Here is a 72089-nt window from a genome sequence, read left to right as displayed (position 1 = left end):
TTTTCAGACATGTAATTGTCAATTTACAATACTGAGTTTATGAAAAATAGAATGACTCGCTTAACAATGGCTTTCTGATAGTCAATTAAGTTAAAAAATAGGATCTACTGATGTTATGATAAATTTTAAATAACTAAAATTGCAAATTAACGTCAGCATTTGAATTTCTAATCAGAATCCTTCAATGTCTTGTATTTAAATTGATATTGTGTTAAAAAACTGAATTAAGATTATTGTTAAAAATAGTGTAAATAATCTGAATATTAAACTTTATAATTTTCTAAAATATTAAAGTATTTTTTCAAATTGAAAAATAGCTTATTTAATGTTTAAGTATACATTAATTTAACCATTAATGTGCATAATTAATTAATTAAGCATGTAAATGGTTAAGTGATAATTATATCAATAATAAAAAAATAATATATTTAAGATTGCCAGATGGCTTCTACAAAAATCTAACGTACAAAATCACTCATTGGAACAAACAGATGGCAATATAAAATACTGGACTCAACTTGAATCTACACATTCAGTTCAAAATGAATTTAAGTTGTTATGTATGTGAAGCAACAAAAAATTTGTACTAATAGAATCATAGTAGTATTATGTATAAAAACATTATGTAAAAAAGAAACTAAAAAAATCAATATAGATCTTAAACAGGAAAATATTTTGTGGACAAATACCCATATATACATTAGAAGTCTAACAGGTATTAGCGAGGTTGAGGCCAAAGTTTTAAATGCAAAAACGTGTACGTCAGACATTCAGCGCCGCTTTCCCGTAAGTCTAGAAGTTTTACAATGGTGTTTGGATAGTCAGCAGAATCATGCTCGACATTCCAAAAGCCATTGTCGAACTTCTAGGCTTACAGGAAAGCGTCACTGAACGTCTGACGTACACATTTTTGCGTTTAAAACTTCGACCTGATCCTCGTTAATATGTTAAGTGTTTTGAAGACAATAGTATAAACTCTGGACCAAATGGGTGACAAAATTATTAAGATTGGAATAACAATTAGCCAATGTAAAAAATTTCATAATTTAAGGATTGTTATTTTACTAAGTTTAACACATCAAATTTTTGTTTACTGTAACATACAGTATAATAACTAAAGATTGTTTATTTCATCAGGATTTAGAATTTATACTTAATTAATATTTTTTTATATTAAAGTGAATATCATCTTTAATAAAATGATAAAAAAATGATCCAAAATGTATTCATTTAATAATCATTTTAAAATTACACAAAAAGAGACCATCAAGCAGAGTATTAGGGCATGGTTACATACCCCTTTGGGCTAATACTAATTACTAAGGTGGTATTATGACAAAAAAATGTTATTCTTATGGGAAAATCTTTATATCGCATCGTTTTCACCCTGCAATATTCCTATTATTAATATTTTGCATTTATGGATAGAATTATTTAAATAATTCACATTGAAGATACTCTACAGATCTTTATACTTGTGATTTATATCTTTGTTGATAATTTCAAGTGCATCTTATTTTTATTGAATATTTGATAATCCAGCCTCGTGTCTTTATTTAATTTTAAAAAGAATTTAAGTTGAATTTAAGTTTAAAATTTGTGTTCAATTTTTGCCTGATGACAAAGGCTATAAGTCTTCGAAAGTACTCACAATTTTTAATAAATACATGTTTTTAACATCGGTTGAGTGTGATTTCTCTCCCATATGAAATTATTTGCTTTTAAATTACATTTACCAGACTGACTGTTGTGGTAAATCAGTGCTCATGTTTAAGTAACCTTTATCTATCTTACTTAAAAATGGCCACAAAACACAAGAGTAAGGATGCTAGCAGTTCAGATATGCCAGAAAGAAGATACAAAGTGATTCCTTTAAGTATGAAAATGAAAGTTATTGACTTAATAAGGAAATAAATAAATAAATGGTATTCAAAGGCTACATTCACATAATTGTCATTGAGTTGTAATTTGAAAAAAACTGTAGACCTATAAATTCCCACTGTTGTCCATCTGTCTTTCCTCAATTTTGAGAATGGAGTTACACAGATGAAAGCAGAGACCATATATAGAAAGCTTAGGAACAGGAGGCCCCAATTAACTAAATACAAACTTTCAAAGCAAATCAGAAAACATTATTTTAATTCAAAAATTATCCCCCGAAAAGAGTTACATAGATGACCAGCCTGACTATTCTAACAGGAAAAGTATGATGTACTTTTCCTATTAGAAGCCACTACTAATTTAAGGTGAAAAGCATATATTTTAAATTAAATATATGATTAAAAATTGCAGCTGGCAATGTGACAATGTCACGAAAAATATATGCTCGTTACATTATACTATTTTATAGGTCACACTATTTTATTATTAGTTATTGTTGTTAATCATTTACTATTCCTAATTTACAAATTAAACTTTATTATACATATATATGCATAGGAAAAAGCATTAACTATAAGGTTTGGTACTATCTGTGGTTTAAAGCATTCACTTGGGGTCTTGGAATGTATCGTATCCCCCGTGAATAAGGAGCTACTATAAAGAAATATAGGACTTTGAATTATGTTATCTCAATCATGATTTTATTTTACTGTTAGTTATTTCAAATAGTTTTTTTTAATAAATAATTAAAAAATTAAAAAGTTATGCAATGTAGTAAAAAAATGATATATTTTTTTGCTTATCACATTAACACATTGATCTCTAATTTCATATCTTCTAGATTACTAGTTAAACTGATATGTCTTAATAATCTTCATGTGAAAAAACCCTATGGAATTTTAGCTTATAGTTGCTATGAGTATTGTTTTCTTTAAAAATATATCAGTTATTTAAATTTACAAATAAATAATTAGGCAAATATTATTTTGTGAGAAACAAATAATTTTATAAATGCAAACAAATTGAGACCAATCTTTTTCCTGTATATTACTAATAAATTTCAGATCTATATCAATGTAAAAAACAATTATCAATGCATCTAACAAAAAACTTGCATGAAAATCTTGTCTGGTAACATAGCACACAGAACAAATGTACTCTGCTGCCCACCTACAATAAAATGTCAGTGTGCATCACACACCAACCAGACAGCCCAGATTGGCCAACCTGCAACAGTAGTCATCAAATTACTAAGGATGATTCTCAAGAACACTTGAAAGGATTGACGGGAATGATGGCAGAAATCCACAGAAAATACTTGAAAAGACAAAAGTCACTATGCCCTAGAGTGATTAACATACGACAGAAAAAAAACAGAAAAAAAGCTTTCAGTCTCAAGATGTTTTGACTCACCCTCATAATTTCAAATTTATACTCGACAAAAAATAAATTATTTGCAATTTAGCGAAAAAACTGACTAACGTTCATACTTGCCATTCGTCCAAATTTGTTACATATACTCAGAGTACACACAACAATGCTACAGTCAAAATAAAATTTTGATAGTAAATACTTCAGATATCTTACAATATATATTTACATACTGTATTTTTATTTTATGAATTTCTTCAAAAATGACAATTTAATATCAATAAAAATGTTTCCTTTTATATTAGTTTAAAAGAAATGTTACATACCACAATTTATATGGTATATTATTTAGTCTAATTGTTATATGATATACAAGCTAATTCACAAGAAATGTGCATCGATAAAATAATTTAATAATATTAAAAATATGTACATAAGTTTTCTCTTGTTTTCTTCCTTTATTTAATCCATCTTGTTTAAATAGCTGATTTATATATTACTTCCTCTTTCGAAGAAAGAAACTGATCAAACATTCCTGTGTATCAATAAATGAATGAAAAGAATAAGAAAATTACGGAAATATGTGCACACATTTAGTACATATATTTAAAACTAATTTTTTGTGATGTAAATGTCTCGCTAGTTTTAAACTCTTTAAAATACTAGTAATTTTTACTTGATATTTTCTGATTGGTTAGATGGCAAGAAATTTTTCAACTCGTGACAATATATTTTCAGAATATAAAGAATTAAAGCACTTTGCATAATTTTCAAAAAGCTTATAAATTTTAACTTTTTCTATTTAGAAAAAAATCTAAATTTGAAGCAAGTCTATATTAACGGTTCCTTGAATTTAGAAGTCGAAACAAAAACACCTTGAATGTAAAAAATTGCACAAAGTAAAGGTTTATGACAATTTAGATGGCAGTCAAAACCTTTCTTAGGTGTTTTTCTTTGGTAAAGATAAGCTTGGCAATTGGAGGTAAAATGTAGAAAACAATAATACAGGTAAAAATCCTGTGGGTATACCACTTCCAAGCACCAAGCTTATCTTTACCAAAGAAAAACTCCTAAAAAAAATTTTGACCGTCATCTAAATTATGATAAATTTTTACTTGGCATAATTTTTTTACATCTCAGATGTTTTTATTTTTGGATATAAATTGTTTTTGTTTAATAATTGTATTGTTACATTGAGACATAAGAGAATGATGTACAATTCAATTAACGCTTGGTGACTGAACACGCTGCCAACCAACACACTGCTGGCCAACGATTTTGATACGTCGTTTAGAAAGATTGTTGTAAAAAGTTTTAATTTGATTAAATTTCAGATTTTGTAATTCTGAGTAACATTTTGAATAAAATTCATTTGTTTCCATGTGATTTTATCTTCATAAGCATAAAATTAAGCCATAAAACTGAATTAGCTCTATGGGAAACTGTGTCGATAGGTCAAGTGAACTTTGACCTATTGTTAAAGTTTTGTCAGCACTCACTGATAATGAGAAAGGCTTAAGTTTACAATTTGTGCTTTATAAATCCAGTAGTTTTTTCTCTACAAGTGTTTGCAATGACAGATGAAGAAAAAAAATATACACAGCTTTTTTGGCGATGTTTGCACTTTTCAATTGCTTATATTTTGGCAGCCACTTTATAGAAAATTTTGAAATTTTGCACACTACCTAAGAAAGCAATTTTCTTTCAAACAACATATTCAGAATTACTTCAGGTATTTGGGGGGACAGAGAAATTAACCCCCGAAAATCGGCAACTCTGATTCCTTTTTATGTAGTCAGTCAGTCAGTCAGTGACTTTTTTACTTGGCGGGGAGTCATTCCCGTTAAACACACAGATTCTGTTTTAAATTCTCTTTCAAAAAATCTTTTGATTGATGATCATCATTAGACTCTTAGTATGGACTTTAGTGGAAACAAATCAAAGAAAACAATTAGTTATGATTTCAAAATACATCTATTTTTATAATTTGCAGATTTTTAAAGCTTATAATAACTACATTAATAATATATATTTGAGATATTTTCAAGAAAATTTCATTTTGAATGTTTAAAAATATTCAAGTTCAGTGATATTTAAAATAAATAATTTTTTCCTATTTAGCTATTATATCTGATCTTTGATCTAAGCTACTCCAAAAAGATTTATATTTAAATTAAATCTCTACTTATTTCTAAATCCAAACTTATTTATAATGTTAGGTACTGTGCAAGTTTGTAAATTCCAAATTTATTTGGAAACTGTATTGAAGCAGCTGCATAATATTGTATAATCATTTTAATATTTATCTAACATGATTATATGTACTATATTTATTCTAATGAAGATGATGATCTATAACTTTTTTCATCTTGTACTTTTTTCAATATGTGCTAAATATTAGAGAGCAACTATTATTTGTATTTTTTGGAATTAGGCATGAGTATTATTTGAGAACAACTATTAATGGAATAAATCCAGCAATCTTTTCACTGTTATGGTACAAACATACAATACTCGACTCACTAACACTTTATTCAACAAAGGAAAGTGACTGCTGAATAGAATGTGTAGCTTTTCAATTTACAATAAGCTTTATCTCCCTCCAATAGCTAGCATGCTTACTATTAGAGGACACTGTCTATAACTTTACACCTTGCAACTTCACTGTTTTTTAGAACACAGATGATGTTCTAAATACATTATTCAACTTGAAAACTGTATTAATAATAAGTTTTACTAAAATAAAATTGCTTTCTTTGAGTTTGAAAGCTTCTAATATTCGAGTATGCAATACTCATTTACATAAAAAAACACAGTTACTAAAGTAATTAAACAATTTAAAAACATTCCTATTAACATAAATTTTTACGATTTCGTGCACATTATCACAATTTTTTATATACGAAAAGAAACTTCGTATACGGCAGACTCCCGTACGATGCGGGGGATATATTCCGCATTACAGGAAATCACCTTATCGAGACGTGCATTATCAGATAATTTTAGGTAAGTTTAAACCCAGGCCTAGAAGTTGAAGAAGAAAATGTATACTTTTAGACGACAAATTAGAATTTTGTACGAGTACTAGTCGTATTATACAAATTCACATTATACAGGAGTTCACTATATACAGATTGTTACAACAATTTATAAAGTTGCAACATAATCTGTCATAACTTTATAGATTTAATATATATGAATTATTCTTTGAATTCATAACTCTAAAACTAAAAAATAAAAGAAAAAAACTAAATTTAAATCATACTCATTGGTCTGCAAACAGCCAACATAATGCAAATTAATTGAAAAAAATAAGAAAAAAATTAAACATTCAAATAATAACACACACACACACACACAAGTCTTACAGGAAAACAAAACCCGACAAAATTATAAACGAATAGGAAGCCGACAAATTCTGACACTCACGGTAACGGGGGAGTCTACTCTCTGAACATTACTTTCTTCTACCAGTATTTCTCTAGCCTTGGCGCACAACGCCTTGACTTCGCTCTCTTTAATTATTTCGCATCTTCGAAGCTGTTCTATCTGACGATCCAAATCGCTGCAATCTCCCATTTCTCACCGGAATCTGAGTATTAAAAAGATAAAATATAACATTCGAATTACTTATAAATAACATCAAACAGAGATTATCTAAGGTACAAAAGTTTATCAGAATTTTGTAGCAAATGGAGAACACAGATAAATGAATCAGCTGTTGGCAATTTAAAGATAACAAGGGACAAGTCATAATCCACTTTTATATAATTAACCTGTTAAAAGTTCATTAAATGTATTTTATGTAAAGAAAATGTGTAGTTTTGAACATTCTGAAGCAAAATAATGATGTGAAGAGCTTATTAAGCTCATATTCTTTATAATTATTTGAGAAATTGAATAGAAATCTGACTTAACATGACCTGTGATGTCTTCTCCATGAATGAAACTTACTTTATACTGTTTATTGGTTAATAAATCCTTAAATTTGAAATGAATATGGTTAAATGAGTCTAAACTCCACTTACTTCTATCAAGTAAATGCTAAAATTATGCGATTTTTATTCAGAAATTTCGATTTTAAAACTAAAATCATCGGATTTCGAAACACAACAGCAGCACCAAACGAACTTTAAACGCTTACTCTCTATTCCAGGATTCACCCCCCCCCTTTTTTCTTTATTTATTCGACTTTTTTTAATACAAAAAAAATAATTTTTAAAAATATTTTTTGTAGTTTTAATTTTTAATTGATTTATTAATATGTAATTTATATTCCATTTTAATAGGTAAAAAAAATATATATATATCTCGAGTTATATAGATGGCGGGATTTTCCGTAAATTTATAAGTTACGGTGTTTTTACTTCAGTTTCGTATTTATATTTATCGTATAAAATGCATTAGATATATATAAAATTTTTATTTTATTTAGTAAATATTAGTAAAACGCCTTTATTTAAAAAATAAAATAACTTCGTTAATCGAGGATGTAAAGTCCACTTTACGTATTGAACTCGAACCCACGTGACGAAAACGAAACACGTTTCCATATCGCCAATGTAGCTACATGAAAAGATGAATTTCTGATTAGCGTAACTTAATGTTAATATGTTATCTTGCCCTTGTAAAGAATATGAATTCATATTCAATGTTGTCCAGCAACATTTCTATTTCTCATTTATGATAATGGACTTTGTTGGCGATCAGAATTGTCCATCATGAGCAAAATTTAGGCATGTGGTATAACACGCATATGTATTTAGCGAAACGTCTAAATCAATTTATTCGAAATAATTTAGCTAGTAAAACAACTATTTTGAATCCTTTTAGGTGGAAGCGTAGAAAATGTTCCATTGTTTCAGACGCATTTGATCGTAGCGTTTGCCTTTCTCCTTCTATTCCAGTGCCTTCTACCATTTTATGAATAAGAAGATAGGAACCAACAAAAAAATATAATTTCATGCAACTTTGTATCCTAATTCTTTTTTTAACTCTTTCCGCCTGTGGGCGCTAAGAGGGCCTCATTTAGCAAGCTTATTATGGGTTCGGCCGGGCCCACAATGGGGCGACCGGTTGGTGAGGGACGGGACCCGTCATTTCCAGACGGTCCATCTCCGAAAAATTCCTGAGGATTTTTTCGACCCGTCCGGATTCGATTCCGGGTCCACCAGAGCGGTAGGCTGCTACCTCGACCGCTCGACCATTCGGCCGTAAAAATCGATAATACTTGCTTGATATAATCAGTTATTTTGGTAACCCCTAAAAAAGGGTTTAGAGACGAACAAATTTGTTATTCGTTTGTGTATTTATTGGTTACCAAAATAACCCAGGAGTTTTTCGGGGGTGATCCGTCAAGATATGCCGGGCCCAGGGTCGGTCCAAGAAATTTTGGCGCCTAGTCAGATTTCAATCTCGACGCTCTTCCTCTTTCATTATGAGATGCCTTGTGAATTGAATAATCCTCACATCTACATGCAACTACTCTGGATGTGTAGCCTACATAATACGTCTAATTAATTTAAAATACAGTGGAGCTTCGTATAACGTACGCCTCGAATAACGGACGCTGCGAACAACGGACTTTCTGTTTGGCCGTTACGTGACTCGAGCAACGGACTGGCTGCGAACAACGGACTTTCCGGCATAATTGGTGACTGCTCCATGGGTGCGTTCTTTAATAGCGGTCGCTCTGCGTCTCCGCTACTACGGGAATGCGCTGCTGTTTGTAGGCATTTAGGAACGACGGTGAAAGAAAGAAAGATGGCGACGCCCACACTATCGATAGTATCGTGATGAAGGAATCTATAATTCTAAAATATGAGCTTTTAAAGGCAAAAGATTAAAAAGTCCCAATTGTAAAATTTAACCATAAAATGGATTATTTGTTGAAAGAGCATTCAAAATAGCCACGAAAAAAATTAGAATGCCGGCTACCATTCGAAAAAAATTCGTAAAGACACTTACATCTGCGCTAACTCGCGCTTTCACAATTTCTGAATTTTCATTCATAAAACCACATAATAGACCCGGAAACGAAACTATCTGAGCCATGGAGGACGCCATGTTGCTTTCCACTGTAAACTACTGCTACAAGCGGCCGTTTTTGCCGCTCGACGGCGCGAACTCCCACCGGAATTTAGGAACGCGTTCCGCAGGAATTTTTAAACGGATGTCGCTCGCACAGAGTTACGCGGAGGAATAAAAGAACGCACCCCATGTCCATTTTTTTATGATACAGTACGGTTATTTTATGCTGCGGAACGAATTAGATGTTTTAACATGTATTTCTATGGGAAAATGCGTTTTGTATAACGGACGTTTCACTTAATGAGGCTTCCAGGATATCAAATTTTTCTTTCCAAAACGTTTTTAATGTCATCGTTGAGAAGAACTGGCATGCTTCAAAATTCTGTTCGAATGTACAATTTCTTGAAACTTGCAATAACTTCTTGATCCAGTGGTTGAATCAACGAAGTGGTATTTGGAGGCAGAAACTGAACTGTCAATCAGGGAAAGTCTTCCAGCAAATTATTTTCAAGCTCTTTTGGTTGTCCTGGTGCATTATCCAATAGCAACAGTGCTTTTAATGGCAATTCATTGATCTGAAGGTAATCCTTGATGGTTGGAGCACAAACTTCAAACAGCCATTTTTTGAAAAGAGCCTGCGTGACTCATGCCCTTTTATTCGATCTCCACATCACTGACAGTCTTTCTTTAAAGGATCTCTCTCCTAAATTCTTTATTTGATTGGTTAATCAATTTGACATATCCATGCGACTTGGTCCACAAGTCTTGATCTAACTTTGAAACTTTCGCTCGTCTCACATACTTTATTTTCTATCGACTAAGAATTTTTCTTTGTCTTCATAAGTCCCCGGTGACGCAATTGGTTAGCGCACGGTACTTATAAGCAGTACTTGTGAGTTATGCCCAGGTTGTGAGTTCGAGCCTCACCTGGGGAAAGCGATAATTTTTTTTTTTTTTTTTTTAATTGACTTTCGTTATCGATCGATTAGCTGGGCTGAGCGCCCTGTTTTTCACTGTTCGGCCTTCGTCATAACCAGCAATCGTCGATTCGATGTTTCGAGTGAATTTAAGAAACAGCGGAAGTGTTTTGTAGACAAGCGTTTCAGTAAATTTGTTAAAAAGTTTAAAAGAGCCGTCTACGGAACGACGACGGGAGATTCACGCAAAAATCCGCGAAATTTTCCATAAACGTATAAAAATTTATCTTGTGCCTGCCAGGGATCGAACCTGGGACCTTCCGCGTGTTAGGCGGATGTGATAACCGCTACACCACAAGCACTTGAAACAGATTGTCATTTGGACTTAGATTATGGATTTGCATGATTATTTAGCTAGTCGCCAATTGGATATACAATACTGTATATTTTTAATGTCATTGATGATAAGGGCGGATGATCGAACGGTTGTCAGCCCACCACTCTGGATGACCCGAAATCGAATTCGGACGGGTAATTTTCCGTCTCTGATATATCGGGTCCCTGACCACCCGGCCGCCATTTTATGTGTCTGGCTGGATCCATAATGGACTCGCTAAAAAGGCTATCTTAGTACCCTATCTATAGTGGTGTCTCTGAAGTTATAAAATATAAAATTTTTCAAGATTTGTTAATAAACCACAAAAGTTTTTAAAGTTATTTTTAATTTTAGCCTTCATTCGCCACTTTTATTTACATTTCAATAAATTTGAAATTAAGTAAAAAATTTTAAAAATTAGAAATAGAAGAACATAAGATGTCGTTGTTATATTCTTTACGTAGTTTGATTATTATTTATTAATATAATATAAATTTTAATTATTAATTAATATATAAAAGTAAATTCAAATATTTTCTATAAACATACTATCTATAAAATATACTTTCCAAACATTCCAAAAGATGGCAGTAGAAACATTTTATCGATCAATAAATAAATAAATAAGATTTTTAAAAATTATCTACAATAAAATTATGCGCAAATTTTAGTTTTTTCGATTACAGAAAAGCCAATTATTGACTTCTACAAAAAAGAAACCAGCGACGAGTTGCTCAACTTTCCCGGAAACATTTAAAATTTTGATGGCGCCATCTGTTATCATATTTTATTTTTAAAACTTTTTAGATTTTTAACTACTATAAAATGGCAAAAACTTTAATTCAGAGGGTAGGGGTGAGTTTTATAAAAAATTGTAAATGCTAATAACGAGTAAAATTGTCATTAAGTACGACCCTACAGAAGATACACACGACCCCCTTATATCTTCCCACTCCCTCGACCTTTAACCACCAAAATTTAATAGCATCAATCCCCTAATAAACAAAACTCCCTACAAAATTTCAGAAACTTTTGACAAAAAGCACAGGAGTTATTAAGCCTCAAACAGAGTGAACAAAATTGTGCCCCCCCCACACACATACAAAACTTACCTTCGAATTTTTTTGCATTTCTCGACGTTTCAAGGTGTCCTAAGTCCAAAAATGTAAATATTTCGGGGGTCATTTTCCTTGATCGATCGTCATACTTTCCCTCTGTTAAGGGAAAGTATGGCGATCAACTTTCCCTTAACAGAGAGAAAGTTGATCGCCATATTTTACATAAAGTGCAGCTGAGAAAATAATCGCTATTTAGTCTATTATCACTTAAAATAATCACTAAATTATCAAAATAATTTAGTTAAATTAATAAATGAAACAAATTTACGACACGAAATTTCTCACAGTTACGATCTCTATCTCAGGGCCCTTAAGTGCTCGTGTAGGGCCCTTTTGCGAATAAGTGGACCCATTATTTTTTCTTTTATTATTACAAAAAAAAAAATGAATAAAAAGTAATCTTAATTATTTTATTGTTTGTTAGTAAAAATAGCATTAATATACAAGAATAAGAATTATTACTCTTATATAACTCCCCTCTCTCGATGGCCCTGGTTACAATCCAGAGAATTCTATATAAAAATCATGTCTTTATTCCATATAAACTTCATAAACTTCCATATATAAACTTCATAAACTTCCATATACAAATTTCGTAGAAAACATATAAAAGGATTTATAATTAAGTAGTAAATTTCACAAAAAAAAATCAACAATTAAGCCATTTATTTTATTATAGAAATACTTAAATTTTTTCCTCCTCCTCCCCGCCGTCGCCGCCATTCTTAAATCATATCACTTTGTTTTTGCTGGGGCAAAGAAACGAGACGAAGGTTTCGACTTCCTTATAACGAAATGATAAATTATCTTCCGCGTTATCAATTTTGTAACTGTAACTGCAGATGTTTAAATTCACATCCTCCGCAGATCGTCGAAAAATTTAAAGTAAAGTAGATTGTTAGTAAACTTTTTCTCTTACTCATTTCCTGAAAGATAATAACCTTAAAAACAACAGCCATATATCATAGATATTAATAGAGCTCCTCTTGTTGGTGAGTTTGGATAGAGCATTTATATACATATATATATATATGTATATTTTTTGTTATTTTGTTTAATTATCTTCGGTAAAATTCATTTAAAAAATAAATAAATAAATAGAACAGTAAAATATAATCGGAAAAAAGTTAATTTCTATACAATTTATTTTTGCCTGATTTGTGTATATTAATAGGGTAATTGCTTTATGAATAAAGTCAGCGAGGTCAAGTGTAATAAGTCAATTTAATTCAATTATATTAATTTTTCATAATTGATTGATTGTTTCGTCCCTAAAGCTTAATTAATGGAAAATTTTTTTCTACATTTTAAAATGATTATTTTATACAAAATAAATTGTTCTATTTAATTCTTAATTAACTTTTACTAGAAAATTTAAAAAGATTCATTATATTAACTATCAAAGCCAATAAAATGAATCTTTTTAAAATTTTCTAATAAATTATATTTTCTTAAATTTATATATCACACTAAGTATTGTCAGTAATTCACTACAATAGCTTTAAAATGGAACTTTTTGAATACAAAAGCGTGGCTGATTGGTTAGCCAGTTACCAGCACATTAAAGCTACTTGTACAATTATACCCGTTACAAACAGGCATGATCCACAGTAGAGTCAACAACATGGATGAAAATAATGAAATACAGTACAACCGATCCATATTGTACCGAAAAAGTCGGCAAGATGGCCGCGCAATAAAATGTTAGTTACGGTGGTGAAGGATCCTGACACAATACATCCCATTGCCTTCATGAGCATAATTATGACTAGCCGTATTACCCCGTCCCTCACCCCATTGTGGGCCAGGCCGAACCCATAATGGGCTCGCTATAAGGGGCTCTCTTAGTACCCACGGGGCGGAAAGATTTAAGTAATGGCGCCGTTAATTAATTAATTAATTACGAATTAATTTCTTAAATTTTTCATTGCGAAGTTGTTTTTTACAAATCGATTCGTTGAAATAATCTTTAATTGAGATATTAATTTATTAATTTAAAGAGTTTTATTTTGAAAATAAACTTTAATTACAGAAGATTAAAAAAAAGGATAATTTAATTAGAAAAAATTAAACTTTCTCTAAATTTAATTAGTTAAACTCTTCCTTTTTCTTCTTAAAAAAATAAAATAAATAAATATTTTATACTTTCTATTAAAATTAAATTAAAAAAGGAAGGAAGTTTGATTTTTGTTTTTTTTTAATGTTTAAATACATTTATCGAACTTTTATAAACTGTAATTGAATTTTTCTAGTTTATTCTGTTTAAATTGTTAAAGAGAATATTTAAACGATTTTCCTTTTAAAAAAAAGCTTTTTAATTGATAAAAGTTAATGAAAAGCGTATTTTTCGTTAATATAAACAATAAACACGAACAAAAATTTATAAATACAGTAAAACTCTTGCTAATCCGGCCGATTTGCAAATCGGCCGGATTAGCAAGAGTTTTAGTGTAATAATAAATTTAAAATTTAAACAGTAAAATTGAAAAACAAATTAATAACAAACGAAAACGATGAACCGTGATAATGAACAACAGTAATACAATCGAACAACAACAAATGAAAACAAACAAATTATAAACAACAATAATAAATAACAATTATAGAAAATTACATAAAGTAATATAATATGAATAATAAATAACTATAAAAAATGATAATTAAACAGTAATAATGAACAACAAATTATAACGAGCAAATTATATCAACACAAATATAATATTAATGAATAAATTACGAAGAGTAATAATGAACGTCGATGATAAACGACAAATTATAAACAAATGATTGCTTATATATGTGTCATTAACTGTGATCAACGTTATATACATTATATAGATTTTTTTTTTTAAAAAAGAAAGAAATTATTTTAGTAGGGTTCGGTATTAAAATGTGTATAAAAGATAGATTATATTTTAAGTCTAAGTACACGAGGTAAGATGGCGTTAAACCCAGTTTTTAAGAGTTTATTTCCTGTATATTTAAAATCTAAGTTTATATTATGAAACCATAAACTTATAAGAAGTGAGAACTCGATCGGACTTCTTTCTTTTAAAGAAAGTTTAATTCAAAACAGGCGAATAAATAAGTAGATTAAATTACTTAAATAGCATTTCCTAAGTATCATTTGAATAGTTAATGTAGATTAAGTTCAACTGACTATTTCAAAGTACTGTATGAATATTTTTTCTATTCTATTTTGACAATATAAATTTAAAAGTTTATATTTTAATATATTAAAGAAATATAGATCTTTTAGGAGCTGAATTTCCCTCATTTTCTCAGTAGATGGGAAAGGTCTGGTCGTACCCGGAAATTAAACCCACGTATTTCCGGTTAATGGTTATAATACCAATTTGACCACCGCGACAGCCTTTCTAATTATGAAGATAAATTTTGTTTTAAACTTACATTTTAAATTGATTAGAACGTTTTATTTCTTTGTTTTGATTATTGCTAAAATACATGAGGATAAAATAAAAGATGGGTTAAGTTAATGTTACCCTTGGTGCCAAGATGGCGGCTCGTCTCTGATTTCAGCAAGGAAACAGTGGGACGCACGTTCTAACCTAACCTAGCCTATTTTAATAAATTACCATAATTATTAGCAACCAAATTATTAGAATAGGTTAGGTTAGAACGTGCGTCCCACTGTTTCCTTGCTGGAATCAGAGACGAGCCGCCATCTTGGCACCAAGGGTAACATTAACCCAAAAATGAATAGACTTATGGGCATAAAGTTGTATATAGATATTTATTGTTGTAGATACATTTAGTTAATTAAGATAAAATAATTAGACATATTTATTTAGATATAATTCAGACGAAACTAGTCATTTTATCGTAAAGCCGTTTGTTTGTATCGGTAATGCTGACGTACCGTACTATTGTTTTGTTAGCATTATTACGCACGTTCTATTTAGCAATTCCTAAAACGAGTTTCTTGGGAACTCTGTGGAAGCAAACAGCGATTAATTGCAAAGTGAAAGTGTTTATTAACCCGTGAGCCAACGTCCTAAGCAGATAATGATCTGCACTGTAAGCTATCAAGCGAGAATGATGCGTTACGTTTGGGAATTCTGGACGAAACTGCTAAAAAAAAGTTTGATTAGACGAATTTTCAAATTGTAGCTTGTTTTTTTTTTTAATCATTATATTTAATCATTTTAAAACGAAAGTAAATAACACTTAAAAGTTTGCCCTTCTCAAGTTCAAGTCGGCCTTGTCCACACAAGTAGAGAAGGCTGTCTGAAAGTCAATTACTCTACAGTCCACAAGTCAATTCGTTTATTTAAAAAGTTTCATACAGTTTACGTAATTTATTATATTATTTCAAAATCTCTTGTATGTTTCGTTTCTTCTTATGGTATCTATCATTAATAAACTGATAAAAGGATTTAAGGGGGATCGTGTGTTTTGTTTGACGTCCGAAGAAGAAGGAACGGAAACTTGGACAAACCGGGACGAGAGGAGGAGTAAAAATTACAAGAAAAATCGGACGTAATTTATGGACAGTCCCTTAAAATAAATATTATTTTCGTTACCGTATTTAAGATATTATGTACCTCATTTTACTGCATACAAGACTCAAATTTTATTCAAATTCTACACCTTTATGTATACAGAATATTCGGTTAATGTTACCTTAGGTGCCAAGATGGCGGCTCGTCTCTGATTCCAGCAAGGAAACAGTGGGACGGACGTTCTAACCTAACCTAACCTATTCTAATAATTTGGTTGCTAATAATTATGGTAATTTATTAGAATAGGTTAGGTTAGAACGTGCGTCCCACTGTTTCCTTGCTGGAATCAGAGACGAGCCGCCATCTTGGCACCTAAGGTAACATTAACCGGATATTCTTTTCTAATTATATCATTAAAAAAATTTTTTTTAATGTTAATGATATAATGAATTAATAAAATGCAATTTTAACATTCTAATAGCGAGTTTTAAATTTCCATTGGCATTTATTATCATAGCAAAAACAAATATATTTGGCATTTCTTTGAATACATATTTGATATGTTACTGATAAGTGATGACACTTTAAAGGAAAAATTTATCCTTGACCATGCTGTGACTTCCATTATTCGATTTCTTAACATAATTTATTTTACTAAACACATATTAAAGATCTTCATTACAAGGAAATACAGATGCTCTTCAATTAAACTACCGTGTTTTTATAAGTCGAATCAATTGTTTGAATAAATATGTTTCTTCAGATGTCATCGTGAAGGGAAATTTCGAAAATACTTCTGAAAAGTGTTTGAATTCTTGGAATCATTAAATATTGTAAAGACTACAAACAACTTATTTAATTGTATGTTTTACTTTTACTAAACTTTTTAAAATAACTTTTATTTATGCATAAAACACAATATTAATTAAAGGGTTTCAATCTTTGACTGGTAAATATAAATGCGCTATCTCGTACGAAAAGTTAGTTTTCACTTAGATAAGAAAAGGATCCCGAAGTTAGACCCCCCCTTTTTTACGTTATGTAATCGTATAATCCTATAGAATATCGCATAACTTAATTATTTATACGTTAAGAAACGGAGATTATTACTTTTAAAAGCTTCAGTTAACGTTTCAGACAGCTGCATTTCAAATACTTAATTAGTGTTTAAAGATTGGTATTAGTTACATGGACATCGAAAGAACTGTAAGAAAGAAATTTGAATATTTTAAAAATTAAACAAGTGTATAGAGTTTCCGAGAATTGCAGTTGTTTTGTCTGTTGGTCATTAGCGGTTTTCTGAATTCCAGTTACCCCGTGCGAGAGATTTTCCAGAAGTTAGTAAAGATTGGGGAGAAAATCTAAAATTGGATTTTTGCTGTATGAATTATCGATTGTGATTCACCTTGTTGAATGTGAGTATGAAATATAAGACAGAAAAAATTAAAAATCTGTATAGATTTCCAGTTAATTATATATATATATATTAACCGAATTCGTAGTAATGTATTGCAGACTTTAAATAATAAAGATAAAACGATAACTTTTATCTTTATTATGCTCTTCTGCATTTCTCTAATTTCAACTCCGTATTTAAAAATACTCGAAAACTAGATAATGATTATAATTATCCTCCCTTACTTAAAGAAAAAAAACATACAAGTAATCTAACGGAAAAAAAAGGAGTCTTGTGCGCCATCCAGAATTCCTGAAAATCTCTGAAATGCCCGTTTCAATTTTAAATGTGAGGTCATTTCAATTAGCTTCCTGCCCCCTTCTTTCAGTAATTCTCGTGTCCGAGAGGGTTCCTAAGGAATCTCTTGAAAATATTCGATCTAGAAAGGAATTGGAGTGTGATATCTTCGGTTGCTATTTCGGGGGATTCTATTATGGATGGCGATGACAAAATTCTCGAGCAATCCTTGTTTTCTATATTTGCTCCGTTGAATATAACAAATTGCTAGCAGAGCAGCAACCCTAAACATAAGGTATTAGCTTTCACCAGCACTTAGCAACTATCTAAAAGAGCGCCATTCTTTTATATTCTTTATTAAATATTTCTTAGTTTACTTTATAAATAAATAAATAACACATACACTGCATAGATAGCCTAATCTATTCGAAACAATTTTATTTAATAGAATAGAATTAATTTCCAACGATGTACTGTACGTAGTAAAGACCTTGATAAACACTTCTGCAGAACTGGTTCGCGTTTGAATTTGAGACTCGTTTCTTTATTTTTTATTTTAATTTTTGATTTTTTTTCCCCTCCTAGCAAAGTACTAGTAGTTGTGATGTTTAAGATAAATGAATTATAATAATTAGTATAGTTTGTTATAATATACTGCTATTAAGTGTTTAGAATAATTGATGAATTAAGTACAACTTATGAAATAACTATATAATACTACTTCTCATTAGTAATTATCTATTTTTATAGTCCTTCACTTATAAATGCGTAAAAATGGTCGAACACTGGGTAACTTCCTGTATTAAGTTGTAAAAATATATTTTAAAATAAAAGGAATTTTATGTAGGAGACTGGAGAAGCATTTGTTTTCTATAATACCCGACCTTCGAGTTCAATCCACATCACACAGGCCTAGTTCTTGTTTAGAAAATATCGTCCATCAACTTCCTGTCTATTAACAAATGTCTTCTTTCAGAGACGTAGTTAATAACATCAAAATGACTCGACAAAGGACAATGTGTGAATGACCGCATTCAATGAATTTATTTGCTAAAACAACCCCTAGTGGTATTTAATAGAACTAATGTGGGCAGTTATTAATGATCCCATTTAATAAGATTCGGATAATCTTTGAGACTTATTGTTTGATCTTTGTTAAATAGATGAATGCCTCTTCAGTCTTGTCGATAATTCGTACGATTTTTTTTCTTACTGTGGACAATTTGGCGACTGTGGATTCTTTTTTCTTTCCCTTTACCACGCAACTGGATTCGTCGTAGACTATTATTCTAGTGACACTTTGAACTAATCTCACACTTTTTTCGACATTGTTTATTACTTAAAACTTGATTGGAAATTTTTCAATAATAACAGGCTCTGCTGACATCAAACAGAACCCACAATTTTCTGTAGCGTTCGATGAACGTCGCCAATATTTTGACCTTCAAATGACACACCCAAGCAAAGGTGGGAAAACATAGCGTATTCAAGTAGTGTCTTGAGTAACAGATTTACGTATTTGATCGCGACTAATACGATGCGGTAAACTACTCGAAGAAATCTAATGATTCCTCTTGTTTTTTTTTTTTTTTTTAATAATAATAATTTAAGAATCGTATTTAACCTTGACACGAATTTTGCAAAAACAGATCGAATAACCCCACCATAATATTATTACTTTTACGTAGAATCTACGTTACGCTTGCGTATATAAACATAAGTTGTACCGATCGATTCGTGACGTGTTTTTCTTCTCTCTGGGATAGTAATTAGTATTTGGCGAGAGGTACAAAGTCTGGGTATAACGGTCGTGTGTTTGCATCATCGACTAACTAAATCGAACACCAGCGAAAAGAGATAAAAAGTAAAGCGTAACTTTTCATTGTCTAGTATATCTGTGACGTTTCGAAAAGAGGAGATATTGCGAAACGTTTGGCTGTAGATAGGATTATTTTCGTGTTTCATAATATCGTTATAAACACAGAAATCGATTATTAAATAATTAAATCAAGCGGGAAATGTTTGTACTTAAACACACAATGGGTGATATAAAGTAATGGTGTTATGACACATTTTCCTTTACGTCGACTTAAAGGAGCATGCTTAGACAATATTCTTATCTCTGGACTCGATCTTGACAAAGAGAAATGACAAGTTGCCTTCTCACAACACACTCTGAAGCAACACGCTTGTGTAACTGCTTCTTGTGCCAGAGTTAAAATAATTTTTTAAAACGAAACGTAAATGTATAAATAATTATTTATATAATTTTTCATAAACAAATTTAATTTAAAATATGTATAAAAAACGAATCGAAAATACATAGAATAAGTTTTAATAACGGGTTAAGAGAGAGTGAGTTTCTCAGGAATGTGAAATGATCTAGATTGTTATTTTTGATTAATATTCTGAATTGAGCGATTAAAATGCCTTCATTCTTACGTTTTTTTTAAAAATAAGGTTTGTAATTGGAAAGACGATACGCTTTACAACAACAGCAAAAAAAATTATTATTATTTTGATCGCCTCTCGAAAAAGTTCAATGAAAGAAAAGAGTAGCCACCTGAATATCTTGTTGACTTAACCCTGCCATCCAGAAGAGAGAGAGAGAGAGAGAGGAAAAAAAAAGTTTGCACGCCGCCTCCACCGCAGATGAAGGAGGAGCCAGCTATCCCAGCAGAACCTGCTTGAGGCGGTAGCGGGCCCCAGAACAACCATCGCGATATCCAAGTTGCAGCTTTCAGTCTGTTAGCGAGCATCGGAGGGCGAAGATGGTTTTTCCTCATCTAGGGATTGCATTCTTTGTTGTGGTGTGCCTAACCGGTGTCAGTGCCCAGGGATCTTGTCGCAAAGCCAAACTTTGCTGTTCGGGCAGAGACAGTTCTTGCGTGGTCCAGAAAGCTCCGGTTAATGCCATTATCGAAGATCTCTCCGATAAACCCTGCTATTGCGACCACGCTTGCCTCAAAGTGGGTGACTGCTGCCACGATTTTAAGGAAGCCTGCGGTGGTAAGTCTAATCTAATTATTAAATATATTATAATACGAGAGTCGGGATTTAAGAGGAAAAAAAGAAAAAAAATTTACATTTTCGAATTAGAGAAATTTTCAAGGCTGCGTACCGGATCGAGCGTGAAAGTCGTATTTTATTAAATATGGCAATTGTTCTTTCGAACAATCGTTCACATTTAGTCGATTCAAACTATATATAACGTCATTAATTCAAACGAACAATTAGTTACATTATACGGGAGATTCGACTTAAAGTATATTATCACTCCCGAGATAATATAACTGGTATAAAGAGCGACTTTCTCGAGATTATTACCGGTTCCCAGCATTATACCGTAATCCAAAATTAAATTCCGGATGTGTGTTAAAATAAATTGTTACCTGTGTTATTTTCTGCCAGACAGCGGAAATGCGACATGTGTGCAACCTCAATTATTAAACTCGTTCAATTCACTCCACCCCCCCGGTCGGGACAGCAGGCAATAGCGGTCAAATTCTAATCTTGAGCCAGACCTTGAATCTGAGAGATTATTAAATGACCGGAAATAATAGTACAGTATTTCGATTCGTGTCGTTAACCCAAATAAAAAATCACGAATTAATATCCATCTAGATCTTAAGTTAGCATTTATTTATCTACGCTCATTTTTAAGTTATGAATTTTTGGAACGACGACTGAAAGAATACAAAAAATAAACAAGTTATTTTACTTTTTATTAAATCGCAACTTCGAACTAAAAAAAAAACCAACTCTCTCGCTCTCGTTTCAAGTACAGATGTTTAGCTTTGGTATCGGATTACTCCGACATTCATTTTACTACAGTTGATGCTTTCCAGTTTTCATTCAAATAATAATAATAATAATAACGACAATTAGTAACGACAGTACTGGGAATAAAGTTAGAAAAAACTTCTCGAAACCGCCATTACCTCCAGCTGTATCCTAGTTAGAACTAATCAAACTCCACCAGCTCCACCTTCTACCCCCAGGGCTGCGGATATGGCCCCCGTTCTAGCATGCCACAGGTGTGTATTTGTTACCCGTATACCTAGTAGTTATTTTTTGTTTTTTTTTAAGGGGGAGGGAAAGCTCTACCGATACACGTGCAATCCATTTCTAAATTGAATAACTGCAGGCGTTGGTTCTTCTCCTTTTCAATTTCTTAAATAAGGTGCGTGGCACCCGAGATTTTTAAAAATTACTTTCGTCTTCTATAAATACTAAATTATGGAATTTAAAACGAATGCGTTCTTTCATTAGAGAGCGCTGATCTCGTCGTCGTTAATGTCATTTAACACTGAAAAAAAATTCCACCCCCGCAGAGCTCGGCTAAACTTTTTTTTTGAAGCCTCTGAGGCCAATGCTCTTGGCTAGTTTGTTACTTCTTTACGAAACACTCGCTTTTGATCGTAACGCAGGCTTAATATCATTAAAGTTACCACATTTTATATATATTTAGAAAGGAAAATACGCGTTCTAGTAACACATATAAAGCTTTAAAAGTTGGCAAGTGAAAGTCGAGAAGCGTATCCAAATCTGACGTATGATAAAAACGACTTTCCTTGGCATTTATCGGTGTAACAAACGAATACATTTGGATTAAATCAGACACGGTCGTTATTGTAATAAACTTTATACGGCTCTTGTCATTTTCGGAATTCTTTCCTGTCAGATAAATGGATTTAATCGATAACTTTTTTGTAAAGGATGAACTCGTAATATCTTTAAAGGCGATTGACAGGGATTTTAAACTTAGAGGAGGGGGGGGAGAAATGATGATTGACGTACTGACACTCCCGGGGGCTCTCTATGGAAGTTGTACCTCCTACCTTGACTGGTCGCGTCACCATATTTCTTGCTTTACACTCTATTTCGTTTATCCTCGGGTGACGTTCGCTGCAGATTTCTACGTACTTTTCACGCAATTATTATGAAATATTCCAAGCTTTTTCCTCTTAAGAGAACTTCTGGAGATTATTTAAAGGAGAAACGATCTTTGTTAAAAATCAAAATAACATAAACACTATTTCAGTTATCTAAAACATTCGTATATTTATATAAGTCGTTCTTTATTTATTGTCGTATTAGTGCCATCGGTATTATTTTAAAGCTAATTTTGTTGGATTATTATAGGTAAAACCGAGCGAGAAATATCAATTTTTTCCCATATTTTAATATAGTTCTCTCTCTAGATATTATTTTCGGTCAGACTATGCGTAATTCACATATCGATAAGGGAGAGTTCTAATGTAATTCGCAGATGTTAGATGATGAATGAGCCAACGGCTAGGAACTTGAACATTAACACTACACATATTTATACCCCCGGTGAGAATTTTAAATAAAACTATTCGCTTGGAAATTATCTATCTTCAGTTCTAGATAATTACTACGACGTTTCGTGTTTCGTGATATAAAAGGCATGTCGTTTGTTAAATACAATTGTCTGTATAAACAGACAATGGTATTATCTGGTATACGCCGTGTAAACTTCTGTTCAAATCGTGTTTACGATTTAAACTAGTTATCTATTTATAAAGTAACAAATTTATATAATATTTTTATCCTTTTTTTTTTTCTAGTGACAGACTGCGAAGTGTCGGAATGGGGTCGGTGGTCTTCGTGCAACGTGGACTGTGGCACGGGTTTCATGAGTCGGGAAAGGGATATAATTCAGCATCCTCAGAACGGCGGAAGACACTGTCCGGAATTAATTCAGAAAAGAGGCTGTTTGGGTACTCGTTGCGAAACTAAATCGGTTATTAAAGCACACAGAGGTAAGTTATGGACGAAAATTACAGAACACACCTTTATATTTTCGCTTATTGCTACGATATATTCTTCTTGGAATGACTTATATAGCACGGAGTAATTGGGATGTACGTTTTAACCCGGGCATAACCACACCCTTATCCCATGAAAAATGGAGAGTTTTATTTCTTCAAAAGTAACTCGGACGTTTAATTTCCCATCGTTAAACGGAAACAGAGTCCGACCACGCTGCGAAATGTAAACGTAACACACAACTTTAATCACGGTCTACCTTAGGCGTGTTAAAAAGTAAGATAGTGGGCGATTTTGGATGCAGTTCGAGACTGACGACCTCATAAATACTTCTAAACTAATTATACCGAGGGGAAAAAAGACTCGAGCGAGAGAAGGGGATGGCTTCATTTAAATTACAAAAAAAGGAATTCGCTTGTTATATATCATGAATATAAAATCTATTGGACATCGTGGAGGGTGGCAACTTGTCGCTTCTTCCCACACGCGGCTCGTGGGTTGCTGACCCAAGGACTTGGATTTTTGTTGTTCGTTAGTGCGATATTTCTGTGCCAGGGTCGCGAGTTTGGGACAGACAACGATCCTCTTTTGTTCGTCCGAATGCGTAGCGTTACGGCCAGAGACAGGAGGAAAAAAATTCATCTCTCGCGGAGATGATTTATATATTTAATCCCTCAATCGCTGTTTTTATGGACGTATCCTGAGCGGCTATCTGATCCTATTTACTCGCGGGCATAGAAGTGAAGCCGAACGATGTGAAAGTATGTTGACTCGCTACACTTTAAGGCCCGATAAAAATATAAATCATTCAGACAAAGCCATCCGACGGGTTAAGGAGCAGACACCCTAATGACTGTCCTCATTCTTCGACATCCAAAGCATCCCTGACCTGAATACCCAGTCTTTTTGGCAGGTGATCGCGTCACGTGATTTTTGAAACCATCGCCTTCTTTCGGGCAGCGTAGAAGTGCCTTCCATTATTACATATAGATTTTTATAAACAATAAAGTGTGCATTTTATTCGACTAGCGGCAGAATGTACGCCAAAGGTCGTTATGCCAAGAACTAATGTCCGCTCTGGTTGTTTACCCGTTCAGTCGTCACAAAAATTGGCAACCTCTCGGAAAAGTTTGCACAATTGCAGAATTTTTTACGACGAATTTGGAACTAACGATTTAAAAAAATCATATTTATAGTCGTCAACGAAAAGTTATATGGAAGCTTAGCGAAACTGATTGTAGTGTAGGAAAAAAGTCGGTGAGAAATCCAATGCTGCATAAGGTTATTCTATCAATCATCGTACAGATACAATCTTCTTATCTTACACGACCAGTCAAAAAACCCTTAGCCGATAACTAGACTGATGGATAGGACTTCAAAAACGAGTCCTTTCAACCGGCAAGACGGCCAACTTGTCGAATATAAACCAAATATTAATTCGATACCGTAAATACCACCAACACACGAAACGATTTCGGACACCAAAATGTTCGTCGGTTAAACAATACTTTATTTATTAACGGATAATGGAAACCACCACTAATAAACACAGAAAATAGTGTCGAATTCTAAACTCGGGTAGGGGGGCATTAATAGTTTTTATGGGAAAACGTATGCCTCCTACGACTTTATTTATGTAGTGTTTGGAATTTTTCAATTTTGAAGTGGACCACCCACCCGTCGACTCTAGTCGGGGACCCATCCGTCGACAGCAATCTCCTTTTGTTGCCGGCTCGTTAAATTATGCTAACGATAAAACAACGGTTATTTACTTATAAAGCGTTAACGTTTTCTTCAATTCGGAACCGTCCGAAACTCGCAAACAGTAGCGATAATTTGTTAAAATTATATACGAATTATTTAAAGATCCGTCCGAAAAGAGTTTTGGTATATTTTTAGAATAAAAAAGATGTATATATTTTTAAAAAAAACTGAAAAGTGCAGTCACACCATATACGTTAATCTGAACATGAATCAGCACTAAAGTCGGTACCGGGCGTATATATTTAGCAACACAAAAACTTTACATTGTATGTTAATGCGTTCCTGTTTCCTGTTTTTGATCTCCGCGTGAATTTTTAGTCTTTTCTTTTTTTTTTTAAATACATATTATTTTCTCTCTTTCTAGAAATGGCTTTAATTCTACCATCCATGTATTCCCAAATACGCACAGCCAACTCTACTAACGACATCAGAAAGAACTTGCGACTTCGTTACCCCAAAGATCCGGCTAAAGAAAGCAGCAAAGAGTGAGTATTAAAAAAACAAAAAAAAAAATAGTTCTTGTTTGTTTGGAATGTTCGGGCGACGATAAAATTCCACCGGGAAGGGATTTCCCTCCCCTTTCTCGGATAGAAGAGCGCAGGTGGCTTATCTGGTACTAGGTCGAACAGGTCTCGTGACTGGATAAACAAACTCCTTCGCGATAAACTATCACCCCTAAAAGCTTCCCTCGAGTTTTAGAAAGCGTTCTTTATGTAATGCGTACCAAGAATTTACTAAACTGGTTCGGGTACCAAACGAAAAAAAAAGTTTCGATGACGTCCAGTTAATTTATTAATCTTTACAAATTTTTATAAAAGGGGATTGTTAATCGAGTTACTTAATCAAGAGAAACAAAGAAATTTGCATAACCAATACCAAGAACTGTTTAAAACCAACGTCGTAACTTTCCTTCGAGGACAATTAAAAACACTAGACTCTCGTGTTTTCAAAGCGATAAAAATATCGAAGAGGAAAACCGAAAGAATAAATCGTCAATTTTCACATTTTTCCTGGAGATTTACATTATTATTATCATTATCCTTTTCAGGTATTGCATCGTTTTCGAAGTCACTAAAGTCCGCAAGGCGTGCCATCACATGGAAGACGACGTGTCGAAAGTGATGACGAAAGGATCTCAGATATGCGTAACTTGCGAGCACGCCGCCATGCGTAAACATCTGGGTTACAGATGCAACGGGCACGGGATACATAACAAACCGACCAGGTGGGCCACCCTATCGAACCCGCAATGCCACGGACGTTGGATAAGGAAAGAGAAGCTAGATCAATGTCCTTGCCACGAGGGGGGAAAACCGGATTTCATATTCGTCTGATAGTAATAGGGGATCGAATAAATAAATAAAAAAGGGTATAATCATTCGTTAACGCATAAAAAAAACGTCATCGGTAACACCTACACTTATTATTTTTTTTCTTTTTGTGAAAAATAATAGCGAATATAATTCGATGCTGTCATTCGAGATCACGCCGGATAGATCCTTGTTTCGTAGCAAGTATATCGAGAATACGCGATCGTACCAAATTCCATTTTGATAGGTGCTTAACTGTTTTTTTTTCTAGTGTAAATATTAAAAAAGTAGCGGTGTTAATGTTTGTCTTCCTCTCCATGTTTTTTTCTTTGTTTTTTTTATAGAATAGCTAGTTTGTGTAACATTACATTACTTCACTTCGTTCGTGAGGTTTTTTTTTACACAATTTATATATATATATATATATAAATATATATATATTATATGTTGATATTCGAAGATACTCGGAATAAATGCCCTTTTAGGCTGCTATTTTTTACAATTAATTATTCTTTTATGTTTGTTTTATTGAATTTATGTATTTGGTTACATGTAATAAATAATATTTAACGTGTTTGTTTCTTGGATTGGGTCCACTTTCCGTTTCTGTTGTTCTTTTATTCTGGTATGAAACAGATTATTAAATCTCGGAACGTAATTTAAAAAGAATTTTTATTGCAAACTTATATTTTGCTGTGGCATAATTACAAAAAATTAAAAAAAAAAACAAAGCACTATTTAACATACCAAAGGTTTTTTTTTTAATACAGTCGTTTCATACACGTATATATTTTTTAATGCATTTTTCTAATAATAGTAATTAAAAAGTCGCTCGTACTTAAGGCATGTTTTATCATAGACCCATAAAATGATTCTGTCTTTAGTGATTGTTATGTATTTTTTCCAATCAGAATGAGTACTTTGGGTGTTTTATACTTATAACGAATTATTTTATGGATCTTACAATTATTTATAACTCTGCCACATCATGCTATATCGAGTAGTAATAGTAGTTTTATCACATTTAGCATTTCTACAATATAGTGACTATATAAGTATCAGTTTTTTTTTTCCTAAAGCCATAAAAATACCATTATCTGGCATACATCACATAAAGCTATATTCTGTGAAACACAACACCTATTAATGAAGAATGTAATTTTTAATTCAATAAATATTTTAAAAGAAATGGTAAAAAAACAGCAGCTTTCACCACTCTACAGAAGTATTAAGTACTCTCGTTATATAATATAATTAAACAATATTTGCAAGGAAAACAAGGAAATTTTTGTGTAATAACAATAATAATGATGACGAAGATAAAAGAACTTTCTGTAGTAATTAAAGAAATTTAAAACTCCAGACTCAAACTTGTTTCTGTGGTATAAATGTTCTTCCCCTGTTAAAAAAAGAACTTGGACCAAATACTGCAATTACAAGGTAACAGATAATTGCTACAATAAAAAATTGTTATATAAAACTGAGGGGGGAAGAGTGAAATAATGAATTATTTGTACCAGTTCTAACAGAAAAAACAGTTTTTTTTTTAAATGTAACACATTGAAAATTGGAAAAATGCATCTTAATTCTCAAGAATAAATGTAAATATACACAAAAATATCAATTGAATATCATAAAAGGACATTTATTATTCTCTTTGGCGGTTAAGTCTGATTTATTCACTAATTTCTTTGTTTCTTGAGAAGAGATAACAATTGAGAAGAAACAGCTTTCAATTCATTCTAAACTTCATTCAAATTAGCCACAAAAATATTTTTTTTGTACATTTTTAGTTTAAATGTAAACGTTTATCTTAAATTTATTTATTTGTTTTTAAAGGATCTAATTAGTAAATCTGTACACTTTTACCATTAATTTCATAAATGTGTAAGTACTAGACTAATAGCTATTTTAATTAATTTTGTTTTTTGTTGTTTTGAATAATGGCTTTATTTTTATTTTTATTTTTTTGGACGGTAAAAAAGGACCGGAGAATGCTGTTCCGGGTCGGAATGCCGAATTTAAGATTTTAGTTCAGTCCGTTAGAAGTTTTTTGCAATGCGTATTACCGGCCAGCCATTTTACAGCTTTATTAAAATGCGTACGCTCGGTCCACGTGTACGAATCTCGTCCAAAAACTTGCAGCATTGTAAAATAAATTGTGTTGACCGCACGCCAGCTAACACGTTGGCTGCAGGCTTTTTTAAAACTATTCTAAGGAAGTAAATCTGCAACAGACAAATCATTTCTATCCTACAGATGGCAAAGGCACTCATTTAATATCTAAGAGACCTAATAGTGAGAAAGATATCTTCTAAATGCTTTCTAAATACTTTGTTAAGATAATGTAAACAATGTGAAGATGGATTTTAAAGTAAATTGTAAATATAAGAGAATCGAGTCTTTCAAAGCCACAAGCGATATTCTTTTTAATCCCATTTCTCGGCAAAATTAATTAGTCTACAGGAAAGGAAAGAAAGAAAACAGTATGAAGTGTTTACACAAATGGTGAGTGTATACCTTTATGTTTTTACTTATCATTTTATAAAGACTCAACTCTAGCGGTCAAAAATACTAAGACGTGCCTTAAAAAAGCGACATTAAATGATTGTCGAGACACAATAGAAAAACTTGCTATAGTTAAGGGCAGTGAATAGTATATATTTGGCAATGATAGCTTTTTGCATGTTTTACAAAATGGCAAATTTAATGAAAATGCAATCTGTTGTTTTCAAAAACTACTCGTATATAAAATTTGCTTATTGTAGAATCTGTACATTTCTGTTGAGCCAATCTCTGTCCACAATTAAATACCATAAAAAGCAAAAAAGTTAGTTTATTATACTGGTAAAATGCGTGTTTGTGTTTGTGTGTGTGTGTGTGTGTGTGTGTGTGTGTAAATATCAATTCTCGTATGTTAAAAAAAGAAAAAATATAACAAAAACAAATAATAAAAAAGTTAAACATACTTTTTAGCATTGTCATCAAAGAAGACAAAACAATGTAACCGTTCATAATATATACTAAAAAAATACAATAAAAATTAATACTGCAAACAATTCAGATCTTAATTTGTACTTGAATATCCAATACAAAAAAGAAACAAGAAAATTAATACTGTTTCAGGTATAAAATATTGCAATATTACCATCAATAAAATTATTTTGATTTAAATAAAAATATTTTAAAACATTTGAATACAATCATTAAAGTAAAATTCTTAATTATATTAAATAAATACATTTTTAAAAAAATACAGGCGAATAATTGCACATTTATAATCTCGTAATTATGCGGTACTTTGGCTCTTTTACTTAATCATTAAATAATTTGCTTTTAGAGAACAAGCTCTATGCTAATTGTGTGTCTTACAGATACCATCAATTTTTATAATTTATTATTTGTTAATAATATACCCATATTTACACATGATAAAAATCTTCACAAACTACCTTAATGGAGTGAAATTATTCACTCTTAAATAGTTTCAGATTCTTTAAAATTTATTTTTGGTCAGTCAATTTGTTAAACACAAGGTACCGACATGTCAATACTAGAAGATTGGCATAGTTTTCTCCATTACGGGTGGCCCTTGCATTGGGGTTGGCTGGGACATACAAGGGTGGCAAATGACGTCTCGATACACACTTCCCAAGGCGAATTACGAAACTGGGAACAGATGTGAACCTGGATTCTCAAGAAGAGATGCAAACGTTTGTGCAAATAGGGGCTTTCAAGCCAAACACACTTTGCTAACACTTTGCAATGACCATTTATCTTGGAACACAAGCAATTCAATGCTTGAATTGCTTGCATTCCAAGTTACTTCTCAATTTGTTTTCTCACATATTTTGAAGAACACAAAAATATTTGTTAAAGACACATTTTGAGAGCAAAGTTTGCAAATAATTTTATATCGATGAGAAAATACAAGATATATTTTGGTATCGACGATGTTATCAAGCTAATTGAGCCATCATGTAGCATCTCAAATAAACTCAATGCAAGAAAACAACTTGCACCATTCAGATTAATGAAAAACAAGCCAAACTAGAAGGATTTTATATATGTTGTAAATCAAAATTAAAAATTAGTTCTACAAATTTTTCCATTTACATTACATACGTGAAATGGAACAATTTTTAATTAAATGGCATCTTTCAGACATACATGTAGCATAAGAATTAATACTGTTAAATGACTAGATTATAAATCTGCATCAAATTTTTATGAACAATTAGTGATTGCATAAATTTTTGTAGATTCCATTCGTAGATCTATACATAAATTTTTTGTCTGTAAATAAGATGGAAAACTATGAACTAATTTATATAAATATAAATGCAAATTACAAATAAAACAATAATAGTAATAAAAAAAAATCTCAAATATTTCATTTGATGCTTAAGAATTCATAACAAGAAGCATTTAAATACAAAGAGTTCTCATGCAAATTTTATTTTCTAGCAAAAGCACAATATAAATTGACACGTATTTTTTCCTATATAAAAATTTATTGAATGGATCAAAATGTTTGTGCTTTGCTTTTTAAGTAAATTCAACTAAGTTTAGAAAAACGTCTTGAATTTCTAAAAATCTCGTGCCCCTTGTTATGAAATTCTTTGCTCAAAAGTTGCTTAAAAAGACAATATATTTAGGAATTGTCTCGTTAAGAAGCTTTCAAAAAATTTTAAAATGTCACACTTTATATTCCTGAAATTATTTAAAAAAAATAAATTATATAAAAATTAGTGTAGCCTAATTTGATTTTAAACAATCAGAGCCATAATTTGGGTTAATTTGGAAATGATTTTCGAAGATTGTTCGAGGAGAAATCGAAATATTACCAATGTTATGTAATGCAATGCATAATTTGAAGTTTGGATTCCACATTTAAAAAAACGCTTTCGTTGTTAAAATAAATTATTATAGTTGAAATGTTATTTTAGTATTTTCTAATAGTTTTTTGAATATCGTAGAATAATCATAATACTTGCTGCCAGATATATAGATGAATGATTCTTAAAAAACGTTCGTATTGTGTAAGCGTTATTTTAAATACAAACTTGAAACTGTATTGTTTTTTAGATGCTTAACAAATGGCTTCGTCGTGGTTGACTGATGCTCAAAAATTCCTTTTGGTTTATTTTGCTCCTGGAACTTTTGATAACACCTGCCAAAAAGATATGAAAGTTATGTGAAAATGTAATCATTATATTTGAAGAGAACTATTTTAGTAAGTTTACACATGTAATTTTTCACACTTATTAAAATTATTTAAGATCTATATACATAAACACTGTACCAGGTTATATCTTGCTCTTCTATAGTAAAAATTAAATACAACTGCATGAGAAGATAGGTTTTTTTTTAAAACTCTTTCCTCTGTGGCTATTTAGAGGTCTTTTTTATCATGCCCATTACAAATTCAGCCAGAGGGATGGGGCCCAACATATCTGGGATGGCCCATCCTCCAAAAAAAAGGAGATTTTTGACCCATCTGGATTTGTCTCTGGGTTCCAGATGGTAGGCTAGCACCTCAACCATTCAGCCATCTATCTGGTCATGTAAAAAGATTGATAATCAGTAGTGGGCAATTCATTGGTTTGGACATCACAATCTCTGTATGGCCATACAAAGAATCCTTGCATGGTTTCACATTTTTCTGATGGTATCCAGATCCCTATCCTGTGAGTATTTTAACAGAATAAAAACGTTTTATACTGATCTTGAAATACTCTATGATTTTATACTTTAAACTATATCTTAAAGACTGATAGAATTCATTCCCATGAAAATAGGGAATTGGAATGCAACACATCCAAACCAACAAATAGTCCATTACTGATCACCTATCCTCAGGTGTAGTTACATTTAGTTATTATGAAGAAGAAAGATATGACATGGTGCATTGTTTGTGTCTACATCCTGTATATAATCTCAAACATGTAAATTTTGTATGTAGAGGTACATGAATACAATTAAGAATACAACATACATTTAGGATTGTTTAAAATTCTAGTCTATAAATTTCAATTTATAAATCTTTAATTGTTTATTTTCATTAAAATAAAATGCAATAAGAAATCTCAATAAATTTAAGGTTCATTTATATTCTAATGTCATATGCTTATATATTGTCTTCTAATATATAAATTAAATTTATAGACTAGAATATAAAGCATAGAAAATATAATAACCTAAAGCTTTTGGTTTCATTTTTTTTTTATATTGGAAATATTTTTGGGAGATTACTGAGGTAAAAAGTTGAACGGAAACATTATATTAAATAGTTAATTGTATGTAATTTTTCATCTACTCGAGGAAGTGGAAGAGAGTGTATAACATATAAAAATACTTTATGACATGTTAAAAGTGATACTCTTAAAGTTATTAACAATGTTTACTTGGAAACACAAAGACATTTTGTTTCACTTTCCATTTCAATGATTTAGAATATTTCATTTTGTCATTCATTACTATATTATAATAATTCATTCAAAATCTATTTACACATACAAATCATTATAATTTGAACATGAATGGACATTTTTCAAATTCAATCTAAAAATTAACTATTAATTGGTTTGAATCATGTATGAAGTAATGGAAAACTAAGAATAATTAATAAAACATTACTTACTGAAGTATTTATATGTAATGATTTATTATTGTAATGCTAAATATATTGTTTAAAAATAAAATCATTAAGCAATAGCACAGAGGTAATTTACTATTATAATCATTGGAGCAATGAACACTATTGTATTTACTCTTTTAAAAAATTATTTTATTTGTGCTTTTGTTAGTTTTTAATTCAATTATGAAATAGAAATAGCTCATTTCTATGCATTATGTGTTTAGAAAATTGAGCTATTGAAATTAACTTTTATTCTTGTTTTTAACTTTTATAAAGTTCAGATTGTAACAAACTATATAAGTGAAACAACTTATCAATCTAGAGTTACCAAATTTAAGCCTGAGGTGCTGAATTATTCTGGACTATATAAACACTAACTAATATAGATTTAGGAAAAAAGGTAGATAGTGGAGACACTATCTCACACAAAAAATAAAAATTAGGAATTGGAAATTTGAATTAAATAATTTTAAAAATTCTGAAAGAAAAGATCAATCGATCCAGAATGAAATTTAAATCTGCAATTTTCACAATTCTGACAGTTAATCACTTGTCAAAGTCAGCCATTAAGGATTCATTAAAAATTTATACACTAAAACGTAATATAATTTGTCATTTAAACAACCAAGAACACAATTTATCAACAGGTACACAGATTACAAAACTACTAGAATGAGTGCAAATCAAATTATTAAGAAAGAAGCTGTGAGCTTCTTTCTTAATAATTTGGTGTTCTCCGCCATAATAATAAATATTATGATGTAGGACAAAGCCAATGTCCAGCCTACAATTGAGTATGCAACTATTGTAGGAAATGAGACTATTTGAAAAAGCCTGTAGACAAAGCAAAGACAAAGATAGGCAAATAAAATATATGGGAAAAAACGAATGGTGAAAAGATTACAGAGAGTAATAGCATGAAAACTAGAACTCTTCAAATAAAACAAAAAACAAGACCTTTGGACAATTGTCCAAAGGTCTTGTTTTTTGTTTTATTTGAAGAGTTTTTTTTTTGTTTTATACAATGATAGTAAAGGGTTATACAATAATAGTAAGTAAAAATAGCTAGAGGTGCCAATTGTAATATAATGAGTTAAAAATAAACATGTTTAAATAATTACAGCTAAATAATAAAGGCTTCTGACATGTCACGCCTGGAAATATTTGGGGTGCATACAACCAAGACAATCAAAGATAGCATGTGAAATAAAAGGACAGGAGCACACAGTAAGTGAAATGAAAAGCACAAAATACTATTAGGTTGACAGACTTGAGAACCAACAAGATTGATAAAAAAAAAAATGTTTAGTGTATCACAGGAAGAAAAACAAAATACAGTAGAGCGTCATTTATCAGAAAGCCGATCAACCGAAAACGTTCCAGTCGGACTGTGTCGTGCTGAATCAAATGTTTTTGATACTATATTAACTTCCAAAATATATTTCTTTTGTTTTTATATTTTTCAATACAGGTACTCCTCACTTTATGACCGAGTTCTGTTCTGACGACTACGTCATTAAGCAAACTGGTCAATAAGCGAGGAGCTTGCGCCGGGAATATAGGATCATTGTAAAATTATACAAATTATGCAACAAACTTCAAATTTATTCATAAAAAGACTATTATAGTATGCTATTAGCCTATTATAGTATTATAAAGACTATTATAGTACGTTTAGTGCACATGTCACCATTCGCCACTGACTGACACTCAAGCTGAGAAAGGGGATTCCCCAAATTGCAGATCAAAACTTGATTGGTCGTAACTGCGAGTGGTCGTTAAGCAGATAGGTCATAAAGTGAGGAGTACATGTATATTTATTTTGTTTGTACAAAATAAAGAAATGATTTTTAATGATACAATAGCCATGACTATTATTTTTAAAAATTTACGTTACGCTTAACATCGATGAAAATTCAACATGTAGTGATGCAATGGAGAAAAATTTCCACGTGGGATAAATTAATATATTTTTTCGTACATAATCGGTTATCCGAACAACCCCAGTCCCCAACTGATTTGGATAAACAACACTCTACTTTAATAGAGGAATACAAAAACTGCTTCAAAGCCCTACAAACTTTTGGTTTTCCACACTATGTTGAATGAAGTATAAGCAATTCAATGAAGCACCTAATTCAATGAAGTATAAGCATTGCTTATACTTCACTGAATTAGAGACAATGTAAAAGAAAAGCTAGACGGAATGGAAAAAATTAGGCATTATAGCCAAAGTTGACAGATCCACATGGTACAAATAATGATTGCAATATGAAAACCAGATAAATCTACATACCCTGCATAGATTGAGGAAAAAAATAATAAGACTAATATATCTGATAACAACAATATACAAAATAGCTGCACAAATGCCAAATGCTAAATATTTTTCAACAAAAGATACAAGTACAGTTTTCTGGCAGGTAGCTCTGGATAATAAATCATTATAGTTAATGACTTTTACTGCACCATTTGGCAATCACTGAACTCAGAAGAAGTTTTCTAAAAAGATCTACATAATTTGCATAAAAGACAGATGTGGTTGTAGTAGTAATGGATGATTTCTTTATGTAGGAAATCTCATGTGAAGAACATGATTGGTAACACTTTTTGATAAAGTTTGTGAAACAAGTTTAAAATTCAATGGCAAAATGATCAAACTTACAGTCACAGAATTAAAATATTGCACACACATACTGGCTGACAAAGGTCTAAAAGCAGACCCATTTAAAATAGAAAATATAATAAAAATGCCAAAGCCAAAAACCCACACTGAGACAAGAAGTCTGATGGGAATATGGTATTGTATTTACATAAATTCATTCCAAGTGATCAAAATTAACTGAATTATTAAAGAAACATCTGGAAATTATTAAAAGTACAATATGTCACCAGCCAAAAAAAAAAAAACTGTTAAAATAAGTTTTAATGAAACCACTAATATTATCATATTTTGATAAAAGAAAACAAATTCTGTTGTCTATAGATGCAACTTCAACAAGTATAGTGCTCCGTTAATGCAAGATAATCATCCAGTTGCATATGCCTTGAGGATACTCACTTAAGCACAACAAAATACGCACAAATAGAAAAAGAATTATAAGCTGTGATATCTGGATACCAAATATCTAACTCAGATATTTTTTGAAGGAAAATAAAAATAAATAATCACTATCCATTAGAGATCATTTTATCAAAGTCATTAGTGGATACATTGGCATGATTGTATTGTATGACATTACAACTGCAAGTTGTGATATTGAATTTCACTATACTTCTAGCAAAAGATTAGTAATTGTAGATTTACTTAGTTGTTTACATTTCTCAAGAATTGGTCTCAAGAACATTTAGCATTAAATATAACTAATAAAAAATAAGAAAGATTACCAAAGCAATTAAGAAAGATAAAAATCTGGCTCTTTTAAAAGATATACAGTAATTAAAAATGCTTCGCATAAAAAATGAAAACAGAAGCTTGTAAAGCAGTTGTTTTATCCATTCCTTTCACAGAAAAAATAGAAGAAATCTATGGACAAAATACATCCAAGAGGATCAATATGGAATGAAATAAACACAATGAACTCAGCCATCAACCTGAGGAAATTAAAGAATCAATTATCTATGAAACAGAGAACAATTAGTAGGTAAGGTATATATATTTTTGGGAGGAATATGACATTTAGTGCATTCTTGATACATACTGTAAATCAGTAAATAAAAATGACAAATGGCATTATGCTTTAACCCCTTAAGACCTTCACTCAGGTCTAAACAAAGTTTTTGTTGATTACTGTGTTATCATGTCAACAATCAGTTTCTTGTTCCACAATGATGCTTGTGTGTAGGATTGGGTTTAGATTGCACCTCGTTTCAAAAACTGGTCTCATGTCTTTTGAATCTGAGTTACATAATAAACTTTGGTAAAATAAATACACTAATGTAAACTGCTATTTTAATAACCATTTAATTTTGCTGTAGAGACACTTTTGATATTAATTATACTGACTCATTCTATGAATCAGCTTTAATTACAATTTAATTATTTTTAATTGATATATGTTATCTGTGGAATCATGAGATGATCACAAGATAAAAAAGAAAAATTTATGTTTTCTAAAGGACACAAAATGTGGAATTCATAGTGTATGAATTAGATCATATAATAAATTATTTTGTAGAGTTTCCTAATTAATAATAAGTGTAGGAACTTTAAAAAATAAATGAAAAATTTCAATTTTTCATTTAGTTTAATTTTAAGCATTTTATAATAATAAAAAAAAATGATAATTATTATAAAATATTCTGTTACAATTACCTTTGAAACATCCACACCAGTCAAAGCATGAACAGCTGGAGGTAACTGACTGACTAATTTAGTTACTCCACAAGTTAACTGATCATCACAGCTATTCAAAACAATCTCATCTGTTTTAGATAAAGGAGCTGCCACTTCAGCTGCAATCTAAAACATAATTGTTTTAAATTACAATAAAAACTGAAAAGAAATTTATAATTTTAAAATCTTACTTTTGGAAGAGCCTCCAAGACAAGACTCATCACTGCAGCTTCTCCATACTGTTTGTAAGCTGCAGCTTTCATTCTCATTCTTTCGGCTTCGGCTTTTCCGACTGCTTCAATGGCATAGGCATCGGCACCTCCCAGCATCTTTATGCGTTCGGCTTCTGCTTTAGCTACCTCAACTGTTTGAGTTCTGAGAAGGAAGTGTTTAGATAAATATTTTAAGCTATTTTAAAAGTAATTTAATAACTTTACCTTTTTCCATGGGCTATCATTTCAACTTTATAAGCTTCTGCTTCTGCAGGTAAACGAATAGTTGCAGTCAACTCTTTTTCTTTTCTCAGAATCTCTTTCTCTTCGATTCCAATCTGTTTTCTCCTCTCCACCACATCTATTTCAATTTCTTCATTTCTAATTTTTTGTTTAATTTTTGCAGATTGCAATTCATAAGCCAACTGTGCTTCCGCTTTCTTATTTAAATAAATAGTTTAATTAACTAACAGGAAATATTTTAAATTTAAAATTGTTAATCATATAAAAATAAAATGCAAATGTTCACCTGATTATTTAAATCTACTTTATGTTTTATTTATAAATTTTTTCAAATATGCAACTTATACATTAGTCTTTATGAATACAGTTAGTATCAATAATATTTTCTCTCTTGTATTTTACATTTATATTCTTTTTCTTATTAACTTTAGTTTTAAAAATTATAATATTAGAATAATATAAAAATGCTAAAAATGTGAAATGGTTTGACTCTTTGAAGAAAACAAACTTAAGTAAATAAGTTTTAATTTATCAAACATTATTTTAAAATGTTTCTAAACTCTAAATTCATGTCTATAAAACAATTTAACAATTGTAACAAGTTAAACTCTAGCTTTATTTGCATATTATAAAGTGATGTAACTTAAAATTTAACAATATAAATTTCACTTCATATTATGCAAATAAATCCAGCTTTGTAACTTGTTAAAGCTGATGTATCAACTACTAAATTGCTCTGTAGATATCCAAATTTAGAATTTTAATCATTTAAAGATGAAATGTCTATCTCAAAAGCATTAATGTCAAATAAGACTTCTTAATCTGTTAAAATTTATTTTGTTTGTTACTTAAATACATATTAACATCTAAAAATTAATTTAATAATTTTATTAAAACTGTTCATTTGTACTCTCTACTACTTAGCAATTTGAGAAAAATCTAAAAATTAAATAAGTTGCTAAAATAATTATCATCTTTTAAATAACAAAGACTTGAATTCATCACACAATATACGGTTCTAAAGACATTGTTATACTTAGTCCACCCTAATGTATTTAAATTTAATAAACGAAAACATAAATTAATTTTGAAATAATTTCTTAAAGACGAAGAAAACTATTTACAGTATGTATTTTAATATGAAGATTTTTTTTATATTGTTAAAAATACATTATATTGTGAAATACATGTATCTTCATATTTGTAATTCAAAATTCATTTAAACTATTATAAACATTGACTGAATATCCAAACTTTCTCTATAAATAACTAAAACTTAAAAAAACATTACTCAAGACAGCCATGAAAGCAGGTTTTAAATTATTTTAAATATTCAGCATCTGATAAATTATAGTGTATATCCTCTACTAAAAGATTATTATAATAAGATAACTTTATAAGATAACTTTCTGTAGAAAATTATGATTTAAAATAATCAACATGAACACATTTAGTACATCAATTAAATGTATAATCTTTTAAGAAATTTTCACAGTTTTTGCAAATTAATATAATTTCTATTTTTATATGAATAAGAAAATGTGAAAAGTTATCTTAATGTTTTCATTCTTCATAATAAAAAATTTGAAACTAAATAAATTGTTTAAGTGATAGATTTAATTACAAAGTTTTATTTGTAACAGATATATAGATAAAATACAGATATTAAATGAACAAAAAGCATAAATCATAATTTAAAAGTCTAAGCAAAACATAAACCAATTAATACTTATGATTCGTGTGAACATATGTTATGAGTTAAATTACATTTGTTATAAATGGAAAAAAAATTCATATGTTCGTTCAATTAAATGGTTTTTTTTTTTTTGCATATCCTGTGACTGAAAAGTAACTAAATGAATCTTTTGCCTATTTGTGGAAATTTTTGAATCACTCAGTAGTTTGGTTAACTGTGAATACATATAAAAATAAGATAGAGTTTCATTTTGTGTTATTTGCAGCAACAGGGCAAATAATATACAATCAAACTCTACCTTATTTTTAGCCACTGTGTGCTACAGATATTTGGCCGTCTCTATCAATGCTAATCATATGTAAATTCATAACCTAACCCAACCCAACCCATGAGAGCCTACTGGTATGATGGTTGCATCATACCAGTAGACTCTCATGGATATGATGGTCAAACAGTCAAGGCAGCAGCCTACTGCTCTGGAGGACCAGGAATTGAATCTGGACAGGTTGAAAAAGCCCTAGGAATTTTTCACATCGTGATCTGTCTGAATATGTTGTGCCTTGTCCCTCATCATCTGGCCACACCATGCGCTTGCTAAAAGAGGCAAGCTGTTTTAATGCCAACAGAGTGGAAAGAGTTAAACAAAAAATCTATGAAAATATCTGATATATATTTATTTAAATCAAACCACTCCATAGATGACAGGTGCCTTTGTTCAAAGTTATATTTTAGCACTGCAATAAAATAGAATTTTCAAATTGAAATGAAATTCATTTAAAGAAATTTTTCTTATTTAGTATATAAATACAATATATATGTACTGTATGTGTTTATACACAGCTATGTCATTAGTCATCAGGCAAACATCAATCTATTTCATTGCTGATCACTATATTAAAATAAGATTAAAAGATAAAATTCAAATACAGTTTAAAGTGCACTATTGGCTGGCTATGTACTACATGCACTACACACCTACCAGAACCAGCACTGATTTGCCTATATTATAACAGAGAGAATTATGGGAGGTACAGTGATTAGAAAAATGGAATATAAAAAAAATGAGAATAGTAACTATCTCTTACATTTGAAATGAAATGATTTTAAAAAATAAACAATATAACAGAAAATAATTAGTTATTAAAATCAAATGAATGGACAAAACACAAAATGATTGTCTAATTTCATCATGAATGTTATTGCAGCTGTAAACAGTGAACCTGGAGTCATTAGGATACATTGGATTTTGACCATCTGATTATCTACAGAGAAGATTTATGTTTTCAACCAAAAACAGTGAATAGAGAATGAATTTATATGAGAGATCTAACCTATTGAGTGTAAAGGAATGTATGTAAATAATAATAGTATCTGAAAATAAAATAAATTATAAGACTTAGTGAGAGAGAGAGATAATGAAATTTATCATTTAATATCAAAAAAGTATGGATCTGAATTAATGTTTTTAGTAATGTTTCTGAGTTTTAGTTTTAGTTGTTATATATGTGTAGTTTTAAGTTTTAGTAAACTAAAACTATGCTAATCTGAATAAATGAATACAGGTTGAATGTTCTGTACATAAAACAGTTATAATACCAGTACTGAGGGGAGATTGGTAAAAGGCTAAAAATCAATTAATAATAATTTTTTTTATATCCCGTTTTTAAACAATTTTGTTAAAAGAATAATTGTCTATCCAGAGTCTTATTTTCTTACAGTTTTGCTATTAAAAATACTATAAAATTAAAAATACTAAAATTTTGTTAAAAATAATTTTTTCCTTAGTTCCAGACAAGTTTCCAACCTTTTTTTAAGTTAACAAAGTAATCTACTAAACAAAACAACAAAATCTAAAAATTTTTCTGCAGAATAAATACTAGTTTATATATCAGGATTTGGAATATTGTATATATTTGTGTGTATTGTGGCTAAATGCCATTTGTGTAATATATAGTTATATTTTATTTTAACTTAGAATATATTTTTCCTTCTCTTTCCTATTCATATTATCTTTACTTCCTGGAACCCTTCCCTGACCGGTGCTTAACGGCTTAACAATAGGTGACCCCATTATGGACAATAGGACTGTACGCAGCCCTCAGGGGTAGAACCAAGACAAAGAGTCACTTTTGAGTCAGAGCTGAAGGAGGAAAGACGAGAACGAGAAAGCTCCCGAATACGTCTTCGAGACCACGTGGGTGAAGACAAAGAGAACTTTATGTGTAGTGAAAGTGTTGACTGTTTTTTTTTCTCGTGATTAAGAAGAGATTCGTCATCTACACCGTTATATGTACCGTTATGTGCACCTCATTGCATTAGCACCAAAATAGTTGGGTACCCATTCCTTTTTTTTCTTCTCCTATCAGTTATTTTATTGTCATAAATTCTTCTATCATTCTTCATTAGTTGTAATTAATTATAAGTTTAGAATTAAGGTCTATATACGTTTGTAATCGCCCTTTGTAAAATAATTATCTATGTATCGGAATAGTCGTCACGAGACCTGAGGCTTATATCATTATATTTTTGTCGGGTTCCGTACTAATACTACCTGTGTTGGAGATAGAGATATTATAGCTGGCATCCCACAACCCTTCCTGTATCTATATACGCGAATAAAAGATCCTGTTGTAAATATTTATACCAGTTTCTTTGTGTACCACATTCGCGATCTTCACAATGGCGTCCGCGACAGGATGCCAGTATTAATGGTCCAATTCGACTGTGAACTTATCTCTATCCTGACGGTGATTTATTCGGTCAGTAGCCCGATCTGTGACTTTGTATTATTTTTTGCTATTGTAAAAAGGTCTGTGGTATTATGGCGACCAACTGTCCTGTCGAGACAACTACATCAAACAATATGACCACATCCAATCCTCCTCTTGTGGTTACTGGGTTTCTGGGGATGATCCCCACGTTCTCGAACTCCCAGAATGACTCCGTTAACATCCAACAATTCTTTCAGACAGTGGAAAACATATCACGTCTGGCCGAGTGGAACGACGACGTTAAGATAGCTGTCCTCCAGGCAAAACTGAAAGGGGAACCCCTAAATACATTTTTTTGCCTCCTCGAACAATACCCAGGTTCATTTAACGATATTAAACGCGATCTTGTAAAATGTTTCGAAAGGAAGGCCCCTAAAGAAAGGAATGTAATCGATCAAATTATGAGCATTAGACAAGGTGTTAACGAGTCAGTTACGGACTATGTAATTCGCGTTAAAACGTTGTTCTCCAGGACAATTAAAGTAAATAACAATATGGCGACTTTGAGGGACAATGTTATCTTGGAAAGATTCGTGAAAGGACTGAGTAATCGAATCAAACCCAATGTTTTGAGGCGCAATCCTAAAACATTAGAGGAAGCGTTTGACTTCGCAGAAAACGAGGAGCAGATCGAGGCTGAGTGTAGTAATTCAGCTGACAAGAGGAACATCAACATCGCTTCCCAACATCCTCCTAACAATCAAGGTACTGAAGAAGATATACCGGGAGAGGAAAAAGGGCACGAAATAGATCGTATAAGGAACCTGGAAGAGGAAGTTAAGTTGTTAGCTGATTCTGTAAACCGATTAATTCAAACGCAAAAAAGAAATACTAATCGTAGCGAGCGCCGTGCTTGCTTCATATGTGGTGAACATGACCATATCGCCCGGAATTGTCCTACCCGAAATAAGCGTAATTTAAACTGAACAAGGAGTATGGTGAAGGTCAGGACCATACTCTCTATTCCGAAATTAATCTGACCCCTGATGTCATAATTTCCAAAAAGGGTTTACCCATAATTGAGGGCTCCAGTCTCGGAAGGAAGGTAAGGTTCTTAGTCGATACTGGTGCCGAAAATTCTTTATGTGATCTGACTATAGTTGAGGCCATTCCTAGAAGAATATTAGAGGGCCTGAGCATTGAGAGCGCTAATTTCGGGGTTAGGGGTATTAGCGGTGCGGTGAATAGTTGCGAATACCTCCTTCATACTAAAATAAAATTCTTGTGTATTACTTGCCCTATAGATATCGCTTATATAAGGTTTCCTGAGAACTTGGAGTATGAAGGCATATTGGGGGTTGACATTATATCTAAACTCCCTGAACTACTGGAAAGGGTTAACGATGCTTTTAGGAAGGAGTCCTCCCAACGATTAAACACCTCTAGTAACCCCCTGTTCTTGTTCACCCTGATTTCTCTGACCCTTCCATATATATACCGACGCCTCGGAGCTATGTGCTGGCGCTGTTCTGGGACAGATGAGAATAAAAAAATTTGCCCCGATCGGTTACTTCGGCAAAAAGTTTCATGGGGCAGAGCTCAGATATTCGACAATTGAAAAGGAGTGTCTGTCCATTATACTAGCCCTACGGCATTTTAAACCAATCATCCTAGGCCATGAAGTAAATATTTATTCCGACCACAAGCCGTTAACTTATATCAAAACAATGCAAAATCACAACAAGAGATTGATGCGTTGGTCAATCGAACTATCTGATTATAGTTATAATATATGTCATATCAAGGGAAATTTAAACCTGGTTGCTGACTGGCTTTCGCGCCCTGAGATTCCCATTGGAGAGTTTGGATATACACAAGATTGTAATGTGAGCACTAAGGATCGTAGTTTCTGGGAGAGGGTCGTCGAGTCTCAGGATCAGGATAAGTTTTTCTCTAAAATGAAGGAGAACCTAAAAAAAATTTGTACACTCGAACCCGTGGATTCTTTCGATGGCATCCAACCTGAATTTCAGTTAGAAGGCAACGTATTGGTTCACGTTAAGCCTGATCAATACAGGTTACGTCATTGGAGGCGACCTTGTGTCGGCCCTAATATGGTTAGCGAAGTTATTAAGGCCTTTCATAACTCGGATGTCGCAGGTCATTTTGGTGTAGAGCGAACTGCCAACCTAATTGATCGCCATTATTATATCCGTAATGTTCGCACTTTAGTCCGCCATTTTATTCAAAAGTGTATAACCTGTCAAAAATTTAATTTGCATCGGCATCGTGCCCCTTTTCAACAGACTGAAACGGCAGAGTTTCCCTTCCAAAAAGTAGCCATTGATATCGTTGGCCCTCTTCGTGTGACTCCACAGGGGAATAGGTACCTCTTCACTATCATCGACATATTTACTAGGTACGCAGAGGTGGTCCCTATAAAGGATCAATCAGCCCAATCTATTAGTGACGCTATATTCAATCACATTGTGTGCCGTTACGGTTGCCCAGAGGTCATCATATCCGATAGGGGCAGTAATTTCACTTCTAGGATTTTCCGTGAGACTTGTGAGCTTTTGCACACCAAGCATAACATGACGACTGCTTATCGTCCATGCTCAAATTCGGTGTGTGAGAGGTTCAACAAGTCCATTTGTAGCGTCATCTCCCGCATATCGGGCGGCAACAATAAGGATTGGGACTTATTCGTTAACCCTGCGACCTATGCCTATAATAATACAACTCACGCTTCCACTAGAGAGGCTCAGTCCTTCCTCTTATATGGCTACGACCCCCGGTTACCTTGGACCTTCCCTAGTAATGATACTATGATCAATGGGGATGAAAACCAGAAAAACAAATGGATTGACCGTTTGAATATTATACGTGACAACGCTTTCGCGTATGGCAAGCAAAAGAATTCCCTTAATAGAGAACGCATAAATTATGGCCGTAGTTATAGCACCTGGGCAGCAGGACAGAGGGTATGGTTGTTGAGAAAAAGCACTACAAAGAAACATGGAAAGTTCTCTCCCAAATACTTGGAACCTTTTAGAATTTCTCGTATTTTAGGACCCGTCACAGTTGAACTAGAGGGTAACGCGCGCCGTGAAAAGTTTGCTGTCCATTCGGACAGGTTGAAACCATGTTTTTTTCCTGTAAAGTCACATAATTTGAAAAGAAATGACAAGACAACCCCTCTTGTTAGTGACGTAGAGGATAGTGAGACAGAGGACTACGATGTTCCTTTGGCCTACCTCCGGTATACTCCAACCGCTCCAGTTCAAGATCACCAGCAAAAAGAACAATCTGAAGATACAACTTTATCTTTACTTCCTGGAACCCTTCCCTGACCGGTGCTTAACGGCTTAACAATAGGTGACCCCATTATGGACAATAGGACTGTACGCAGCCCTCAGGGGTAGAACCAAGACAAAGAGTCACTTTTGAGTCAGAGCTGAAGGAGGAAAGACGAGAACGAGAAAGCTCCCGAATACGTCTTCGAGACCACGTGGGTGAAGACAAAGAGAACTTTATGTGTAGTGAAAGTGTTGACTGTTTTTTTTTCTCGTGATTAAGAAGAGATTCGTCATCTACACCGTTATATGTACCGTTATGTGCACCTCATTGCATTAGCACCAAAATAGTTGGGTACCCATTCCTTTTTTTTCTTCTCCTATCAGTTATTTTATTGTCATAAATTCTTCTATCATTCTTCATTAGTTGTAATTAATTATAAGTTTAGAATTAAGGTCTATATACGTTTGTAATCGCCCTTTGTAAAATAATTATCTATGTATCGGAATAGTCGTCACGAGACCTGAGGCTTATATCATTATATTTTTGTTGGGTTCCGTACTAATACTACCTGTGTTGGAGATAGAGATATTATAGCTGGCATCCCACAACCCTTCCTGTATCTATATACGCGAATAAAAGACCCTGTTGTAAATATTTATACCAGTTTCTTTGTGTACCACATTCGCGATCTTCACAGTATATAGGGTGTTCCTAAACTCTGCAATTTTATACTTTAATAACTAAAGATGTACAAGTGTCAAAACTATGTAGTAAATAATATTTGAGATACCAACTTTTATAGTTTTTATATAATAATTTTATCAATGTACAACTGATTTAATTTTACTTACAGATCCCATTATGGTGATGATCAAAGCAAAAGTAAATTGCTTTAGCTTGAAAAATTTGTCAATAACAATTGTTACAGCATGTTTATAAAACAAATAGCATATTTTTATAGTTTTAACATTGTACGGTACATCATTAGTTACTGAAGTATAAAACTGTACACAAACTTTAGGATCACTCTTAATAAATCAGTTGTTATTTCAAAAAACAAATGTTCTGTTGTCAAAACAATGTTTTGAAAGTTTTAACTGTTACTAATTTATACTAAGTTTTTAGCTCACCATTGTATTAACTTCAACTTCAAAATTTGACTTTTGCAACTGATACATTCGATGTGAATCTTCTATTTTAATATTAGCATTAAATTTTACATCCATAGCTTCTTTTTCACATTGGGCTTCCTACAAGTAATAAAAAGTATATAGAAATTTTTTAAAAATTTAATATTTAAATTCAGTCTACATATCTTTAAATAAGTTTTCACTAGCATTTTATAATAAGTTATTTTATTAAAATAAAAATGTAAATAAATGACCAAACCCGAATTCCTGCATCCCTTTCTGCTTCGGCGACACCGATTTCTGCGTCTCTTTTGACAATAGCAGCACGTGCTTTTCCTAACGAAGATAGATACTCGACTTGGTCGAAAATATCTTTAATAGTGAAACTGAGTATTTCAATTCCCATTCGTCCGACATCAGGTGCTGCTACTTCTCGAACAAGAGAAGCAAATTGGTCCCGGTCCCGATAGACTTCTTCCACAGATAATGTACCTGTAAGAAAATTCGTCAATGTTAAACTTTGCAGAAAAGTTCTTGTTACTTTCTAACACTTGTGTCATATAGCATATTCTAATAATCTAAGATAATTTAACTAAACCTAAGTGTTGTGTAACAGATAATTGTGAATATTTTATACAAAAAACATATCTAAAGAGATTTTTGTTCATATTTATTAAATGGTATCTTAAACTTTATCATAAATCGATAGGAATTTTGTTATGATGTTCTTATTTCATAAATTTGAATCACACTTTGAATACTGATCAATGCATTTAATGGATTTTAACAAGAGAAACTACAGTAGCAATAATATTTTATAGTGTTGCTTTTCAACGAGCATCCTGTCGCGGACGCCATTGTGAAAGATTATGAGGTAAACACGTAATAATAAACCAAGAAATAATGAACAAGTCGCTTTATTAACTGAAACAATTAACAGTGAACAGAATGCCTGTCACAGAAACAATGTTACACAGGTCGTTTTTACCGCGTCTCTTCTCGTTCAGACTTTCAAGGAATTTGACAATTATATACAATTCCGATTAAACAAAAATTACAATTAAACTTAAAACTAATAGTATTACTACTTAAAAACTAAAAAGGGAAAAGAAGGATAGAGGATGAAGATAGTCTACTGGTAGTTTAGATTTGTGGGTCCTGATACTAAGGTAATGTCGACAATGGTCGCCTTGCAGATGGTGAATCTCCAATCCGTCAGCATCCAGAAAAATAAAAAACAGTCACTCATAAAAAGGTGCTGGGGCAAATCATTGGACCTTTGCGGAAGAGCTGGTTCAATTATTTTCGAGTCCTTGTCCCCACATGGTCTGTACTGGCCCTCTCTCTCTTTCGTCCTAAGCCTCATACCTTGTCTCTGGGTCACTTTCGCCAGACTTCTCTCCTTGGTGTCGAACCTAAAAGTGTCCATAATTCTTACCCTTATGACTCATGGTTGATTTGGGCAGGACCCCCTGTCTCTTTTGTTAAAACCACCAATCAGGACCCACGAAAAATGCCATTCCTGTCAGGTGACGGGAAGGGTTAAAAGCAGAAGGGAGAAGAATTAAGGAAAGAAGACAGAGTTCTAATTCTATATACAGTATTTACACACAACAAAATGGTGGACAGCCACAACAGCATCTGTAAGAAGACATTAAAGTCAAAATAAATATCAGTAAATAAAATAAAGTTTTGATATTTTGAGAAATGTATTTTCTTTCCTTCATGGTTGATAAAGATATCTTAATTGTATTAAAAAAGATTTCATAAATTCTTTACAGAAATACTTTCCACTGGATTGTGATAAACATTTTTTGAAAACTAGTCTGTTCAAAAATATTTTATCTTCATTTATATTATCATACATCTTAAAAAATTATACTGTACTATCCGTACAAGCTATTCCATATCACCAGTTAATTTTTTTTTTTGAAAGGTAATTAATGTAAGAAATTCTCTTTGGAGGGTGTGTCTGCAAGAACTGATGAAACTGTTACATAATCAACAGATTTTATTTTAATGTTACATCATTATTTAAATTTATTATGATACTTTTCTATATTTTAATGTTCTCTTTTATCATCTTTTTCTTTATATAATTTATTAAATACATTTTTTTACATATCCATCTGCATATGTTAGGATGAATTAATATCTTAGAAACAGAATGTTATGCAAGAAAAATGTAATTTTAGAATTGTTACATTTTAAAAACATTTATACATTTTAAATAATATATATAAATTTTAACTGTATAAATGTATATATCTAGTTTTTAAATTGTTTTATTATTTTATTATATAATTTTATTTTTAAATAGTATTAATATATATATATATAAGTTATAATGCCAATATCCATAGTTGGTATGGGTATTATTAGCATTAAAAAATATACAATAAAATTAATATTTTTTTAAAATAGTATGCAAATAGTTTACAGTATATTATAATGAAAACAAATAATATTTGGACTAACAAAGACTTTATACTAATACTGAAGACTGTAATAATTGTATATCCACATAAAGTTACAATTTCAAAAGCCTAGATTCTTTAAAGATAGTGGTTATTTCTGGAAGTGGCATAGAGCAAAACCATTGTTGAAAAAATGTGTATAAGTATTTTCTCCATGTCACACAAATAAAATAATAGCTGCATATGAAATTAGTTATTTCAAATCTCCTTGATGTAAAAATCTCTTAACTAAGAAAATAAGAAAAACCTGTAAACTTAAAATAAATTGTGGACAGATAAAATAATACCTCAGCGATCTACTTGTATAATTAAACAGTGCTAATTTATTCTTTGAAACTACTTTAATGTTAATTGAGATAATAAAATATAATTTGTATAAAAAAAGTAACTTATAATTATATTATTACATAAAAATAGAAATTAATATAATTGAAAATTAAATTTTAAATAATGTTATTTAAATTGCATAACAATTCTTTAATACAGTAAAAAAAACTAAATTGAATTCTTAAAAGTTAATTCTGAGCAACTCCTCTAATATAATTTTTCATCTATAATACATTTTAAGTGATACAATGCCAAATAAACAATGTAATAGTAGTTTTAGTAGTAGTAAAAAGTAGTTTAAAAGTAAAATAAGAATATCATTTCCATTCATTTGCACTTTATTTTAATTCAGACACAAAAATTTGTTAATATCATATGAAATAAATTTCTTATTTTTGTAAAATACAAGTACTAAAAAAGAAGTATTTGATAAACATGTAATTTACATTTTATTTTCCTGGCAGTTATATATAACAGAGGGAAAGTATGGCAATCGGTCAAAAAAATGACCCCAGATTTTTACATTTTTTTGGACTGAGGACGTTGTAACATCAAGAAATGCAAAAAAATTTGGGGATAATTTCTGTATGTATGGATGTTAGTGTGTGTGTGTTGCACATGTGTGTGCATGCACAAGGCACGATTTTGTTCACCCTCTTTGAAGCTTAATAACTTCTGTGCTTTTTGTCAAAGTTTTTTAAAATTTTGCAGGAAGTTTGTTTATTAGGGGATTGATGCTATTAAATTTTGGTGATTAAAGATTGTGGAGTGGGGAGATAAAGGATGTTGTGTGTATCTTCTGTAGGGTCAAACTTAATGACGATTTTACTTGTTACAGTAAGTGATCGGTTAATAAACAGGACTGTGAACAAATTGGACAACAAACAAATGACAGATAAAAGACAAGAAGCAATGTTGTGTTTAAGATTTGTAAAACTATATTTTAATGGCATCTATACAAGATTTATGGAATGAGACTTTTACAGTTATATACATAATCTTTTTTGCGCTAGTTAATTTCTGTTCTACGAATTTTTGTAAGTATTTTTCTGAACTTTTTATTTAAAAAAACTGAATATTATGATGCCTAAAAAAAAGTGGAGTGTCAAGAACTGTGTTCGTTATAGAAACTAAGCAGGAGTTATCCTGCTTAGTTTCTATAATGAACACAGTTAGAGAGTGGGCAGATGTCTGATATTGTAAGCAGATAACTTCAACACATCTACAGTAGATACAATCTTAGCTAAGAAAGTATATAATTTTTATTTATTTTTTGGGGTCTCCAGAACGAATTAATCAAATTCCCACAAAAATCTATGGTAAATCGATAATCGGTTAAACAATTCAGACAGCAAACATGGTCTTGGAACTGATTATATTCATTAATTGATCACCCACTATATTAGCATTTACAATTTTTTTATAAATCCCATCCCTATCCTCAAAATTAAAATTTTTGCCATTTTATAATAGTTAAAAATATAAAATATTTTAAAAATAAAATATCATAACAGATGGTGCCACTAAATGTTGCTGGGAAAGTTAAGCAACTCATTGCTGGATTCTTTTTATTATTATATATTTCAGTTATTAAAAATTTAAGGAGAGATTCATTCAATGAATATAAAATTTCTTATTTTCATGCAGATTTTTGCAATTGTCAAATGAAACTTAAAACAATAAAGATTTTCCTCCTAAAAACATGACTAATAATCATATATGAATAAGTTTAAAAAGTTATGTAATATTCATTTAATAATTTAATAACTAGTAACTTACATCATTCAATCATTTCAATATAAAGCATTTAAGATAGTTTCATATTATTGTATTCAGATTAAATAATTAAAAATAAGAAAGTTAACTATATTTGACATGCTTCTATTAAATCCATATTTTCATTATATACACTATAGAAAACTATAATGCATATATATGCAAACTCTGTTAGTCAAGATTATATCTTTTACAAATTACATGCATTTGAAAAAATAATAAAATTCTTTAAAATTACCTTTGAATAAAGTTTTATTCAAAATCTAACTGTTGAAAATAAAAGATGAAGCTAACAGCAATATTAAAAACAAACTGCCACAAAATATTCTGACTTCAATATACTCAATATTTACCATCATTTGCCTAATATTAATCACCCATCTCTCTGAAATATGTGCATTGAACATTTGAAACTAGAAAACTTTACTTGATATGAAGAAAATTAACAATGAATGAAATATACAGCTGCACAGAAATCTATAGATATATTTGTTAAATATATAAATACATTTTTCCATAAATTCCAAGGATTTATATATTTAAGAATTTCTTTTTTATATTACTAAGTAATAAATGCATCTTTAATTTAAGGCTTCTTAAATAATGTTTTTCTCTTGTTTATTCCTCCATATCAAAGCCAATTATCCATTTCTGAATGTTATATGTCTACATATTTCACGTAATGCTAATATTAGACACAGGGTTCTTAAAAATAACTTCCTCAACTCAGAGGGCTCTAGACTATGTTCTATAAAAAATAAAATAAAATAAAAAAACTTTTTGTACAAAAATAATCACCAATAGGTGGTAGTGCTATGCAAATCACAGTTATAAATGTTTAATATGTCCTTCCATTGTTTTCAACAATTTTCTCCATTTGCAGAAGCATATTTTCCACTACTGAACACAATGAGTTTGCTTTAATCACAAAGAACATGCTGACAAATGCTGTCTTTTAAATCTGATACAGATGCACATCTTGCATGAGAGATGTGATCCTTCAAGAAACTCCATAACCAGAAGTCAAATGGAGTGAGATCAGATGAGCACAGAAGTCAAGCTCTTGGAAAGTAACAGCTTATCACCCGTTCATCTGTGAAAGTCCACTTTAACATGTATTGAAAACAGTGAGTGATGTGGAGTGGTGCACCATCTTGCATGATTATGATATTCTGTAGGCACCCATATTTTGTTGAAGCTCTGGGATTGCAAAAGTTGTCAACATGTTCTATGGTGACAGAACAGATTTGGACCCCAGTTGTAAAGCTCCATCACCACCTATTGGTGATTTTTTTATTCAAGAAACTTTCAGTTAATAAATTGTGAGCACATCATCTGAAATACCTGTTGTCCAAATGTTTCATTTCAAGTGGTAGAATATGCTCCAGAGCTCTCTGAGTTGGAGAAATTATTTTTTAACAATCTTGTATTACTGATATAATAAAATTATGTTAATTGCAATTTATTTACAGAGTGTAATCGATATATTGTAAAGTGCATTGAATGAATATAAAGATCATTTATATACTCTATATGTTTGGGTGGAAAAAAATTATTGCATTTATAACAACATAATATCTGATTTAAATGCTAAATGGCTGCTCCATATCTAATTTCCAAATTTTTGCACAAACTTGCTAAAACGTATTTATTATTAAATAAATTATGTAACTTGCCACAAACTCATAATCCCACTGTTGCCTGTGTATGCATCAGTCTTCCCAAAGTTAAAAATCATATAATACATTTTGATCATATCCTTTTTTATAAATATTTTAATGGTTTATTAAGCCCTCACTGGTTTTATCTAAAAATAACCAGTCAACCTACCTGTGATTCTTCTTGTATATTCACCCCATCTGCATTTAACAATATCACACAGATCTCAATTATTATGCCTTTGTGTCCTTTATCATAGCTTAAAATTTATCTTTGTATACTAGTACATTTATCAATTAACAGGACTTATTATACTGGAAAATTATGGATGCAGATATTTAGTCTTACAGATCAGAAATAATATTTTTTATTTAGTTCACCTGAACACATACACTTTAAGCTTGTGTTTCGGACTTGTTTGTCCCTCCTCAGCAGGCATTCAAAAAGCACTTTCTACAATCAACAATTAAAATGTTTTTTTGTTACAATTATAATTAAAAATCAAAATAAACACATTTATTCCCCGACAATAAAATAATAAAATTCTTACAGTTTCTGTATTTCCAAACGTCTTTAAAGATTCAAATATACTTGTAATTCATATTAACTGTATAATTCGAAACGTATACCTATTTTTTATACATTATAATTAATCATAATTAAAATTTCATCTAAAATTTCTACATTGACTACTTACATTCTGGATTATTCTTTTTTACTTAAACTATATTTACAATTCATTTCAAATCTCTCCTTTTATGCTTTCACTTCCCTCCCCCTTCTATAATGCTTCTCCAGGATTGGTGGATTTTCCTTCTGGTATTGTTATTTATTCTTTCTGTTTGTCTGATTATATTTATACGTTCATATAACTGACGTTTATAATTATTTTCTTCTTTTTTCCTTATTTTAACAGTATTTAAATCAATTTCACAACCTTTCTTATTGCTATGTTCAGCCACTGCTAAATTTGCATATTTTCCTTTTATTGCTCTAATATGCTTGCTTAATCTAATTTTTAATTTTCTTTTTGTTCCTCCAATGTATGTTTTCTTTGGGTTACAATTGCAATTAAATGAATATACAACACCTTTTTCCTCTGTTATATCATAATTTTCTTCTTTTCTATAACACAAATATTTTTTAGTTGAATTTATTTTTTCAGGTATTAAATTAATTCTACTTTTTACAACTTTCTTAATTCTTTCAAATAATTTTGGTACATACCGTAATTTAACATATTTTTTCTCTTTGTCCATTGATTTTGATTGATTGTCATTACGTAATTTTTCATTCCATTTATTTAGTAAACATTTTGGGTAGTCGTTTAAAATAAACATTTTAATTATTTCTTCCTCCTCTTGTTTTTGTGTTTCTATTTCACTTGTTCTTTGTCTTATTTTATTCATATACATTTTAAATATATTATATTTCATACTAACAGGTATAACAGATTTATAATCAATTACTTTGAGTATTTGTATAGGTTTAACATATTTCTTATAAACTAATCTATCATTTTTTCTTTCTATAGTTACATCTAAGTAATTTAAACTGTTCTGTTTTTCTTTTTCTAATTCAAATTTAATATTCTTTTGATCTTATTAGCCATATTTATGATTATATTCTCATTTGTTTTCCTTTTATCAAAAATTATTATACAATCATCCACATACCTGCTATAAAATTCAATACCTTCTATATTTTTAATCTTTTCATCTATTTGCATCATTGATATTTTGGCCAATTTTGGACCTATACATGTGCCCATAGGTATTCCTTCTGTTTGGGTGTAGAATTTCTTATCAAACTGAAAATAGTTATTTTTAATTACTATTAAACATAATTTAATTATCCAATTTGGTGTTTTGATTTTTATTAACGAATTTTCTATGTCTTCTATTGTAATGCTAGGATACATATTGACAACATCTAGTGATATTAAATTCAAATTTTCGTTTATAGTTATATTTTTTAATTCATCCACATTTTTTATACTGTACTTAGATACTTCTAATAAATTTAATTTATCCTTTAAATATTTTTCTAAATTATAATATATGTAATTTTTTACGTCTATTAGAGGTCTATATTTAATAGGATTTTTGTGTGTCTTTACCCTTATGTTAAATTTCAGTGTTCTGTTGTCTTCTCTTTTTATGTATTTGATGTCTTCTTCTGTTATATGTTGTTGTATTTTTAAATTCTTTAGTTCCTTGTCTAAAGTTTATATTAGATCATTCACTGGATCTTTGTTGAGTTGTTCATAACTTCCTTCTTGGATTAATTCTTTGATGACTTCGATTTTCTTGTCTTTTTCCATTATTATTATTTGTTTGGTTTTATTCCCTTGAAGTATTTCCAAATTATTATTTATTAGGATAATTTTCCAGTATAATTTTCCAGTATAATAAGTCCTGTTAATTGATAAATGTACTAGTATACAAAGATAAATTTTAATCACACAGATCTATTTTTTATCATACCACTAGAAGTATAAAACCAATAGAACAGTTATTGCATGAAAGTCTCATCCGTTTTAAAAGAAAATGTCCAAAATATTTTATATCAGTGATGTATTTAAATTTTATTTTATTTCCTTTGATTTTAGGTCTTTTAGTATGTAAGATCATAATTTTTTTATCCTTTTATTATAATACTATATGTAATATTTGTTTGATCTTTACAATAGCTGATCTTCTTTATATATATGTTATATATATGTTTGCATTTATGTTTTTTAATTTTATTGTCTTCACTATATATTTTTTTTTATAAATTTTTAAAATTTTTCATACATTAATGCTTTAACATATACTGCATTATTTCATAAATCATGTTTTTTATTCTTTGTTACTTTTTAGTTTTAACTGCAATTCACTGTTGGGGCTTTTGATAACTAAAGGGTGGATATCTTTTATCAGCTGACAGTTCCTAATTATGTATAAAATAAAGAAAATTTTAAACTATTTTTTAATGCATTTTTTTAGTCTATAATATTATATTTGTTCACTAACACAAATATTACAGATTTAGTGCATGCTTTAAATGTATTATATTTTATCAAATTACTGTTTCATTGATATAGAAATAAATAATCTTTCAATTATTAACATTTCTAAAAATAAGAACAACATTTTAGAGTTGAGTTGTAATTATTTTTTTAAAAATAAGTGTGTATAATTAAACTTATATTATACATAATTTTTGATTGTTAATGTATTGTCGTTTGTTATCCATTATTATTAATTATTATTGTTATTAATCAAAAAGAAAAAAACTATTGAAAAATTTTTCTGATAAACAATATAAATTATTTTTAAAAATATCTTTTCAATTGTTTTTCGATATTTTAATTTAATGTAAGTTGCTTTTATCAATTTCTTACCTTAATATAATATTGCACAACTATATAATTTTTTTAATGAAGAAATAATATGAAAGTAACATTCCTTGTATCTCTAAATTTTTAAAACAGAAGTATATTACTGCATTTCTCTATAACAATCAATCTTAATATATATAAAGCTACAACATACCAAGTAATTGTAACTAAAGTATCTCTATTCAACACTAGAGAGATATTTGACAACATAAATGCAAATCTGGTATGGTAGCATTTTAGAACAAGTAGAAGACATTTCTAAAAAAACATTAATACTAAAACTTACAACTATGACATTTTTGGCACTAAAAACAACAAATACTTCATTTATATAAGATGCTCATACTAAATAGTGATATTAGTAATGCAGGAAATACTACTCAATGTGAAGAGGCACTCCATTATGCATGAGTGGTTTCAAGGTGTTATTGTTGTTGCAGTTGGGATACAACAAGTGTTTAGCATCTCTTGGTATGTCTGAGTCATAACAGAGCATGTCACAAGCCTGTTGGGACTAGCTTCTTCAAAGAAGAATGGTCCAAGGATAAATGTGACTGAATTCACATTAGACTGTAACTTTAGGCAAGTGCAGTGGAAGCTGCTGGAAAACACAAGTTTTCTGTGGCCCAAATGCAACAGTTATAGACCTTTACTATTTGTCTGAAGTAAAAATATGCCTCCTCATGATCTTTCATGGCCCTAATACATCCATTTACATTCTGACTAGGATGATCAATGCAAAGGTCAGTCAGGTTTCCATGTCAGCAGCAACTATGAGTTGTGGCAGACCTCATATAAATAACATTACCCCAATGTTCTTAGTATCTACCACACTGCCATGACTCAGCACGTGCACTACTGGAGCCTGCAACATTATTCGTTAACTGTTCAACAATAACTGTGGTAACATTTTCAATAACTTTTGAAGTGATAGGTCTATCCCCTCAACCAGTTTAAATTCCCAAAATTTCATTTTCCTCAAATTGAGTGATCATTTTCCTGAGAACATGTGGAATCAATGGTCCTTAGCATAAACTACAGTGTCAAATTCCTGAAGTGCAACTATGGCATTGTCATTATTTTCATAAAACAGCTTCATGAGAAATGTACATTCTGGAACCAAATATTGCTGTTGTTTCATAAAACAGCTTGACAAGAAATGTATATTTCAGCAAAGTTCTTATCAGCCATTGTAGCTGATAAGAATGCAATTCAACAGTTCAGACCACTTTTATACCCAGAGCTTTTCTGCAACAAGTGTACTTATGCAGAGGAAACTGCTTTTTTTTTTATTGCTTGCAATGCCAAAAAATGTCAGTGATGAATTTTGATACTAATTTTTTTCTTTTACAGAAATGTTTTCCACCTGTCTTGAAATGTCACCATATCAGATTTGGACTGCTAAATTTCTTTCTAGACATTGCTAAATAAAAGTACTTTATGTGTAAATACTGAAAGATTGATTAAACTATATATTTTAAAAAGGTGTGCATCTATTTGTATTTATATATGTCTTTTTAAAAGTACTTTAATTAAGATCATACAGTATACAGTAGAGGCTAATATAAATACTTTATTTGAATATTTTTGATAAATGTAAATTATGAAATTTATAAGATAAACTTATGACTGTTTATATAAATTTTCACACAAATTAGAAAAAATATTTTGATTTTGTAAAATAGTTAAATATTTGACAAATAACATATTTCTTACATTATGAAGGTAAATTGTTTTAACAACATAAAATTATTAAAATATTTTGACTTGTAAAAAGATTGTTTATTAATTTCATTAAAATATGAAAATTTATTACATAATACATAAACTGTTGTAAAGCATAATTTAATAAATTATCTTAAGTATCTTAAAGCAGATTTTATGGTATTATCATCTTTAGGTATATTTTTATTTATACTTTTCATGTTTTTAGAAGCTCCATTCAAATATTTGAACTGAATTTTAAGAATTTAAACAACATTAAGTACCAATTATCTTGAATATAGTCACTTACCAACAATTGATCTTAAATGTCCTTCTAAAGTTTGAAGAATGACAGATTTAATATGATCAACTTCCTTGCCCAAGAACTGTTCAGCAGCAGTTGCAAGAAACTCTTTTTCAGTCATTACTTTACATTGGGCTACTCCGGTCACTGTCAAGGGAACACCTTGTGCAGTTTCAACATGCTCACAGAGAGGATTTAATGTCATTACTTCCAGTGGTAATCTATCAGTTCAAAATATTCACAGTGAGTATACTAAAATTAATCATATATAAAATCTATTAATACTATGAGTAAAATGCAACTATAAAAATCTATAAATAATATATAAAATAACTAGAGTGAGTAGATAGTGGAATAACTAGATAAATATCTTAAACAATAATTCAAATAAAATGTTATATAATTAATAAAACAATAAGTAATTCTAATTATTAAAACTGTTTTCTAAATTAATATTATTGTATTATTTATAATATATATTTAATGAAGAAAACAAAAAAATATGAATTTGGTAAATAGCAGGATTCTGATCAATAACTTATATTAGTTATGTAATATATTTAACTTAATCAAATTTATTTTATAAATACAACCTTTTAATACTTTCATGTACTTTGATTTATTTATGTAATAAAGTCTGTAAGAAAAAAAAAGCTTAATTGTTTTTTAAAAATACTAAAATTAAAGATAATTTATTAATGTATTATTTTTTAGGTTAAAAAAATTTTATTTTCATTTCATATATAAAAACTTGAAAAGTGAAATTTATGTGATGAATACAAAAATAAATAAAGAAATAAAAATGGTATATATAAAAAAATTACAGTTAAAAAATATATAAAGATTTTTTTTGTTAAATATATGTATTAAATTTAAAAATACTTAATGAAAATGACTAAAACAAAACTTAAGTAGGCCTATATATATACATTCACACACATTTCTTATAACTACTGTACTTTTGTAGTAAATCAACTTTTCACATTAAGAGTATAAGAGTCATTCCAAACACATTTAACTCCAAAAAGAAAAAACTAAATAGTTTTTCCAGTAGAGAAGGAGGTTGAATAAAATAGTTTTGTTTCTTTAACTGAAAGTCATTTTCTATTTTTTGCTATAAAAGCAATTTTCCGACAATAAAAATGAAATTTTTAAAAAGCAATTTCTATATATTTTACTAGATATATACCAGAACAGTTCCAAAGCAAATTATACACTGGTAAAAGGATAGCCAATTTTTTTCTACAATAGAGTTTTTGCTTTGATATTTCTTTTCTGAGTAGGGAAATGTTTAAAAATAGAATCAGAACCTTCAGCTTCAGAAATATTTATTCCTTCCTAAATAACCTATTACTCTCATTTTCTGTATAAAAAATACATTTATACATTGTAAAATTTAAAAATGTTATATATTTAAACTTTTAATTTAAACATTTTTTAAATGCTTTTTTTTGCAATATTTTATTTTAATAATGAAAGAAATATCTATACAATTTAAAAAAAAAAAAAAAAGATAAATTGGTGCATAGTTATATATAAATCAGTCAAATGATTTTCTGAAATATGACATTTTACTGTAATATATATTCAATTTTCCAGTCTAAAAGCAATCAATAAAATAAAAAAAAATATCAATTTTTATCATCATTTTGAATTTATCAATATATCAGTGGCGTGCCGTCATTGGAAGCGGTGGAAGCGCCGCGTCCACCTACCAATGACCTCCCCTTGTAGTTTCTAAAATATAAATTTTCATATTTTAACGTACTTTGAATTAATTAAAATTCATATTTTATTATAACTGCATTATGTATCTTATTACAAATTTCTATACTATGCATGTGGAAAAAACACGATAAGATTGCTATTGTACATTCGAATATCAGTGGCGGGAATGGAAGCCCTTACGAGACAGCTTCCACGGCGAGAATAACTGAAGGTGTAAAGCAGCCAGAGCACATTGGCGCATGCGCTTTACAGAGCACCAACCTCACCCGGTTTAGCTGGTGGAAGCTACACACGTGTAACGCTTCCAACGATTCTATCCCTTGGCCACTGGGTAGGAGCTATCTGATTAAGTGAGTTGTTTTAAGATTTAAAAAGTAAAGAGTATTCAATGTTATTTTTATGTACGTTTCTTTGCAAAGTTGTATATAATTATAATTTTCTTTTAATTATACTGTAATTATATTGACAGATTTTCAGACATAAAATCTTTAGAATTTTTATCACTTTTAGATATTGTTAATTTTAATATTATGAAAAACAATTTTTTCAAGCTTGTTTTAATTCTATAAATTAAGTAAATTTTATGGGAAATTTTTTGATTTATCTAAATTACGTAGCGAATCGCAGTATTTATATTCGTTTCCAGACTATATTGACAAGTAACTCTTAAACATAAAACGTATTATAATTAATGTTGATCCGAATAAAGACGTGCTAAAAGAATTATATGATTTAGTATCATTAATAATTACGGAACCATCTACCGGTGGGTCTGTTGAGCGCAGTTTTTCGATTACGAAGCAAATTCGTACATTGGCCAGGAACACTCGGTCGGAGGAAAAATTGTAGTCGCTGGCGTCGCTTTCGATAGAAAGAGAGCTTTTAAATACGTTGATGGAATCGACGACCAGCGACTTTTATGATAAAGTAATTAACGACTTTGCGGAAGAAATCGCCGAATAGAGTTAGTTTACAAAAAATTAAAAAAACAAGTTTTTCTATTATTGTTTGTGTCATATCAATTTGTATTATGCATGTATTATTTGTACTTTAGAAGTAAAAATACATAAATTATTTATTTTTGTCGTTTCCAGTATTTGTTTAAAACTTTTATGGAAACGTGATGTTCCGGACAGGTCTGACCCGTCACGAAAGACGCGAAAAAACGGTTAATTTAGAGAAAAATTTATTATATTAAAAAAACATAGGTAAAAGTCGTTTGTAGTCTGACACCCATTGTTTATATCAATCTGGCGAGGCAAAAACTATAAATCGCGGAAGGAAGTCTTCCTATGATCGGTGGAAGATCGAATTCATCTTCAATTTTGACTTTTCTCCCGTTCCAGGTAAGAGTCTCGTTACATTTAGTAACCAGGGACCGACCACTCGGGAAGCGTGAGTGAGGGAGAATGACCAATCAAATGGACGAAAGAAAGAACGGAGATTGATATAATCCCCGACAATCGAGGACACCTGGCACTCGGTCAACGTTCCGAATAACCGAAACGCCGTGTGTCAACGCGCAAAAGAAAAAAAAAAAAAAAAAAAAACAGTTTCTCATCTATTGTGCCAATCTGAAACCCGTGCCACTTTGGACTTAGACCATGTCCCCGACGCCAACGGAGGAAGTCTCCCCGTGCCCTACAGACTTGTTAACGCCACTGACTCGGGGCCACCTTCGATCGACCATCGAAGAACCACATCGACGCCCAGGATGCCGAACGGCCGATTGTCCTAAAGCAAACTATTTTGTACATAGTATATGTTTATTTTATGTTTCTTTTTTGTCGGTTTTTGTCAGGTACTGTACGTCTCTTCCGCCACCACGCACATACGAATGGACCCTAGGCCATCACTGACGCGCAATTAACTGATTACCCCTGGAAGTCGGCTTCTTACAGAAACACAGCTTCCCTATCATCAAATGTCGCGGCACGCCACTGCAATATATAGATAGCTAGATAGATTATTTTATGCTGATTAATAGAAATATCTATTCATCAGATGCATAAAATATACATTTATATATCATTTTCTTTTACTCATTACTCTTTTCACCACACATTTAAGCATGCAATTTTATATTTATTTTAATATATACATATATTTTAGATGCATTTTAAACATTTAATAACTCTAAAATTATCATCCAAATAATAAGAACTACATAAGTAACTGAACTTCTGTATATTAACAGTTGTTCATAAAATCTCACTAACCTCAAAAATTAGTCCAGAAGTTGTCAAAATTATCACTTTTCTGAAAAATTAACAATTTTGACAACTGCTAGATAATTTCTGAGGTTAGTGAGAATTTAAGAACTTCCATATTTGAGCACGATGATGCAATGCAAAACGTTAAAAATTCTTAATCTAAGAAGTCAACATTTATAAATCTCCATTTCTACGAATGTTTTCAGAAATACAGTTATTGAAAAATGTAAATATCTATAATCAGTTTCTTTCTTTCAATCTTACACAAAATCATGTAACCATCACTTTCTAGATCATTATCAAAATAATATAAATTACAAAATTAACCTCTTTTATAAAAATAAAAGAGGTCAAAGTTTAATTTATTTAATATTTTCTAGATGACAAATTTTATAACTTCAGAATATAAATTTAATTATACACCACCATTTAGTTGTTAAGCATTTTGTTCAGTGTTCCAATTTAAACTTATTTGGCTAATTAAACTGTTTAACATTAGATTTTTATTTTTTTTTTGTGCTAAAAAAATAAAAATCTAATGTTGGTGGTGCAATAAAAAACACTTAAAAATTCATAATCTAGAAAAAAAAAAAAAAAAAAAAGTTCAAGCCGCCATAAATTCATATTTACAAAAATTTTTTCTAGAAAAAAAACACATGAATTTCTATAATCAATTTCCTTCTTACATTCGATTATTTTCTACAAAATTCAACAGTGCTTTATAAATTAGTTTCCGCCCATACGAATGACTGGATCGAAGTTAAAATCGTTCATAAAAACATGAAAGAATGGCTCAAAACACGTTATAAATTGATCGGAAAGAGGATAGAAAAATTCAATAAAATTTTTTGTAATCTCGTAAGTATTTGACATATTCGTGACTGATCACATTTTCTTTCTTTTCTTTTGTGATTTTTTATATGCAATACAGATACTAATTTAAAATTTCGATCAAACCACCTATGTAAATCCACAATTCTAAATGAAATTATTAAATATTTATATATAATAAATATTTATTTCCATCGAACTAATTATTTTAAATCAATTTCAATAAAGCATTTTATTATTATTATTTTAAAATATAATTCATAAATCATTTAAAATGACAATTGGGTAAATGATATTTCAAAGATGTTCAGTTTTCTATTATAAAAATTGGAGAAATGCCAACTATTTTCATTCTACGGAGTTTTTGGAAGAGGAAAAAGTTGATATTTGTTAAGCTGAATTACATATATCACACTGAAAAATGATCATTTGAAGTCACACATCTGAGACAATTCAATAATTTCCCACAATTAACATTTATTTACAAATACCATCGATTTTATTCAAATGTCCGTTTGTCGGTTAGGGAGACAATCGTGCCACATGCTAGCAACTGTCAGAACAGCTATAAAGTAACTAATCATGTATACGAGGTTATTAAATTGAATAAAACATTTGAGTATCATATAATGAGACGTTATTTATTCTAGAATTATTATAAAATCAATTTCCGAACGGGTATAACAAATTACCTTTGTACGTCGGTGACTAACCACCAAGCCCATGACCATCCTCCTACCACCATTCGTTTCTCTAAGCCACCACAACAGCCTCCTAGAATATTAATAGACACATAGAATACATAATTAAACAAACGTACAAGGTATCAATTCAATAAATGCATAAATTTAATATGAACGGTTTTATGTTTAAATATTAATCAAAAGTAAATTTACATCCAAATAAACATGAATTAACGTATTTAATGCTACAGCTATAAATGCCATTATGACGACGATATTCGGTCGTTGTCCCGTTCTAGTAATCAATATTTTGGTAAATAGCATTTGACAGAATTTATAGGACCAATGCTATCTGTAAATTACTAATTACAAGCCCAAAACACGAGTTATTTGATATGTATGATACGCTCCTTAATAGGCTATTAAATGTATATTTGATACGATACGATATTAACACGTTTAATATGCTCTTTCAAATCATAAGGCCAAATTATAATTTAAAGGAGCATATCATACATAAACCCTGAAAAATTGATATTTTTATTAATCCTACATCTAACATAAAATATAGAACAATAAATTCAAGTATTTCCGGAGATCTCTTTTTAAAACTGAACTTTCATGTTAAAAACTTTGAACAGTTTCCAAATGTCTTTAATGAGGTTAAAGTGCATAAATGCCAGGAAAAAAAGAATTTATACTAAACATATTTTTAATTTTCTAGGCTAATAATTCATGTATTATTTGTCACGGAAACTATTCAAGAGTTAAATAAGTTAATTTAAAGATCTAACAACGGAATGACGTTTCAATTTACTCGTTAGTTACTTGTAATTAACGACAATACTCGAGTAGGAACACTTTTTTTAATTGACATTGAGTAATCAACTTAATACATTTGAACTTTTATAATTAGTCGACATTTTAATCTGAAAAAAAAATTGCTTTTTTAAAACAAAAATTTCAAATATAATAGCATAAAAACTTAGAAAAATAAAATTAAAAGTAATCAATTAGTGAAAATAAGTTACAAAATTTGACCACTCATCATTCTTCATTAATTTTAAATTAATCTAATTAGAATTTTATTGTTTATAAAATTGTATATAATTATTTAAGATTTTTAAAAATTAAATATATTATTCCAAGCTTAAAATTAACGATAAATGTTGGGAAATTTCATTAATTTGACGATTTCGCTATATTCACAGATAACTAATTTTATTCCTGTTTTGAAAACATGACGATTATTGGTCTGTAATTACTTTATTAGCAATTTCCGTTTACTTACTCAAGCGGAACGGATTTCAACTACTTTCCTTTTACAGTATTATTTCCTAGCCAGGAGCATTCAAGTATTACGAAGCAATTTCCATCATTTTTGATTTCACCTTCCCCACGTAAGCAATCGAAAGTACTGTGTTGATCCTCTAAATTATATAAAATTACGTTCATTTATATATTTTTAAAGCTTATTACAATAAGAGATGCCCCAGATTTCCTTATGACAATTTAGTGCAATAAAGACAAATATTTAAAATTTTGGTAAAAATAAGAAACAAAAATAAATCATCATCAAATAGAAAAGAAGGATATTTTTTAGTTAAATAATTTTTAACGCACGAAAAAGATGAATATTTATAAAGGTTTTTTTTTATTGGTCTTTTTTCCTCTTAAATCTCAATAAATCAGAGTTTAGGCTTCTTTCAATTCGAACCAGAAAAACCATTTAATGCAGTTCATCAATAATTTTGGGTGTCAAATGAAAGAATTTGTTCTGTACGCTTGATTTACTTTATGGATTCATCATCATTGTAATCTTCGAAAATTTTTTTTATCATCATCAGATCAAAAATGCATTACGTAAAGCACCTCTTCAAATAAGTAATCGTATGATTTTTTCCGCCTCTTGCCCTCTTAAATAGTTACTAAACTGAAACTTTCCTTATCTAGATATTCACAAAGGAGTGTAAATATAAAAGAATGGAGTTATATATTTAAACTGATCATTTATGATGATTTTAAGAAGAATGGTTAAAATCGGTTTGAAACTACTGCTGTTCTTATCTTTAAAAAGATCATCTCGGTTAACTTTTGGATCACATTATATAATTAAAATTAAAATAAATAAATATTCATTATCTTAATAAGTTTTACAGATTAATGTTAATAACATCAAACTATTAATGAGACATTTTTTAGCTTCAAAGTCATTTAATCGCATTTTAAACAAAAAATAACATTGTTTAGTTTCATGTCATTTTGTAATTTCATTTTTAAAAAATCTACAAAATGAAAATAATAACGAATTTCGATTTACTAAACGTTAGATAAAACTCGTTTAAAAAAATCTTTTAAACCTTTATATAAATAACAGTTTATATTAAAATGCGTTATATTTATAAGATACAGAGCAGACAAGACTGCAGGAACTCATTACATCTGTAATAAATTAGGAAATAACTGTGAATTGATTGCAATTCGTCTTAATGAAGTCATTTCAAAATTAATAATACTTTTTATACAGATTATTTTGCTTTTATGCAACATTTTAGTTTACAGTTTATCTTGGCTTTAAGTCAATTTTGCTAGCAATGAACGCCCATTATGTATAGTATACAGCATTACTAAAACAAATCGATACGTGGAATTTACATGCTTCTACTGTACTTCGAAATAACATTGTTTACTATAAATAATAAAGCTAGATTTCCGAAAAATTTTATATACTATTTATAAAAAAAAAACTTTGTACGTACATTCTGAAACTGGGTTGCAATATTATTCCCATAAAATTAATAATATATATCTAAGTCTATCACCTTAAATAAAATATTTAAAATCATAATATGAAATTAGTTTTATACGGCTATTGAAGTGTATTTCTTTTCGTGATTAATTCTCAAACTAAGCAATGGTGAACTAATATTATAGTCATTAACATTTTAAACCAATAATACGACTGTAACTTAAATTTCGAGTAGTTCAAATATTTATTAATTTGTAATGGAACATAATTTCGATTTATTTATTGAGTATAACATTAAAAGTAAATCACGAATATTGGAAATTACAAGCAGACATTTTCATGTGTGATGTATAAACTCGCAAACTTCGCAATTTATTACATAAATGTATATATTGATATTATTGCCGGGAATCATAAAATTTAAATTCTGAAATAAATTTTGATTTTATGGTTCTACACAGATGCGTAAGGTAAGTTTATCATCATTAGAATTAAAATGTATACGAGTGTAAGAACTGCATGTTCATAGAAATTATTTTGTAATTTGAAGAAAATATAATTAAAATTATTTTTGATTGGATTAACTATTTTAAAGGAAGAGTGATTTATTATATTTTTATTCAGCGAAGTGTAAGAGAGGTTTCTCCTACTGTATTAAGAATTAAGTAACTTTTATTATAATTTGAATAATTAACTCTTTCGGTTATTGATATTAATAAAATTTTATAATCTGATTTATTGCAAATGATTTAAACCCCGCAAAATAAAAATAAATTGCAGACAAAATGTTTAACCTGTAAGAAAATTAAAAAATAATAATATTTTATTATAAGGAAATGGGTAACTACATCAAATTATTTTTAAAATTTTTAAATTTATATAACAACAGAGAAATTTAAAATCGAATAAATTATATGTAATCATTTTGTACATTTATTTTAAAAATTTAGCTCAACGTTACAATTGGGATCTACATACATTTCATTAATATTTAAATATTTATGGTTATTTAATGAATGATCCTATTGTTTAAATGCATGTTTAATAAACATTCCATATCTACTTTTTTTCATAAATAAAATTCCGTTGAGAGTAAAAAAAAAATCAAATAATTTTATAAAGTATCTAAATTATTTTTGTATCAATTTTTTATTAAAAGTTTTGAAGATTAAAAAAAAACAATTTAATAAAAAATTAAATATTAAGATGTTTTAGATATCAATTTTAGTATTTAGCAAAAAAAAATTAATTTTTAACATGTATATCAGTATAATTATAATGTAATGTATATTTATTTTGCTTAAATAATATAAAATCTCTAAATAATATTTAAAATATTATCTGTAGTAATATAATTTGGTCTTGTTTTCTTATGATATTTAGAAAATTTCCCAGTATTTATAAGGAGTTTTCTAAATTATTACTTTTTGCTTAAAATTAATTAGATAAATGACTGTGAATTATAGTTTACATATAAAAAAAAAACTATTTTAATGAGGCAAGATATTAATTTCATTATTTTAATTAATAACAACTGCAATACTTTGGCTTTCTAATAATATATATATAATTATATTATAAACATTTTATAAATTTATTTTATACTTTAAAAAGTTTAAAAATTGTGTGATATATACAATTGTATTGTTTGTTTTTGGTGTTATATATATATATAACATATATATATATATTAGAAATATTCTGAATGTAAACAACCCAACTTACTACATAGATTAGATGGACATGAGTGATAAAAGAATCTTTGTTAAAACAGTCTGAAGTTCCCTATTAGGAAGAAATGAATGTAATGATCTGCTATAGAACTAATCATGTATAGAAAAAAATAAAAGGGTGGACAAGTGCCAAATAGGCAGAAACAGTGTAAGAGTCAGGGTAACATCTAAATATAAACTATTTTATTTACCTACGAACCAATCAAGCTTGAGTTTTAATTTATCAATTTCATCTATTAACTAGTTTATTGGTCATTTCGAATTTTCGAAAAAGATTTATTAATTTTATTGGCTATTACCAGAATAAGGCGCATACTGATGTAAAAGTAAACAAATTCATTACTCAATTTACTGTTGTAGTATGTTTATACCTTTTTAACACATAAACAACATATTTTCACTCACAAGATAATTACAGATATAAAATGATAGGAAAGTAACCATTTTATATATTTAATTACCATCTATTGATAGAATTGAATGAATTTTGAATAGTTAATGAGAGTTTAATATACAAGAACAAACTTGATTAATATATCATGGGTAATTTAATCAATGAAACAGAACGTACCTGAAACAATTAAGGCTTCGTTTGGCCCGACCGTGTAGATATTTCCCATTTTTTGCGAAAGAGGAAAGATCTTTCTCGTTCTCGACTCGAAAAATAAAATAAAATAAAAAAAGAAAAGAGGGATAAAATTTCAAAATAGAAGCTTGCAGTTAAGCCTAACTTTCAGCATCGCGTTTGTATATAGAAACGAATTTAATCGTGAGAAATAATCGAAAAAGGAACTTTTATAACTTTATCGATAAAATATTTTAACCTTCTTCCATTCTACATATGTTAGTTTGATCACAAACTGATGATATATTTGAGTTGTCCCTCATCCTGACGATCTGTCTCTTGCGGTTACCATAGCAACCATACAAAATGGGCGTTGCTCTATAGAAAAAGGTCGATACCAGGGGGAGACACTTTACTGATTTTATTGTTCGTTCATTTAATTTCTTTTTTTTTATAATGAATTTTAAATTATACCGTATATTAGAATTATCATTATTTATTATAGTAAAATTATTACTAAAGATTTAAAAAATGTGAGATAATTAATTGATGGCTGTATGAAAAAGCGTTACCATCCCGTTGCTTCATTTGTGAGGCTCTGGATAGGTCCGAACCTCACTGAAATTCGCATTAAAATCATTTATTTTTAGGAAAAAATTATTTTTTTTAGAGGGGAAAAAAAATAGAAGTTAGAAATAGTTTTTCTTAAGGAAAACGGCGTGAACTGTTAAACAATGGAACAATGGGGAAACGTAGATCGTCTATCTCCGAGTGGGAATCGAATTAAACTTCGATTTTGACCTCTCCCGCGCCCCGAAAGGTTTCGAATTGTCACCAGGTGACGAGAAGAGACCAATCGGAAAGCGGAATCGGAGGAAAACAGATAAAACCTGAAAATTCAAGGACGCGAGGGCTTCTTCTCCCGAAAGTTCCAAGTGACGGATCTGTTGTTGTGTGTTTGTCTGGTGCCCATCTTCGTCTCCGTCTCCCGACCTCGGATCGACATCTTTCCATCAACGGAAGTCGACCGCATCGTCCTGGAGTCGCGGAGTCGTCGAGGGAACTGGCCATTCGCGACCTAGGGACACTCCTTCAAAATGAGACTATATTCGAAAGGAGAGGAAGACCCAGAGACTGCTGCCGACCTAGAACTTCCAAGATCGCGGAAATCTTGTAAGCTTCTTTCGTGTCAAATAAACGGTTTCTTGTAACCGTAGAGTCTGTCTCAGTGCCGATCGCCCACATACGACCCTTCGCGACCGCTCGACCCTCTTGACATAGTCAGCCCCCAGTCGGAAACCTCACACATTGTAGGCCTGGCCGAATGAGGCGGCAGGATGGTAACGCTTCTCGTAAAATGGCTCCTTTTCGGTGCTCGCAGGATGGAAGGAATTTTTTAAAAATTGGGATTTCTCTTAAATATACTCATTGACAAGGAAGTTATGCACAGATAGAATTATCTGATTAATGCAAAACTCGATATTCAGCTGTCTCTTAGACAGTTATGTAAATGGTTGCAATTGTAATTCAATTGCATGCCAGGTAATACTACCATCACTATTCTGTATCCTATAAAAAGACTCGCAAGGCTTACTGTGTTCACAATTTTTAGTGTACCTGTTTTTGGAGATCTAATGTCAGGCATATTTGTACGACGCAACTGCCAGAGTTTGAGAAAGTTATTATCGAGCGGTAGGAAGTAGGAGAGCCGTTTCTTCGGATTTTCCGCCATCTGATTGATTCTTTCTTATCTGACTGTGAGCAGGTGTTGGACTTAAGGATGCCTGAGGGCACGTAGAAGTTGGTCGGCTCTGGTTGCTCTATCTAACTGGCGTCCCCAAATGTAATTTTTCGTGGCTCCCGGCTACGATGTTACCGTGCCAAATTTCGTTTCTGAATCTTTACCCCATACTGATAAATAAAACGAAATAGACGCCAACGCACACAAACACGGAATTTTTTTTCCGATTTTTTTTGGTTCAGGAGGTACAATTAAAAGCATACAATTAATAATTTCCATCTTTATTTATTTACTTATTTATTTTTAATTATACAGTGAAATGTTAGGCTATGTAAATTTAAAACGAGAGATGTCATCCTGTTGTTGTACTCAATGTTGGAATACGTATTTATTGTGAATTTTTTTTAAAAATAGTATTTTATTGTCGGGAAATTATTACATGCAACGTCTTATTTTATTATTATTTTTAGTGTTTTGTAGTAATACTGCTGATGAGGGCATGCAAGCCCGAAACACGTGTAATATGTGTACAGGGAAAATTACTACAGGTGATATAATCAAAGAAAATTTGTTTTTTCTAAACTAATTTCTCATTCTTGTGTCAAATCTAAACACCAGTGTAAAGTCCTATTAATGAGTAATGTCCATGTAGAGTCATTGTAGACAATTAAAAATAACTTTAGAAATAAGAACTGTAAGGCAATTATAATTACTAAATATAAAAATAGTAGATTAATTTACAAATGCCGCGTTTCTTTATGCAGCGCTCGAGAAGCGCTTTACAGTGAACACACTGGAACTGGTTTCTAATTGGCCAACACGTCATTTCGCTACACTCTCGCTGCATAAAGAAACGCGGCCAAAGTGGCGATCGAATCCGCCATTCTCTATGCTGTCCCGGTTTGGCAAGAGGTGCTAAAGAAACAACATATTCGCCGCAAGCTTGCCTCTTCCCAGAGAAAATTCACCGTTAGGATCTACAAAGCCTACAGGACGGCTCCTTCCAATGCACTTCTTGTCATGGCAGATCTCCTCCTATTCACATCCAGGCAAAGCTTTTAAATTGGTATTGGCACTTGACTAGTCCCAGTACCTATCCGTGGCAGGATAACACTGCTCCCCATAACTACATCTTTGCAGACCTCATTAAAGACAATACTTCGTTGGTCCGCAGCATACATAAATATGGTGTAGTCAGGACTCTGAAAACGGACGAACACGACCACC

The 72089-nt window shown here is 30.4% G+C and overlaps 3 protein-coding genes and 1 non-coding gene across 5 annotated transcripts in view; 1 reads left to right on the top strand and 3 right to left on the bottom strand.

Moving 5' to 3' along the window:
• LOC136983913 (serine/threonine-protein phosphatase 4 catalytic subunit B) overlaps positions 1 to 7426 on the bottom strand; it is a 17707-nt gene extending 10281 nt beyond the window's left edge. Inside the window, exons 1-2 of one of the 2 annotated variants that reach the window (XM_067280806.1) lie at positions 7281 to 7426; positions 6682 to 6844 (exon numbers count right to left, since the gene is read on the bottom strand). In XM_067280806.1, the coding sequence (XP_067136907.1) occupies positions 6682 to 6831 (150 nt within the window). In that variant the 5' untranslated portion in view covers positions 6832 to 6844; positions 7281 to 7426. Of the gene's footprint in view, positions 1 to 6681; positions 6845 to 7206 lie in introns of both variants that reach the window. The other variant, XM_067280807.1, reaches the window with a different exon arrangement.
• Positions 7427 to 10488: 3062 nt separating this feature from the next.
• TRNAV-AAC (transfer RNA valine (anticodon AAC)) lies at positions 10489 to 10561 on the bottom strand. The gene has a single exon. It is a non-coding gene; the product is annotated as a tRNA-Val (tRNA).
• Positions 10562 to 20502: 9941 nt separating this feature from the next.
• On the top strand, positions 20503 to 27295 carry LOC136983910 (somatomedin-B and thrombospondin type-1 domain-containing protein-like). The gene is made up of 4 exons (XM_067280799.1): positions 20503 to 20858; positions 23444 to 23638; positions 25774 to 25894; positions 26458 to 27295. The coding sequence occupies exons 1-4, from the start codon at positions 20621 to 20623 to the stop codon at positions 26741 to 26743; spliced, it is 840 nt and encodes a 279-aa protein (XP_067136900.1). The 5' UTR covers positions 20503 to 20620; the 3' UTR covers positions 26744 to 27295.
• Positions 27296 to 27374: 79 nt separating this feature from the next.
• LOC136983908 (flotillin-2-like) lies at positions 27375 to 69506 on the bottom strand. The gene is made up of 9 exons (XM_067280798.1): positions 69128 to 69506; positions 64084 to 64165; positions 58626 to 58840; positions 47247 to 47479; positions 46988 to 47107; positions 38133 to 38347; positions 37887 to 38070; positions 37675 to 37821; positions 27375 to 31892 (listed from the first exon to the last, which is right to left on the bottom strand). Exons 1-9 carry the CDS (start codon positions 69174 to 69176, stop codon positions 31863 to 31865), a joined length of 1275 nt encoding a protein of 424 aa, XP_067136899.1. The 5' UTR covers positions 69177 to 69506; the 3' UTR covers positions 27375 to 31862.
• Between the last annotated feature and the right edge of the window lie 2583 nt (positions 69507 to 72089).

Source organism: Centruroides vittatus, unplaced genomic scaffold (assembly GCF_030686945.1).
Source record: "Centruroides vittatus isolate TY-2023 unplaced genomic scaffold, ASM3068694v2 contig_891, whole genome shotgun sequence".
Classification (NCBI taxonomy): Eukaryota; Metazoa; Arthropoda; class Arachnida; order Scorpiones; family Buthidae; genus Centruroides; species Centruroides vittatus.
The sequence above is the reverse complement of the archived record's forward strand: the minus strand, read 5'-3'. Positions and strand labels throughout refer to the sequence as shown.

Coding starts and splice junctions, on each gene's coding strand:
- LOC136983910 (XM_067280799.1), top strand. CDS start 20,621: ATGGTTTTTCCTCATCTAGGGATTGCATTCTTTGTTGTGGTGTGCCTA. Junction 23,639..25,773: donor GGTTATTAAAGCACACAGAG/GTAAGTTATGGA, acceptor CTCTCTTTCTAG/AAATGGCTTTAATTCTACCA. Junction 25,895..26,457: donor GCTAAAGAAAGCAGCAAAGA/GTGAGTATTAAA, acceptor TATCCTTTTCAG/GTATTGCATCGTTTTCGAAG.
- LOC136983908 (XM_067280798.1), bottom strand. CDS start 69,176: ATGGGAAATATCTACACGGTCGGGCCAAACGAAGCCTTAATTGTTTCA. Junction 64,166..69,127: donor CGAAGCCTTAATTGTTTCAG/GTACGTTCTGTT, acceptor TTAATATTCTAG/GAGGCTGTTGTGGTGGCTTA. Junction 31,893..37,674: donor CTGGTGTGGATGTTTCAAAG/GTAATTGTAACA, acceptor TCTTTTTGGCAG/GTGTTATCAAAAGTTCCAGG.